The 71,180-nt window shown below is 42.6% G+C and overlaps 4 protein-coding genes across 8 annotated transcripts in view; 2 read left to right on the forward strand and 2 right to left on the reverse strand.

Annotated features, from left to right (window-relative positions):
• Nucleotides 1-3,494: 3,494 nt before the first annotated feature.
• LOC147312226 (uncharacterized) lies at nucleotides 3,495-12,971 on the reverse strand. 3 transcript variants are annotated; one of them, XM_086264347.1, is made up of 6 exons: nucleotides 12,693-12,900; nucleotides 11,224-11,263; nucleotides 7,930-10,957; nucleotides 6,370-6,513; nucleotides 5,800-5,880; nucleotides 3,495-4,181 (listed from the first exon to the last, which is right to left on the reverse strand). In XM_086264347.1, the coding sequence occupies exons 3-6, from the start codon at nucleotides 10,934-10,936 to the stop codon at nucleotides 4,063-4,065; spliced, it is 3,351 nt and encodes a 1,116-aa protein (XP_086120473.1). In that variant the 5' UTR covers nucleotides 10,937-10,957; nucleotides 11,224-11,263; nucleotides 12,693-12,900; the 3' UTR covers nucleotides 3,495-4,062. The 3 variants fall into 3 exon arrangements, with proteins under 3 accessions (XP_086120473.1, XP_086120472.1, XP_086120471.1); XM_086264346.1 differs by lacking the exons at nucleotides 5,800-5,880; nucleotides 12,693-12,900 and adding an exon at nucleotides 12,907-12,971; XM_086264345.1 differs by lacking the exon at nucleotides 5,800-5,880 and having other exon boundaries at nucleotides 12,693-12,899.
• A 48-nt stretch (nucleotides 12,972-13,019) lies between these two features.
• Nucleotides 13,020-47,759, forward strand: vsnl1a (visinin-like 1a). The gene is made up of 4 exons (XM_086264348.1): nucleotides 13,020-13,323; nucleotides 20,019-20,185; nucleotides 43,636-43,851; nucleotides 45,704-47,759. The coding sequence occupies exons 2-4, from the start codon at nucleotides 20,024-20,026 to the stop codon at nucleotides 45,899-45,901; spliced, it is 576 nt and encodes a 191-aa protein (XP_086120474.1). The 5' UTR covers nucleotides 13,020-13,323; nucleotides 20,019-20,023; the 3' UTR covers nucleotides 45,902-47,759.
• A 4,777-nt stretch (nucleotides 47,760-52,536) lies between these two features.
• On the reverse strand, nucleotides 52,537-58,749 carry sf3b6 (splicing factor 3b, subunit 6). Its single transcript, XM_086264223.1, has 4 exons — nucleotides 58,589-58,749; nucleotides 57,982-58,100; nucleotides 53,677-53,815; nucleotides 52,537-53,009 (listed from the first exon to the last, which is right to left on the reverse strand). The coding sequence occupies exons 1-4, from the start codon at nucleotides 58,616-58,618 to the stop codon at nucleotides 52,920-52,922; spliced, it is 378 nt and encodes a 125-aa protein (XP_086120349.1). The 5' UTR covers nucleotides 58,619-58,749; the 3' UTR covers nucleotides 52,537-52,919.
• Nucleotides 58,750-63,489: 4,740 nt separating this feature from the next.
• tdrd6a (tudor domain containing 6a) overlaps nucleotides 63,490-71,180 on the forward strand; it is a 21,543-nt gene continuing 13,852 nt past the window's right edge. For 2 of the 3 annotated variants that reach the window (XM_086264716.1, XM_086264717.1), the window contains exons 1-2: nucleotides 63,491-63,822; nucleotides 70,602-71,180. The exon at nucleotides 70,602-71,180 is cut by the window's right edge and continues 5,093 nt beyond it. In XM_086264716.1, coding sequence (XP_086120842.1) covers nucleotides 70,678-71,180 — 503 coding nt within the window. In that variant the 5' untranslated portion in view covers nucleotides 63,491-63,822; nucleotides 70,602-70,677. Of the gene's footprint in view, nucleotides 63,823-70,601 lie in introns of all 3 variants that reach the window. The other variant, XM_086264718.1, reaches the window with a different exon arrangement.

Raw genomic sequence — 71,180 nt, forward strand, 5'->3', positions numbered from 1 at the left:
ATCTTCTTGGCATTTACCAGCAGAGACTATGTTACTCCGTTTGTGCTGCGGGACCGGATTCTTGGGGTGAACCAATATTTTTTGCACAGCATGTTTTGGGGTTTGAAAGCCCGAACCACTGATCGTCAGTGGTGCTAGTTTCAGCAGAATCAACTTTTTGGGATATGCATTTGACCGTTTTCTAATAATTGTTAAATATTTTATATTTTAATCTTACATCTCAGCACCATCATGAACAAAAAAATCCATGTAGAGAAATTCCCCACACTCCCTTAACCCATGGCCTATCCTGGGACCTGGTCTCCCGACCCAGGGGAAGCATTTCCCCAAACACCCTGAGAGGACACTGCAAACATGTAAGTAATCACATTTCAACAAGAAACTTCTTTACACCAACACTTTTTCCTCAAGACTTTACACACAAACATCTGTCTTGTTTTTGCTAACCAGTAGACCTTATTTGCTCCCAGTAAACATTTTTTCCTCCACACTTCCTAATGAGGAGCAGCTGTGCAGGTCCTAGAACAAAAGGCCTACTCGCTAATTATTATTAATTAGATCATTCATAAATACCCAATAAATATTCAATAAATAATTAAACTTCTTGTATGCAAATGGTCATATATATATATATGTATATATAGAGAGAGGGAGAGATAGATATGTACATATGTATATATAATGTAAGTGCTGTACCAGTTACCACAATGAAAATACATATGTAAGGGAGACCTCTTCATTACAGAGCTACTGACTGGGGATATTTACAGGTGGTGGGAAAAACTAGTATTCCATATAGTCCTGCTTAGAATAACATCCATCCATCCATTCGCTTCTGCTTCTCCTTTTCAGGGTTGCGGGGGGTGCTGGAGCCTATCCCAGCTGTCTTAGGGCGAGAGGCGGGGTACACCCTGGACAGGTCGCCAGTCTGTCGCAGGGCTAAGACACAGAGACAGACAACCAACCGCACTCACATTCACACCTGTGGGCAATTTAGATCAATTAACCTATGCTTAGAATACGTGGAAGACAGATGGCTAATTGATTAGCCAACTGTAACTGTACTTGGTTGTCAAACTAACACTTGAGTGTGGAGGCATTTTATATTATTTGGACAAAAGTACCAGGCTACATATAGATTACAACTACAGAACCTGGATGGCCATGGAAATCCATGCTACTTACCTTGGTTAAGTTTTTATACTAATGTTAATGCCAGCTCGGATAGCGAGGAGAGAGAACCTCACAAACCGATTTATCGCAACAGCATCATCCTATTACAGTATCATGCAGACTCTGTCAGCTCTTTGGAACAACCTGTTCTTCTACAGCTGTAAAAGCAGACATAGGACTTTATGCACATGTGACAATGAGACTGAAAATACCTGCATTCAAAGTTTACATGTGTCACATCTCCATATGATCTTAATCTGTGTGGACTGCTCTCTGCCTGCTAGGCTTTATTTGTTTAAATGAATTCTACATACACATAAAAAGCTAGTATTTGAAGCACATTAAGTCATTTTACCCTCATTATTTTCATTTTAATCCATGTCCTCATTACCATGTGATTAGTGATTACTCTTTTAAAAAAGCAGCAAATGCAGAATCAAATTTTCAAACTGCTTTCGCAGAAACTCTGACACAGCCAGCAGATATAGCACCACTACTGCGTATTTCAGCAATTTAAAGGACATTTAAAATCAAGTTCTTGTGCAATTTTACAAACACGTACACAAAATATATAGCAGGCAAAAGTCGTTCTAGACTTTGTATCTCAATCTCTCCCCACAAGAACAGCACAGAAACATTTGTAAAGATCTGAGAACAGAGACACAGTTACTGGAACCGTTGGTGACCACAGATAACAAGCTAAGGCTGACCAGTATTCTTACTGGATACCATTATGCATCACAAGTGCATCACTTTGCCAAATGTGTTTTACAAAGTGTGAATGTGTTTCATTTCTTAATAAATAATAAAATCATCTTAATAAAGTTAATAAAGCTACTTATTCACAAGGAGTCATCGCAGCGGGTCGCTCAGACAACTTCCTGTCAAAGCGCCCAATCTGCAAAAAGAGTTCCTGAGATCTACACACTGAGAGCAGTGTAAGAGTTCGTGCACTTCCGTTTCTATGTATGGTAAGTATAGTTCATCAACTGGAAAACTGTCTGGAATGAACTTCTCATCCCCATTATGTGCAAAAAAGGCTCATCATTCCTTTATTCAGAAATGTGACCATTGTGTAACAGTTGCTAACACACTCGACTGCACGTCTAGTTAAGTGTTACTAAAACATGACGATTACAGGCTGGTGTGTAATCAATAAGAAATGATTAAAGATGAAATAGCAGCAGTTGGAGATGGAAATATGGTATCATTAAACACAATGATGGAACATTAAGCTATTAGAATAATCGCTATTGATAAATGAATAATGTATTAAGAAATTAGCAGTTTGTAGGAGTCATAAAAAAAATCTGTCATTAAAAAGAAAGTGAGCTGAAAATGTCTCCGAGAGGGGAAATATCCACACGAAGAAAGGAGCGGCAACAAATCAGCAAACTGGGCAAACATGGCGCAGACACAACTAGCACTGACAAAATCATTACCAACAAACCCAAAAGGAGAGAAATCTAATTCTACACCCACAGCCTTCACAGACTGGGCCTGATTAAAAAGGCAGATTGAATGTTTAGCGTCTGAATCCAATTATTTTTGGAAAGCCATGCCGTGGCATTGTTTCTCTTTGATTTGTACTTGCCCGTCTGCCAGCTGAGGCACCTTGCTCACTGAGACAAAGAAAAGTTCCACCGTTTCGATTCTGAGATGTGATGAAAACATTAAATAAAAAATCTCGTTCCAAAATCTCGAAAAACAGGCGTGAATACAACACTGCTCAAACTGGGGGACACCAGTTAATAAAAGGACCAAATGGAGCCAATTTGAAGAGAAATGTCCTGATTACGAAACAAAATGTGTCATGTGACTTGTACTTTTTCATGTGTCTCCTGTTTAAAAAGAACTTGTAATATGTATAAAATTCTGACATAATAATGGCAATGCTATGATACAAATCCCCAATGTGGAGCAAACTCCTCCAATTTTAATAAAATGTCTGAATTGAGAATAAAAACAGTCACATTCACTTTACAAACGAGGAGCTGTGAATGTAAGCGAACCTTAAAAGCACTTCTGATACTGTTGCTAGAACTTAAACTGAGGTGTCCCTTCCACTGCTTGCAGCCAGCATAACCACTGCTGACTCAGAGTTCAGATCAGCTCAGTTCAGTTCTGAAAGAGGAGCTTACATTGTTTTAAGACTAGAAGGTTTTAAATACACGAGTGGAGTAAATTTGTATTCATTTCATTAATATTTGCTGGTATTTTGTGCTTCAGTAGTTTGTCTGAAAGCTGCTTGAGGACGCTACAGTCGCCCAGCTGCTGAGAAAAAGTAAACGTAAAGAATGTAACGCAAGAAAAAGCAAAAATCTGATCAAGTTTTTAATAACACTGCAGGAAACTGCCACTAATGATGGAATAACATTAAAACAAGGAAAACTGCACAAGAGATCAGAGTTTTCCAACAGATACAGCCACGCATAGTGTGGACATCAGAAACATATTTGAATAAATAAAGCAGTTTCAGTACTGAACTCCAGCTAACAGGAGAACAGTTCAGGACAACAGTAACAGCAGAATGCAAAGATAACACACCACACCCATACAGCTAGAAAGAAGCAGATAAATACAGTATATCAATAAGTTAATAAATACATAAAGATCTAAATGTTTTGCCATTAAAAACCTGAATATTTTTCCGGCTTGGACAATGTGGAGAAATACTAAGAACGGATCCTTGTCAGGATATTTTATGGACCCAAACATCTTTGGATAACGGGGGAACTAAAATGTACGGAAACCTCAACAACTCAGGAAAAGATAACAGGAACGCTGTAAATCCGATAATAACCCTCGAGGTCGTGAACACTGCATCACAAAGCTTCACACGAGGTTGTTTACACTCGCACACCTCACCCTTGATTGCATGTCCAACGCTCACTTATAGGGGCGGGGCCGGTGCAGGTGTTTGGTCTTGGCTCTCTTTGAAAGTCCAACCCGGATCGGCCGTGCACATGTTTTCAGCGGCTCTAGTCTCCTGGGCTGCTCAGGGGCTCCTGCACACAACACACACCATAAACACATCCTTGGTGACTCATGTGTCTTCTGTCTCAGAGCGTGACACTATATGCAGTCCATTTCCTACTAAACATTCTGCTCTCTATATTTTTAAAAGTTCAATCACTCCTAACCAGCTATTCCTGCACCTTCCTGTTTCTCTATGGCTCCAGAGAGGTGTGTGTGTGTGATGAGTCAACAAGACATTTAATGTTCTCTGCCTGTGTTAGCTGGCACCAGAAATACTAATCAGTAAAACAGATAGTATTTGATTAACATGCAAAGACATTTACCTGTAGGTGTTACTACCTGGCTATCCTACATTAGCTGTGCCACTCTGTCTTTGAATTAAACAAATTAGGTGAAATGTAAGACATGTGACAGCTGCATGTGTTAAAGTAAATTGGCATATAACTACACAACATAACCACATTGTGCAGATGCATGTGGACATTAAAATGCAAGAAAACAGGCTGCTTCCCCAAGTGCTGCTAATGTTGGCCACAATCATCAACCTGAGATGACACTGTGTGCGTGTTTGCAGTATTATACACAGCAAAAATAAGAGCCACACATTTCATATACTAACGCTGAAAAGATTAACATGACAGAGTAGCGCTGCTATTAGACTTATTCTGTCCTGCATAGGGCTGTGCGATATGACCAAAATCTCAGGTCCCGATATCAGACATCTATCGTCCCGGTAACGATATAAATCACAAAAATGTAACATTTTTCTGTAAATTCTGTGAATCTCGGGCAGCTCGACTTGCGTGAAGTGTTTCCAGCTGCGCGTCCTTTACCCGGAGTCGAGTGTTTTAACGATGCATGAAAATACATTTTTAGAGATAAGTTGTAACGGCCGCCGTTTTCTTTGTGAGTATTTATTACACGGCGTGCTGCGGGGAAAAGCCTGTTCTAACGTTTGAGTCTAAGCTTTATTTTTTAGCACCTGACGGCTCTTTTTTTACTTCTCATCCGTAAATACTCTGCATCTTTCACGTGATTCAGTTTATTTTGAAAAGTCTCAACAGGATCTTGAGCTTTATTGTGAAAGGTTTATGTGGAACATAAACAAGCAGACATGCGAAGGCGTTACCGTCGCTGTTGCTAACAACAACGCATAAAAACAGGCGCTTGTCCGTCCGTAGTGTGGTTCTATTAAATATAAGAGAAAGAGAGAACTTTAAGAAATGAATACAGCCACTACAGTGACCATCAGAACCATGTAAAAATATTGCCGTAAACAGTTTTTGTGACACCACGAAACAAACGATAGCGTAAAATGAAACGATAGATGTTTTTATATCGTTATATCGAACAGCCCTAGTCCTGCATACAGAAAAGGAGAAAACATTGCATCTCCAGAAAGGCAGGTGGTAAGATTCCTCTCCTGTTAAACACTCAGAGGCACACTTGGGGTTATAAATGCAGTACAAACCCATTCTGTTCAAATGTCTATTTTTGACAAAGCGATTAGTCTAAAATATTACTGAATGAGCTACACTATTCCCCTCTGGCCCCTCTTTAAATCCTGGAAAAAATATGAATCCCATCCCAAGTGTTTTATCCATGAGATGTTTTTAAGTATAAGCTCAGCCTTTACATATAACTCACTGTGGCTCAGTTGTTCCATAAGAGTCAAACACATAAAGGATGGAGACCACACTTCCTGTTTGTGCTCCATCTCCCGGGGCTCTGAAAGCAGCATATTGACAGGCAGAGAAGAAGCACTCGCTAATTCTGTCCTACTGTATTTGCTGCTCTGTTTACCCTTCAGCCCATGTTTCTGCATTCGTGGAGCGTGTTATCGTTCCACCGCAGCATATTGTGGAAGGGGAGGGAACATTAATGAGAGTACGCTGTGTCAGGTTGAAATGACAAATCAATAAAAGTAATTATATTTCCACAGTGAATTAACCCAGCTGACCTTTTAATCACCCGCTGCTCTGTAAAAACAGTGTTAACTGAAAACAATGGAATAAAAGAGCACTTAACTCTAATTAAACAACTCTCGTGAAATGTTTTTTTCAAGCCTGTCATTTTTCCTTCTGACGTTTTCAACCATGTTATTTATGTTAATCACAGAGACACTTTGTTGCTCCTTTTCTTCATAAATATATTCATCTTTGTTGTGTATTTCTTTTTAACAGAGGCCAGAAATATTGAATTAAATCAGCTGTGAACCTCTGTGTTTCTCTGCAACAGGAGCTTCCCGGCACAGGTGTCTGCTAAGAGGCACTTCCTGCTCTCCGTCACTACTGACAGCAGTCCGAGAAACCACCGGATCACCTTCACACATGTCCAGGCTGTGGTCCTCGGCAACATCATCTAAAAATTTGAAAACAATAAACAGAAAACAATATATTTTTCCACTGAGCAGTCAAAATCAGAACAAACTGGCAGAATTATCAGGATATCCAAGAAGAATCAGTTGAGCTCCTAATTGAACCAATATATAGTTATATACAGTGGATTATGGACAGTATATACATGATGAAAGTCATCCATTGGTTTATAAAGCACTGTTAGGAAGCCTCTTGACCACTGTCACCTTTATCTGTTGAAAGTAACTTTAGGAAGGATGACTGAGAACCCTTGCTTCATTTTTCAGACGCTGGACTGAAACAGCTGAAGTTCATCAAACTTTTAATTCCATGTGAGTCAGTTCTACTTATTATTTTTGATAATGTTAACTATTTTGCATATCAAGTACCAGCTACTTTAAAAATATAATTTAATTTGCTTCATTTGCTTAAATTATATGACAGACATCTTTGGAAGCTTTTGATTCCTGGGGTCAATCTGACCCAAACGTAAAAGATATTAGTTTTTAGTTTTTGATATAACAGCTGGGATGATTTAACTTAAATGGAGTAAAAGTAAAATTTGCTTGTCTTTTATCAATTTTTCAGGTTCTTGCACTTATATCATGAACCAAGTTTAACAAATTGTTTTGGATTTTATTTCGCTTTGGGGGTTTTTTTTGGTTGCTTTTACATCTTTTTGTAACATTACATAAAAACTAAGGTACAATAATGAATGCTATCATGTCATAGTCTGACCACAGAGTCTTATCAGCTCTGTTAGTCATGAGAAACAAATACGTGTATTTCTGCAAACTATTCATTGATGATTTATTCGTCTGAGCATGCTAGCTTGGATTTGGACATCTAAATAAGGACAGTGTACATGAGGGCTGTCACAGTACTAGAACTTCAAACGTAATACCGATACCCAGGAAACTACTCGTCACTTGAAAAACAACTAAGAGGCTCTTATTATTGACCACAGCTGTGAGGTGGTCCTTTAATAACATGAGATGACTAATGTGGTTATTTAACTGCTAACAGTTCAGTGGGTGACATTAAAGTATGCACTCGTAAGGTTAACGTTGTAGTAACAGGAACTTTACTGACCTCTTTAATACTTCACAAAGTGTTTTTCAGTGTTTTGAAAGTCAGTAACAGGAAGTGCCGTGTGCCTGTCTGGGTGAAGTTAGGTCAACTGGAGGAGGTGAAGACAGCACTGCTGGTATTGATGCAGTTGCAAATTAATGCATACACTTAAATAGAATTTTAAGTATTGATTAGAGCTTAAGTATTAGTATTTTTAACAACCCTAGTTTAAACTGTGCAGCTGAAGTATCTTATTTGAACAGTCAATGGAAATGCCTGGGGTGCTTACTGCTGTATCTCACGGGCGCTGTCAGTATTACTGTGTTTGCTCTATCCTACGTATAACTACCTGATGCAGCGCCTCTGTGGCGTCCCACGTCTGGACTGGTGAGACACTCTGTCCGTTCTGAAGCGCTGCCTTCCAAGACTTTAGTTCTGTCAGTGCACTGCTCAGGCGAGATGAAGTTTGCTTTGCAGTCGCTTTCAAAGTCATTTCTACTGATCTCAAAAAACAAATTCAGCTCTTTCAAGACCGAGTCGAACTGGTTTTTCATTTCAAACTCAGCACAGCTGTTCACACCAGAGGCAGGGCTGTCACTCTCAGCGGAAACAGTAGGGGACATTAACTCTGGGTTTAATTCATCCTGAATGCGCTCAGAGGAATCACGGACCGATTCACAGTTAGGCTCTCGCTCGGGCCATTCGAGAGCAATGGCATCTGCTCCTAAGATGAAGTTTGGGAGTTCATTACAGGCAGAATCGCTGCTAAGAAGCCTGTTTGCCATGTTCTCAGTGATACACTCCTCCTCTTCTGGTATCCTCTCACGCATGTTGCTTTCTGCCACTGACATAAAGTGGTATAGCAGCTGCCCAGGCGAGCTGACGAGGACAGGGATGTTGCCCACTCCAGTGGCGTCATCATCATCTAGTGAGAGTTGGATCTTTTCGAAAGTGTCAAACCCCTCCGGCACTAGGTTACAGAGAGCAGATGGCAATGGGGAAAATCTGTCAATGCAGTTTATGGAAGTGGGATTACTGTGAGCCTTCTGTGAATGGCTTAAATTGCCCTGACACGGTACGACTGCATCGCTTGTTGAAGGCAAACTGAAGGCTGAAAAGTCAGCTTTATTTTCAGCTTTGTCTTGGCAATCAGAGACACAACTAAGCTTGTGTTCTTGTCCATCTTCGCTTCCCAAGGGCAATGTGCTCCACTCTGTCCATTCATCAGCGCCATCACCAGATGACAGTTGAGTCACGTCTGCTTTGTGGTCATTTTGCTGCTGAACATAATCCTCAGATTGCACCAGTGTTGCTGAGTTTTCAGGCCCATCAGTTTTCATTTCGTCTCCAACTTCTGTCATGGAAATATCAGCACTGAATGGTTGGTCAGACAAACGCTCGAGCTTGCTTCTTTGTTCAGTTTCAGTGAGCTTTAATTCACTGTCCCATTCATGTGCTTCACCCTCGCTGCATTCTGCCTTGCAATCACAAGTAAGTAGTTCAGTTGTGTTATCCTTGTGCTGTCCATTCTGCAGTAGCGGTTTTTCCTCCAACTCCACTGTCCTCTTCGGGTTCATATAGTCATTCATCTCCAATTCTTTCACAAAACAGATTTCTTTGCTTTCTTTTATCACAGCTGTCATGTCCACGCTGTCAATTTCTCTCTGTGAATGTTCGACTTCCGACGTCTCCAGGGGGTCAAGCCTGACAGAAAAACAGCTGGAGCGACTCTGCTCTTTGAACTCGTGTCCCATGGAACCGTGGCTTCCTTGTATTGCATGATCCCCAGGAGGGAGAGGCTTTGTAGGGCTCCTGCTGAACCTGGATTTCCATTGACAGTCACATTCAGTGAAAGTCTTGTGCGTTTCATTGGTGGTGACGGAAGAAGACTGTAGTCCTGCCTGACAGAAGTCATCGTTTGCACCTTCCTGATGCCATGTCCTGCTTTCATTATTAAAGCACTCTGTCCGGTCGGGACATGAAACCTTTTCTGATGTCCTCATGTGGGAATGGAGTGGAAGAGGCATTTCCATCTTGTCGACTTCTACTGATGGAGATAATTTGGGACCTGCGGCGCTTGCTGAGTTACAGCAGTTTTCTTCAGCTTCCCTGTCAGTTTCACTACAGATCGCAGGGTCAATTACATGGAAAGGGCCTTCATCATTATCTCCTTCAGCCGGCTCTTGACTGATTCTAGCCGGCAACGTAGTCACTGTTGTGTGATCAGCTGTTTCACTCTGAGCTTTGGCTATTATCTTGCAAGCACCATCCGCTCTTTTTTCCCCACAGAGGTCATCAACATCGAGATTCGGGCTCTCATTTGCAGGATTTCTTTCTAACATCACATCATGAGAAAGAATTGATCCTTCACCGCATACAGCAGCAAAAAGGATGAGGGCTTTCTTATTAACTTGGCCTTCTGTTTTCCCATCACAGACAGAAACATTTTCCTTCTCACAGAACTGTAATCCTGAATCATTTTTTTCCTTTTTCCCAGCTTCTACCAAGTTCCCAGAGGGCTCTTCTACCGGGTCTGAACAGAGTGGTTTAGAATCTGCATAATCACTGGAAGATCTCTTACTCTCACTCTCTTCCTTAGTGAAAACAATATACTCATTAAACTCAGGTTCAGTCCTCTTCTGAGTCGTCTCTACAACTTCAGCAAATTGGCTCCTTGTGCTACAGTAACCTACGTCACAGACTGACTCTTTATTAGTACAATTAGGCTGACATCTGACCTCTTCATTTCTCGTCTGCATTTCATTGACATTTTTTTGTACCTGTCTCCCATATTTTTCATTTCCAGTGGAAGGACTGCAACCACCAGGGGTTTGATCTTTAATGGATGTCCCTGGTAGCCTGCCATCAGAATGACTGGATGTGTTAGTACTGGCTATGGTGGCAGACTCTCCTAATGAACCATCTGTATCATCTGACTGGTAAAAGCTGAGTTTGTCTGTTTCAGTAACTGGAAGCTGCTCCTCTTTCCCCAGGAGTAGGTAGCTCTCAGTGGGAATAAAACACACTTTAGATGATTCCACGTGTGTACTCTTATTGTATGAAGTCACCTCAGTATTAGGACTGACGTCAGACTTAGTGTCTTGTGGTCGCTCCTGAGATTTCTCATCTTCCAAACATTCAAATGTGCTAATCAGGCCTTCGGTTTTCTGCAGGGTACTTGCTGATGATGGGAAATGATTAGTTTTCCTAAATGTCAAAAGCTCTGGAAAGTTGAACTTGCTTAACCCACTGTGGTCATTCATCACTCTACACTCAGGTCTGGATCGTTTTGGGGAGGGTGGTGACGTGAGCTCCCTCTCTGTTTGTGAGATGTCATCATCTTGTGGGACTTTCATGTTCTCATCGAATTATAAAACCTAAAAAAAAGCCCACCACAGTGTGAGCTCTGCATCTGGAAGCTACACAGCTCAAATCCGAGTGTTACTCGTCAAATAAGCAATCATGTCCAGAATGTTGCTAATACAAAACTTACTGTTGGCAAATAACATTTTTAGGAAGAAAAAACACGATGCAGAGGCTGGATTACAAAGGCATCATTATAACAATGCTGGTGAACAATGAGCTACTTCATCATGTACAAGAGTGCACATTTCATTACACAACAGCACGTGCAGCATCTCACCTTATGACTCCAATCACATGGAAGTAATCCCCCAACAATCCTTTAAAGAAACAAAAGATAATATTGTGTTATTCTAGTATCAAGTACTGATGTGGTTTCTGACCATACCACTGACGGTTACACACTATACACCTCAGTACCAGTACTTTGTGTACAATGAGCATGATAAGCCTCTTTTTATAAGATATTTTGACTGATCAAATAACATATTAACGAGTTTTACTAGCATCTTTTACATCAGCTCCCACAGCAACTGAGCCATGACCCTATAACCTAAAACAGAAACAGCTGAGTGGAAGTCAGTCAGCATTCATTTCATGATTTGTGCTTCTAACATGTCAAACTGCTGCCATTACCCACACAAAAGACAGAAGGAAGAATTTCAGGACAACAGGGTGCCTGGCATATCCTGTCACACATAAATGCTGTAACGGTCTACTACATGATATATACACTATAGTATTAGTATTTAGTATTTATTGTCATTGTCAAGAACAATGAAATTGCGTTTGGGGCTTCCATACAACCCAAAATATATGGAGAGTATTGGGTCACATCCCTTAACGTTTGAATTCACGTGTTTTCAGTCCCATTGAAACAGGTGTATAAAACCAAGCACATAACCGTGCAGTCTGCCTTTATAAACATTTTTTAAAGAATGGATTGTCCTAAAGAGCTCAATGATTTCAGGTATGCTACTGTAATAGAATATCATCATTGCAACAAGCCAGTTTGTGATATTCTAATCAGCTGTGAGTAGAATTAATCCAAACTCAAAGCATTTAGACACCACAGCAGCTCAGCCACAAATGGCACACCAGCTAAACTTGGAGCAGGGCTGCTGAGGTGTATAGTGTGTCAAGGTCACTAAAGCTCTGCTGACTCAATTTTCTGTAAAGCTCCATTAACATCAGCACAAAACTATGCACCAGGAGCTTCATGACAGCTGCTGTAGGTGTAGCTTGTAGCTGGCTTAGTAAAACAACCACAAAAGAAATTCTCCAAAGACGGAAAACAGGTGTAGATGTTAATCACCACTGTCGTGAACAACGATCAAAAAACTAAAGAATGCCACGATGAAATATTTCATTACTGTACTCATGCTACTATAACAAGGTAGTGTCCTGTAGCTAGCAAAGGTAAAAAGAGACTTAGGTTTGCTAGCTGTTAGCCTTCATTTAGCCTTTACTTTCTAGCCATTGCAACAGAACTAACAGTTCATACAAAGTGCCTGCCTCTTCAGAGATCCCTAAATTACTCTTTAAAGTCACTTGTAATAGTGTAACTTGGTTTTTGTATGTTAGGCTTTATAGAGGTAATATTTACAAGTGAAGCTAGCTGGCTTCTCACTAGCTTAGTTCGTGATATTGCTATAATAATGAAAGAAAGACTGCGACTTTGTTTTACACTGTAAGCTACACTGACTCTCTAGATGCTGAGAGTTACGTTTTTTGCCCCACATTTGTTACCTTCTGAAGGAAAGCTTTTTCACCAGGCTGCTGTATTTACAATCGCTGGCCAACTGATGTCCCACATTTGGCGCGAAACTAACAGGGCTGATTAATATGACGTAACTAAGGCTTTAGCTAACATAAAGTCAACACCATCGATATTAGCCTCTGCTCTTTAACACATTGAAATGTGTATTTCTGACACTGGAAGGCAAAGAAAGGTTTGTATTACTTCACAAAATATTATTGGGGACACAAACGCTGGTGTTTGTCTGCTCCTCGCTGCCTTTATTGTCTGTATCGGTGATCCACAGCCACAGGCTGGCAGCGGGAGCGAGGCAGACGCACACTGCGCGCTCTCTCAGTATCTGTCTCCTCCTCTCAGCACATCAGCAGCAGTTTGTGTTGCGCAGCATCATCCTACGGACCTGCACAGCTTCCTCTCTGTAAAAGCCCGACTTCTCCCCAGCATTAAACTAAAATTAAATAAATCCAACAACCCAAAAGGCACCGCTAATCTTCAGCTCGACAGAAGAGCATTTCTTGCTGTTTGCCGTGCTCGCAGGTGTTTTCTTTCTCTTTTCTTTCTTTTGGACCACTCCAGACACCAGACCGGACTCCACACTCGTTGACTCCACACTCTCGCAAGGTAGGATGAAGGCTTTGCGTAAAATCTTGACAGATGCAGGAAAATCTAATTATTATTGTACTGCTCGGCATCATCTCAGTTTATATTTATTTATATTTATATCAGCATGATGCAACTCAGTGCGTCATCCTTTCGGTATCATAAGGCTAATGTATCGATGTATTGTGGTTGAAGTCCATTTTAATAAGGACACATATATATATATATCAGTACAGCCTTCTGATCATATCGCATTAGATAAACATGGTTGTTTCTTACCTGGGTTTACTCTTGCTGCTTACGCACACACACACACACACACACACACACACACACACACACACACACACACACACACACACAAGGCTTGTGGATTTAACAACAAAAGTGAGGAGAGCGAGGCTGTTCTGTGTAACAGTGGGGACTGTGTGAAATTTGACGATTTGTACTTGTGACTTGCGTGGGGTGGGCTGCTATGACATGGCACCGTGTGGTGTGATGTGCTGTAGTTTGTCACTGGTGCTGATGTTGCGCAAGGTGTGTGTGTGTGTGTGTGTGTGTGTGTGTGCGTGCAAGAAGAAGACGGGGTGTGGTGTGTGTCCTTAACCCCAATCATCCTCAGTGGGAAGCGCCTGGTTGTTGTTTTTTTTCTTTTGCAAATCAATCTTGCATGACCACATCACATCCACCAGCCCCATCCAATCATTGCTGCCCCCCCCCCCCCCCCCCCCCCCCCCCTCTACAGACACACATTAATCTCTCCTGTAATATTTGCCCAAATTAAAGCCTCAGATTGCTTTGCTCCTATCCTTGCTCGTCTTAGCCCGGACTCTGCCCGCCTCTCAAGGTCATCCATGTTGGCAAATGATGGCAAAGGGATAGTGTTATGTAACAGCCCACAGCCTGGCTCTGGAGCAGGTCTGTTGTGTCAGACCATACCTGTGTGCTGATGTGTAATTACATGATGTGTAATTACTATCTGTTGAACCCTCAGTGGACTGTGAGACAAAGGGCTATGACTCAGGTTTGGAGTCAGCATGGCGCTCTGCTCTGCATCGCACTGCAGAGTGACCCCTCGTCCCAGACTCAGCCCCACTCAACTCTCTTGCTAAAACAAACCACTGGCTGATGATGCACTAGCTGCCCCCCTTGGCCCTTTGTAGATGTGATTAACCGCCTCAATACATTACAGTGCATATAACTAAGTGTCATCAGGCGTATTTCTTTGGGGGGGGTGTCTCCAGTCACCTCCCTGATTGCTTTCCTTGCCGTCATCCCATTTCTTGCAGTGCGCCTTCTCTCTGGTGTTGACAGTGTAACAAAGTAAGAATGGAAACGAGTTTAGTCATTATTGCATTTGTTAGCCGAGAGGCGACGTTCATGTAAAAAGATACTTTTGATTCCATTTCTCATTTTATTGCAATTCAGTAAACATCAACAACAGGGGGAAGGTGACAGGGAGTTACCGGGCTCGTAGGCAGCTCGCAAGAATGACAGTCAGTGGAACAGCAGTGTTTTCAGATACACAGACCATGTGGGTTGCTTTGATACAGCCGATAAATACGTCACTCAAATCATCAGCTGCAGACATAAATGAAAGGTCTCAGAAAAAACGCTTTTAAAAAATGTGTAGGTTGAATAGGTTTTGAAATTGTGCCACGTGCCATGTTGCCTCGCGCGTCACTCTAAAGGCTGTGCAGGTTTTATATGAAGCGAGATGGGGTGGGAGGTATCAAGACGATGTGTGACTTGTCATTTTCACTCCTTGAGAAAGGATATATTTGCATTCTCTTATAAAAACACGATATTCATTTATAAGTCCAACTGAGGGTGTAACAGTGTGTGTGCGCGCTCGGTGTACATGCAGTTTTTATTCAGCCGAGAAGGTGTCGACATGTTTGCCTTGCCAGAAGAAAAAATTCTAAAAAGCTGTTGGCAATGATAATATATCAATTATATTTCTGAGATCTATGTGTTAACTCGAACTACACATGGAGTTAATGCTGTAAATGGTCTCACTGCACCAGCATATGCATCGGTCAGCCGTGTTAAACTGTGAGCACCAAGCTTGTCTTGGACGTCTCCTGTCCCAGTGTTGTTAAAGCTGAACATCCTTCTGCTGACTTTGAAGCCCGTCAGCCTTTTTTCTGATGTTACACAACATTTAAGTGTCTCAGCTGTTTCAGTAAAAATTACAGTCATTTACTTCCAGAAACCCAAGAGCCGCACCATGAAGCTGAGCCCATGAATTTTGCGTACCCCCCCTCCTGAAGGCTCAGCTATAGCACCGTGTGCTGTAAAGCTGGATCCTAGCAGCACGCTGGCACACTGCAGATGCAGATTCAGCCCTTGTTCAATGACTGGTGAGAGCAACACTTGCATTGTGATGCGACGCTATTGTTAAGCAGGTTTTGAATGTTTTAGAGGAGAATTACCATTAACAGCGCAGAAGATGTTTGTGTCTTTTATCAAAAGTGCATTCAGTCCCTGGAGGTTCTGACGGGTAGCGTGCGCTGCCGCAGCGCTGCATATGCTGCTGCTTGCTCTTACTGTGCTCAGGGTGCTTTGAGATGTTCCTCAAATGTTTATGAGCTCCATTATCTTTGGGATGCAAAGTGCACTACAATTCATTCTCAATCAGCGAGCGTCTGTGACAGACCTGCGCTCCTAAACACATAAGTAATGCCTTCGTACATGCACACGTGCTTTATAAATACAAATGCATTTACTTTGTCTCTCTGTCACACAGTCACTTACTCACATATGCACTGACAGTAAGTGAGACCGTCTTCTGCTCACATCTCTTCCAGGGCACGGTGGCCTCCTGCTGCACTCAGGCTCCTCAGTTTCACTGCAACACTGAGGAGCTTTAACCTGCTGCTGCCCGTTACAGGGAAACGCTCGTTTACAGTCAATGTTTCACATCAAGCCTGTGCTACTTACCTTAAAGGGACCCTCGTTTCTACACATTTTTACTCTTGGACTAAAAATTGCTTTGTATGATTCACAGTTCCGAATATTTATTTATGCGCCTCATAAACAGAAAGCTTGAACAGCAGGTGGGAGGGGCTTGTTTCCTTAGAACGGCCTTATTAGTGATAATTGCTCTCAGTGACATCATACAGAGCCGAGCGTAGATTATCTTCAATATGAGCCAAATGCCTGAGCACTCGTACATACGCCAACGTCGTTATTTTCAATTTTTTTAATCAGCCATGTGCTGATGTTTCCTTTTTCTCTTTTTTCTCATTTGTAATTAAAAAACATTTTCACAAAGAAGCCTTATTTCATAATATAGCAGCGCCGTAGCTGTATAGCTGATTCACTTCTGTTGAATAATTGCAATTGCTGCCAAAAATCTTAGAAAGCCAGTTTAGTAGATTCGCACACTGACAGCACAGTGGAAGGATGACAGGCTGAGTTATGAATGAGGAAACTGTTCAGCTGCTTCTTTACAGAACGAGCTGAAAGCATTTAGGATGCCCAGCAGGTCACAGTAACACAGGTGTGCTTTTCTGCGCTCTTCAAAAGCTACTGTTTGAAGGATGCAAGGTTTGTTTTTAACTGAACATTTTTGAGTGTTCAGGTTGTATAATCTGTGTTATAACTACAAGCCAAGTACGTCTGCATTTACAGGTCATGGCTGGTGTAATCAGTGAGATGTTATTCTGCTGTAGCTTTATGTCCCAAAGCTCAGGTAATGATTAGCTCCAATAATATCCATGTATCTGAGTGTCTGGTTAATTTGTTGGTTTGAATGAATGAAGATGATTAAAACAAATTATGAACACACTGATGACACGCAGCAGTCCTGCCGCAGCTCCTCCCTCTGCGTTGTTCTTGTTCAGTACGCAGCACACAGTAGTGGTGGGATGCGTCCAGTGTACTGCATCTGTTGCATCTGTTGCATCTGTTGGGCTGCTGTGATATCAGGGTTTTTCTGGAGTTTTTGGCTCCCTGAAAAGTCAGATCCAAAGTAAAATTGGAAACATTAAACAAAATCTTTAGTACATTTTCTAAAAGCAGTTTTTCTGTTTGTTTGTTTTTCTTTGAACAGTTTGGCTCATTTCAGCTTCATTTCGTTTTCTTTCACGAGGCAGTTGTTTGAGTGGATATGTGTTCGTGGTATGTGTGGCTTAGAGTCTGACTGATATCAGGTGATTGATCTGTTTTTCTTCTGATCGTGTTTTTAAAAAGTAACTAAGGAATAAAGTAACTAATTAGTTTTGAAAATAAGTAATCATTAAAGTAATAGGATTATTTTCTTGGAGACGTAATCACTAATTAGTAACTAATTACTATTTTCAGGTAAACTGACCAACTGTTTATAGCTAACTGTTGTATTTGTGACGTTCAGACTGAGGAAGTTGCAGAGTGCCCCCTGCTGGACAAACTGTGCAACGTCAACACCTAATATGGTTGAAGGGTGTTTCTCCTTTCTCTTCTTTACTGTTTAATTTTCATTTATCGACCGTTATATATTCTGACACTGATGAGTGATCAGCAAACAGCTATAACAACAGCCTGTTGCTAATATTGGCCTGCTGATAAATCAGTCAGGCTCTAGTACAACTAAATTGAGTGCCGTAGGAGTACTGGACTCGCGAAAGTCGCTAAGTGTAAATTACTCTACACGATGAGCACTTGTTATCTTAGCACAAAGGTTTTAGGCCAGCAGTAGAAGGATACAACATTGGTATTAAAGTTGATACCAGCGCTAGCTAGCTAACAGTTGCAGAGTTTACTCAGGCTTGCAGGCCAGCCCACAGTGTTAATGTTAAATTAGCGTATTTACTGTAGAGTAATTTCACTATGTGTGCACAGACACATGAAACTTTGGTAAGTGCATTCGGGTTCGTTCACAGCTTGCTGTTAAACATCATATACACACAGTAAACATGCAGAATACATAGTTAGTGTAACGCTGTGTCCACAGCAGCAGTTTACTTGTTGTGCGTCACATTGAAGTTCATGTTTGTGACCATATTAACCAAAATGTTATCACTTTCAAATGCCATAAAAATGCGTTTTTCTCCTTATTATATTTTCCCGTTACGATACAGTGTCACGTATGGCTGCAGGTAGCACTGCACGCTTCAGATCGCTGCTTATGTGTTTGTTTTAATTTGGGGGTTCACATGTAAAAACTCTTTGAGCTTGGGGAGCTGACATCTCTCTGACTCACAGCTGTTATGCTTCATTTCACCTCCTCGTGGCCGACCGAGCACCTTTCGTAGCCCTTTATTGACTTTGCTTTTGTGAACAGTGCTGCTTCATGAAATGAAGGTCTTGCTCTGCTGCTGCCCTCTCTTCTGTTCAGCGAGTGAGCAGCAGGGCTTCAAACATCGGGGCGGGCGCCACTGCTGTGGAAAAGCTCCACCGTATAACCTGGCAGCTAGTTAGCGAGTGCTTGCAGATATGTCAGCGTCTTCCATATAAACTTGTCTTCTAGCAGCCAAGAAGGTTTTTGGATCTGCAACAAGGGTATAGCAGCGGTGCACTGGGACAAAATCAGCTCCAATAGATGATCAATAAGCAAACTTGGCAACTGTAAACTTGTTAATTTAATAACTTCTCACAGTGCGCGGCTGCTGTTTGGCAGATGTGAGAGGATCTTTAACACAGGGACACTTTTCTAAACCAGTCCCTGCGCTGCCTCTGCCACACAGTCACAGTGTAACCCTGCCAATACAAACAATCATCTTTCTAAAGTTTGAGCTCTTTTGATTTTCTCCACATATTGAAGCCTCGACACGCCAAGAAAGGTGCTCACGCAGAGACACACGTCACACTGTTGCTGCCTCACGTGCTCCCTGGTTTTTGAGCTGAAGAGATCTAATAAAACATCTCAGGAGAGCGAGCGGAAATGTTCCAAAACTCGAAACCATCTTTTTCACATTAGGATAATTATGAGTTGGTTAATGCGCTAATCAAGGCCATAAAGTGGCAGCATCAGCATCACGCAGATGCAGGCAGCTCGATGCAGGAGAGGCGGCTGGGGGGCAGACGGAGAAATTAAGGCACTTTAAAGCAAAACATGCTTGAGTGTTTCAGTGGGTCACAGTCACAGTGGGTTAACTACTTTAGGAGCCTAACATGTCATTGGGACCCTTTCCAAAAGCCAGAGATTCATTTTTAGGATTTTAGGATGAGATTCTCTCTGTTTAGGAGGAACTAAAGGCCAGAACAGGAAATGTGGTTAAAGGTTTAACTGGAAGAACAAGATTTTAATGTAACGTGGTCTTAAAAATAATTCAAAGAAGGACAGGACAGGCACACACCTACGTAAAAAAGATTTTATATGTTGTTTCCCTAGACTGGTAGTCCGCACACATTGTAGTCGTCTAGGATGATTTTCTTATTTATGCTAATCTGGGCTAATCTTCTTTAATGAATGTAATTCAGAAGCTCTGATGATTTCAGTGGTTGAGTTTTCCTTTAAAAACAAAGTAAACAAAAGTGGGCCAAGCAGCTGCTCAAAGGCAGCGAGTCTGACAAACTGACCCTGTTGTCCAAGAGGTGCAAACAGCATTTCACTCCATTTGTTTCAAAGCTTATTTTTAGACGCAGCTCTGGTGTCGACTTCTCTGCTTTCCGATGAATCGCTCTCCAGACTTTTCCTGCAGATTCACACAAGGAGACGTTCTTCCCTGTGCTCTGTATTAATTTAAAGATGCTGTGTGCCCCTCCCCCTTTTTGTGCTTTGCTTGTCACAGGAAAAATGGGGAAACAGAACAGCAAGCTGACCCCTGAAGTGATGGAGGATCTGGTGAAGAACACGGAGTTTAACGAGCACGAGCTGAAGCAGTGGTACAAGGGATTCCTGAAGGACTGTCCCACCGGCCGGCTCAACCTGGAGGAGTTCCAGCAGCTCTACGTCAAGGTGAGGCTCCACTGGCTCACTTTCATTGTGATGGACTGCACACGTGTTATGTGCTACTACACGACACACTGACTCTCCTGTAGCTCAGCGAGCAGGCGTTCACAGAGCAGCTGTTGGTGTGGCTGCTAACAGCGAGGGCAGATTACAGTAGAGGGACGTGACGCTGTGTGAACTGGATGAGGGGAATAAAGAGGCAGCGGCACAGTTTGCTGCAGAGAGTGACGCTCGACTCGCTGTGTGAAGAAGAACCAACGATTTCAGCCAACAGGCTTAATCGTCTTAAAACATCTGAAATATTTAACACATATTTTCACCTATGAATGCTGCAATTACACTTCGGTTGCAGTTCACTGGAGGGTTGATGACATAAACCAGTTATAAAACTGCTATTTCTAATCATCCCGACGACACCACAAAGCTTCTGGTTAACATTTCCAGGCGAGAGGAAACAACAGAAGTGAGAAGAGGAGAAGGAAGGGGAGGATCCGTGCGGTCTAAATACCGCCGGCTGTTGTTTCCACAAATCAGAGACAGCTAAAGACAAACTGGATTTAAGAAATGGGAGAGTTGGGAAACGTTAGGTGCTCCCCTGCTTGGCAGTAAACCATCCGCTGTCTCCTCTGAGACCAGTTCAGTGAGCTCGGGAGTTCCCCCACAAAGACCAGTAATAAACCAAAGACCAGTAAATACACTTTGTTTTTGTGTTTTTGTCAGTCGAGGCGAAACAAACCTGAATAAAAAAAACTACATCATGAAGTTACAGTTGCTTGAATATGTTGGACCAGAAACAGCTGATGACAGAAGCAGCGCTCTCAAATGCTCCTCCTCTCAGCCGCCGGGGCCCCGCCCACTCTCACCGCCTCACCTCTGTGAACTCTGCGTCTTCGTATTGATGCACGTTTTGTTTCGCCGTGTTTTCCTCCGCGGTCACGTTAAGTTCGGGTTCAAGTTGAAAATCAGAACACGGTCCAACCGTGTGATGTCACGTCGTAGTACAGGAGGGTTGTATCATATTTATAACACAAAAAAACAAGCAAACAAACTATTTAAGTGTCATATACAAGCAAACAATAAGCTCGTGTGCTGATTTTAGCATTTTCATACATCTCAGGGTAGTTTTGAAACTGAAGGAACAAGCTGTGATGAAAAATGAAGCTACACGAACCTGCAGAGTTTACTTAGTGTTTTGAGCCCTTATGACAACACAAATGTATTACATACAGCTGGATCTTACTGGGCACTTCATCCAGCCCAGTTTAACCAGTCCAGTTAATGAGTAATTCTATCTGATGGGAACCTTAAAACATAAAACTCCCCAAAAAGTTTATTTTTGTGTTCTTGAGCTGAATACGTGCTTCGTATGCAGCAGCAGGAACATCTGGAGACCAGAAGCAGTATGAAGCTTTATAAAGGTGGAGCTCACTGAATCGAATCAGCATCATCAGCTTAAATCTAAATAGATGTGTGCTACCCTTGATGTAACCTAACATGATGTCCACCACAGATGCTCTGCACCAGCACAGCACATTACTGTAAACTCCACCACAGTGCTGCAGGCTAATCGCTTTAGCTGCACACACTCCCCAGTTTTTTCCGGCAATCTTTGGATAACAAAACGTTAATATACTTCGGTTTGCACGGCAGGATGTTTCCCGCTGTGAGAAAGCATCACCTCAGCAGCACAGCTTCTCAAAAGCCTCAAAAATGAGGCTTTGCACACAAGCTTTACGTTTCCAGTCCTTACCTTTGAATATCACCTCCGTCTTTTTCTTTTCTCTCCCTGGGAAAGAGCAGCTGGACCTGCAGCTAGCAGACACACTGTGCCACAGACTGTACACGTATGTATGTTTGCTGATATTTGTGGTAGCGCAACCGAAACTTATAGACATCTGCATCCAAAACGCTGTTCTGGATCATCCCGGCTCACCTCGACCCCTCAGCGTGGCTCCATAGACGATGCATCGATGATGTGTTTTTTCCCAGCGGCGCGTGGAGGGTCTTCTGTGTAACAAGCCTGTTTTTGAAAACTCGGGGACGTGAACAGTAGAGATATTTGTGTAAAAAGCATAAATACTCAAGAATAGTACAGATACATGAAAATTCTACTGAAGTACAAAGTAATTGTGCATCTTCACCTCGGCCAGAAGTCGCCGTCATTAGTTGGAGATAAAGTATTTTTTTATTTTATTAGCGGGACCACGCCTCCAAACGCTCCTTCCAGCTCTCATCTACACATGTTCCCCCTCAGTTCTACAAGCTGTTTGTTCTCGTTTTCGTGCTCCACCCTCCCTCCCACTTCTATTTAGTACATGGGGCTCTGCTGGGCCGGGAGCCGCCGCAGTCCCCTTTGAGGCGTTCCCCAAACCGCAGCTCAGCTCGTACGTTTAGCTACTAAAACGCTGTCAAACCTAAAATGAGGACGTGAGCCCAGCGAGTGAATTTCTATTTAAGCTGGTGATGCTCTTTAGCATCACTTGCCAAATTCCACCTTCATACGAGCTCTACGCTTGTAGCATCATAGCTCGTGTAACAGGAGCTAATATGTTTGGCTTAATCCACAAAGATCAGGCGTGATCACCGCCTTCCCACAGAGAAAACAGACATCAGTCTGGGAGGAGCTTCTCTGAGGGGAAATATTTTCCTTGCTGCTATGCTAGCGGTGTGGATTTTCAGGTTTCCCCACACACTAAATCGGACTTTGAGTCCTGTGCTCACCGGATCTGGTCTGAAATGACCAAAGTTTCCTGTCACAGGCTGGATTTTCTAAAGATTGAAGAGTCTAACGCCTTCCCAGATCAGCCTTATCGTCGAAGGCTTCTTTTAGTCCACCAGTCCCAGCTCTGAATACAGGAAAGTTGACTGGGTGCCTTTGGTTCGGTTTAGCAGAGATTTAGCATGCGAGCAGGTTTGCAGTATAATGACAGTAAAACTACCAGCAGTCAGAGAAGTAGGGTGGGCTGATATTGTGGCATCAGTGTTAGTCATTAAAGATGTGTTAATTTTAAAACCACTATGATGTGTACTTAGTGAGTTTTCCCACAGTTGGTGTGAGCAGGGCTGATTGGAGGCTCACTTGAGTGTACTCTGAATCGCCACAAGAACCACTGAGGCAAATTACGCTGCCATTAAAAACCCTTCTGGGTTTGAGCCGGCATGCTGCCACGTTCCCATTCGCCTCTTTTGTATCTGGGCAGAAAACCATCGTAGAGGCTGATATCAGAGATGATATCACAGATGATTACCTTCTAATGCTAATATCCCACCGTATCGCATTACCTCTGACCCAGCAGTGCGAATTTATCCCCTGATTTCTTCATTTAGTCTTACAAAACAAGGATGAACGCATTCAATGATGATCCAAGAACAAACAAACTGCAATAAAATAGCAAAAAGTGGCTAAAAATATCAACTTTAACAATTATTCTCTATTAGCAGGAGTGCTGCTACTGACAGGAAAAGGAAGGTTTTCATGACTCGAAGTGATCCAGCAAATCTAAACTTATTTATTCACACGTGTGGCAGATCATAAGCAGTCCCGGCAGCTCCCTGTGAGAGGAGCAGCCACTTCTGAATCGCACAGCCCTAAAAACACTGAGTACATGAAAGTGCAGCAGAGTGCTTCCGTACTATCTTGCTGTTACATCAGGCTTATCTCAGCATCTCGTCCTCGTTCACTGCGTGTTTTAACTTTAGTTCTCATGGAAGAAAGCACTCTGAGCCAGAGTAAGAAGCTTTCATCAGGAGTGCCAGGAAATGCTTCTTAACCTGAGGGAGTTACCGTTATGTAAGACACGCCTTGCCAGTATTTAGTATTTATTTATTTATTGTCATTGTCAAGAACAATGAAATTAGTGAGGTCATCGGCGCACTTCCTCTAAATGCCGTCGGAAGTCATGCATCAGCTGAGACCAGCTGTTATAAAGAAAAGAACTGAGGAAGAAAACATTGGAGATGAGTGAAGGTATTCTTGGAGAAAAGAACCCGAACAAAGAACGTCTGTCAGGGCCAGAAATGACATTTTCCATTTGGATCAGTTGTTCCATTAAAGTCTCCTGAAAGGCACCGAAAATCTTTTAAAATGACGGCGCAGAAATAACCCGAGCTGCTGAAGGACGGAAACAGGCACAAAAGAAACCCACGGAAAAAGAAAGAAGCCTCTTTACCTCTCAGTGCGACAGAGGAACAGTTTGGGGCAACGTGGCCCCCGTTTAAAGGGTCCTGCAGGCTTTGGGGGTAAAATGCTGTTATTATTATTACTGCATCGTATTGTGTTTCCAGGCAACAGAGTATCAGCGGTACGGCTGTATTTAAATCCAGAGGGCTGATAAGTGTGGGAAAACAGGGCCGCACATTAACAGGACAGATTGTTCCTGGGTGGCTCGTGGTGGGTGGGAGTGCTGGGGTGGGGGGGTCATGTGTTTAGCAGGAGGGGGGCGGGACAGCATGTTTGCGTTGGCTGAAAGCGAGAAGCAGAGAGGGGCAGAGATGAGAAAAGTAAAAGCAAGCGAAAGGAAGCCCGCGTGCATTATTTATTAGTCATTAGGCCTCGTTGGAGTCGAGCTTCCTACGTTTACAAGCAGGAGACATCCTGCCCGTCCCCACACGGGCCTGCGACAGCCGTCCACAAGCCCTCCCTGTCAGGGTGCTAAACACTCGGCTGCCAGCCTGGAGGTAATGCACTGTTTTGGTTGGACACGCACTTTGTCTCTCGCTCTTGTAGGAGGATGCAGGCACTGCGATAGAGCGCAGGTGCAGAGTGTCAGCTGGAAATAACAGTGTCTGTGTGTGAGGGCACATGTGTGGCGAGTCAGTATTTCTCTGTACATGTTAACGCTGTGATTGCTCCCTCTGCTTATTAGATTTGATTGGAGCTGGAGGGTTATGAACGAGCTGCATTATCATTAGAGAACGTCTCATTAAATGTGCTGAATTATGCTTCTTTGAAGCCGTCGCTTTTATACGTTTGAAAGATAGGAAATCACATTGAGTCACGTTTAGATTTTAGATTGTAAAATTGGATGAAATGTCCAAATGATAATGGCACAATGCAAATGTGCATTAGTGCGGTAAATGAAATGGAATTTATCCATTTAAATGCAGTTTATATGAAGAGTGAATGAAGTCAGAGTTATTCAGAAAACACCCACTATGTTAATCCACAAACCAACTGCTTGTGGATTAAATAAAAGGGAACCTTCTTCTGATTGGCAGAAAGTTTGAACCACAGGTGGTGACTAAGCTTCTATTTGGCTGAAATGACCGTATTAGGGTTATCCTGTCTGTGTGATGTCATACAGAGCCAACAGTATGGAGGACTGTCTAACACAAAGCGTTTAGATTGTAGCTCGCAGGGATTCAGTACAAGCATCCAGCACTGTAACAATATACATGACAGAAAACAGGGAAACCATCATATGTTCTCTTATATCCACATATTTGATCTTTCTTATAAATCACACTCGCTAGGATGATGTGAAACTGAGGCTGGTTGTCTTCTGTACGTAAAAGTTAGTTTAGCTGTAAGGAAAAGTTTACCCAACAACGTGCAGCCATTGGAGGCCAGTTGTAAAGGCAACTATAGGAAAGCATTTTTATAATGTGAGTCATTGCCACAGTAAACACATTCTGTCAGCTGTTCATTTCATGACTTATTAAATTCAACATGATGTTTAGTTTGTTCCAGTTGCAGCCAAGCAGGACACAAAGCAGAGTCTGAGTCACAAAGAGCCGGAGATCATACGGAGCCTGTGGAATCCACAGATCCTGTCAAACTGTCCCAGGTCGCTGAGATGACTCGTTGCAGCCATCGCGTCCCAGCGGATCTTCACGTTTAGCGGCACTGCCAACACCAGACAGCGACATAAAAATTGATCGCAGGCTTCTGTGCCAACTCGCACTCGAGTGCGTCCATGCCACAGTGTGTGAAATTTGTCATCCATGACATGCCAGCTGCTCCGTGAGCCATTTGTAACAGGATAATGACACTCGCAGAAACAAAGAGGTGATAGATTTTTGTCACTGCAAAATTTTTTGTTTTTGTGCTTGAAGCATGCACACACACATGCACACACATGCACACACACATGCACACACACATGCACACACATGCACTCACATGCACACACACATGCACACACATGCACACACAGCACTCACATGCACACATGCGCACACACATGCACACACACACACACATGCACACACACATGCATGCACACACACATGCACACACATGCAGTCACACACGCACACACACATGCACACACACATGCGCACACATGCACACACACACACATGCACACACACATGCGCACACATGCAAAGAAATGCGCACGTTTAACAGTGATCCAAACACTTGCAAAACAGGATTCATACCTTCTTGGTGTTGTGTGTCTGTGTGTTATTGTGTTGTTTGCCAAGTAACATCCAGTGAGCATCAATAGACTTATTGTGATAAGGCAGCATCAGTATAATGGCCTTCATTGTGGTTTCTGCTGCAAACAGAAACTCTGTCTTTTCCCTTCCAGTCGTCTGTGGCTGACTCCTGCATTAAAACAGCAAAAAGACAGAAAGCGAAACCAGTTTGAGTGTTTGCTAAATGCATTTAACGAGGTCCTCATAATCCCTAAAACCAGGGAAATATCAGAATCAGAATCAGAATCAGAAAGGGTTTTATTGCCAAGTGTTGAGCAGGTTTACAACATTAGGAAATTGCTGCGGTGCTTCAGTGCAAAACATAGTGTCATAAATAGCACTTAAATAGACATGAAAAAATAAAAGTAGGTATAAGAATTAAAAGTGCTACGTAGAAAGATATGTGCATGAGATATACATGGGATATATACATGAGAATAAGAATTAAAAGTGCTACGTAGAAAGATATGTGCATGAGATATACATGAGATATATACATGAGAATAAGAATTATGAGTGCTACGTAGAAAGATATGTGCATGAGATATACATGAGATATATACATGAGAATAAGAATTATGAGTGCTACGTAGAAAGATATATACATGAGTGCAGGTGGTGATCAGTGCCAAACATGGAATGATGCAGTGAACACAGCGTAGGGTCATGTGTTAGTGGCGGGGACAGTCATATGGTTATTGTTCATGTGTCCGACAGCAGAGGGGAAGAAACTGTTCTTATGGCGAGAGGTTCTGGTGCGAATGGACCGGAGCCTCCTGCCTGAGGGGAGCAGGTCAAACAGACTGTGTCCAGGGTGAGAAGGGTCAGCTGAGATCCGAGCTGCACGCCCCAGTGTCCTGGAGGTGTACAGGTCCTGCAGAGATGGGAGTCTGCAGCCAATCACCTTCTCAGCAGAGCGCACAACACGCTGCAGTCTCTGTTTGTCCCTGATAGTGGCTCCAGCGTACCACACGGTGATGGAGGAGGTGAGGATGGACTCGATGATTGCGGTGTAGAATTGCATCATCGTCCGTGTTGGCAGGTTGAATTTCTTCAGCTGCCTCAGGAAGTACATCCTCTGCTGGGCTTTCTTGATGACGGAGGTGATGGTGGGCTCCCACTTCAGGTCCTGGGTGATGGTGGTACCCAGGAAGCGGAATGAGTCCACAGAGGTGATGGGGGTGTCAGTCAGGATGATGGGGGGGAGTGGGGCTGTGTGCTTCCTGAAGTCCACAATAATCTCCACTGTCTTCTGGGCATTCAGCACCAGGTTGTTGTGGCTGCACCAGGACACCAGACGTTCAACCTCCCTCCTGTAGGCAGACTCATCCCCGTCAGAGATGAGTCCAATAACGGTGGTGTCATCTGCAAACTTGATTAGCTTGACAGACTGGTGGGTGGAGGTGCAGCAGTTGGTGTACAGGGAGAAGAGCAGAGGAGAAAGAACACAGCCCTGAGGGGAGCCGGTGCTGATGGTCCGGGAGTCCGAGACATTCTTTCCCAGCCTCACGTGCTGCTTCCTGTCCGTCAGGAAGTCAGTGATCCACCGGCAGATGGGATCAGGCACATTCATCTGGGAAAGCTTGCCTCGGAGATGGTCTGGAAGGATGGTGTTGAAGGCAGAGCTGAAGTCCACAAACAGGATCCTGGCGTAGGTTCCTGGGGAGTCCAGATGCTGCAGGATGAAGTGTAGGGCCATGTTGATGGCGTCATCTACAGACCTGTTGGCTCTATATGCAAACTGCAGGGGGTCCAGGAGGGGAGCCGTGAGGGTCTTGAGATAGGAGAGAACCAGGCGCTCAAATGACTTCATGACCACAGATGTCAGAGCCACGGGTCTGTAGTCATTTAAAATGGTAAATGGTAAATGGCCTGTATTTGTATAGCGCTTTACTAGTCCCTAAGGACCCCAAAGCGCTTTACACAACCTGTCATCCACCCATTCACACACACATTCACACACTGGTGATGGCAAGCTACAATGTAGCCACAGCCACCCTGGGGCGCATTTAGTCCAGTGATCCTAGGTTTCTTGGGGACAGGGATTATGGTAGAGGACTTGAAGCAGGCAGGCACATGACATGCCTGCAGTGAGGAGTTGAAGATGCCAGAAAACACTGGGGCCAGCTCGTTTGCACAGTGTCTGAGGGTGGCAGGAGACACACCGTCTGGGCCGGGAGCTTTCCGAGCATTCAGACTCTTAAACTGCTTCCTCACACCTGCTTCATGAATATGAAGAGTTGTGGTGGGAGGAGGTGGTGTGAAATCCTCTTTTGTGTGGGGTGAGGAGGCGGGTGTTGTAGGTGAACAGTTTGAAGGTGGTGATGGCTCTATGGAGGGGGGAGAGGTGGGGGAATGAGTGTCCAAAGTGTCTCTATTGTTGGGGCCGTTGGAGGTGTGAAGGCTGCCTGATGGCTCGTCTAAACGGCAGTAGAAGTCGTTGAGGGTGTTGGCCAAGAGCAAGTCGTCAGTGGAGTGGGGGGTTTTAGGCTTGTAGTTGGTGATATTCCTAAAACCTTTCCACACAGAGGCCGAGTCATTCTCTGAGATCTGCTGCTGCATCTTCTCAGAGTGCTGATGTTTAGCAATGTCCACTTCTTTAGTGAACCTGTACTTGGCCTCTCTGTAGCAGTCCCTGTCTCCGCTTCTGAACGCCTTTCTCTTTTCCAGCCACAGCTTTTTGAGTTTAGGAGTAAACCAGGGTTTGTCATTGTTATAACTCACCCTGGTGCGTGATGGCACAATGCTGTCCTCACAGAAGTGGATATAGGAGGTGACAGTGTCCGTAAACTCGTCCAAGCTGTTAGAAGCAGCCTTCAATGTGTCCCAGTCTGTGGTCTCCAAACACGTGCGAAGCTCCTCCACAGCCTCGTTGCTCCACAGTTTTTTAGTCCTCACGACAGGTTTGGAGAGCTTCAGCCTCTGTCTGTACGCGGGGATTAGGTGGATCATGACGTGGTCAGAAAGTCCGAGTGAAGCGCGGTGCACTGCGCGATAGGCCCCGCTGATCGTGCTGTAACAGTGGTCTAATGTCCTCTCCTCTCTGGTCGGGCATTTAATATACTGCTTGTATTTGGGAAGCTCATGGCTCAGATTGGCTTTGTTAAAGTCCCCAAGAGCAATGATGAGAGAGTCCGGGAATGTCCGCTCCATGTGCAGTATCTGCTCCGCGAGTGCGCACTGAGCTGCCTGCGCATCTGCGTCTGGCGGGATGTAAACAGCGGCCAGGATGAATGAAGCAAACTCCCGCGGAGAATAAAACGGTTTGCAGTGGATAAAAAGATATTCCAGAGAGGAAGAGCAGTGCTGAGCAATCACTGTCACATCTGTGCACCAGCCACTATTGATGTAGAAGCAGAGACCTCCACCTTTGGACTTACCGGAGAGAGCGGCCTGCCGGTCCGCGCGCAGCAGATGGAAGCCCTCCAGCTTGAGCGCGCAGTCTGGGACGTTCTCACTGAGCCACGACTCCGTAAAACATAAGACACAGGAGGAGGCAAAGTCTCTGTTCATGCTTCTCATCAGGGCCAGTTCGTCAATCTTATTGCCGAGTGACGGCACGGAGACATCATACGTGTGCTTTGTGGCTGCGCGGGAGGCGATTGATGCATTGTTGTAACGCTGGCCCACGCTCAGCCAGATGCTGACCTGAATATGCAGCAGATGTATGGATGGATTCTGCTCAGTCGCGTCACGCTTTCATAGCCTCAAGGCTTTTCCTGTCGACGGGTGTGATGCGCGCGCATGTGTGTTTGTGTGCACCGTTCAGCAGACTGCGAGGCTCCCCGTGTTCCCCACAAACAGACAGAAAGACGGATCGGAGGGCTGAATGCGAGGAAGGTAAATGGAGTGACAGAAGGACACTGACATCATCTGGCCAACAGCCCGTCTCTGCGAGGAAACATATGTCCCCTAATCACAGGAGAGAAAGACTGAAACGACCGCGCTGCAGCCTCAGATTGACATGGAAAATTAGCTATAGGAGATCGTTTGGCATAGATGTGACAGCGCACACTTGTACAAAAACAAATAAAAGTCTTGGGCGTATACATATTTAATAATTCTGTGACAGCCAAGCAGCTTGGAGCTGAGAGATCTCTGTACTGCACAACAAAATGTGAATATTTTAAGAGGCTGCTACATCACTAATTGTTGGGATGTGTCAGCGTGGACCAGTATCAACCTTAGTTACAGTGAAGATTTTTTGTTTTTCTAGCTACAAAAATGGAAAACAAATGACACAAAAACAAATCACCACGTTTTGGACGAAGGGTGCAAAATCAGGAACAACCAAAATGGAAACAGTAATCCAGCTACTGATAGGCAGTAACTCGTTAGAGTGGGTGATGGTGGATATTAACACATTGGATTTTAATCAGACAATTTGGAATTTCATTAAATAATTGAAAATAATAATAATGATAATTAGACTTGACTGTGACGATGCTTACCAGTGTCTCTCTGTCTGGCTGCAAACAGCTCGGGGAAGCACTATCTACTCGCTGTGCCACAAACTGTAGACAACGGCACACAGCTGTGTAGCGTAGGCTCAATGCACTGCTGCTGCTGCTGCAAGGAGAAAGCAGTGCATGATTTAGCCTGCTGTGATTACCCAACATAACTCACTAAGTAACTCTTTAAGACACCCCATGAGGAGACGGTGCAGCCCACACCCATCGCAGTGTTGCAAACAAACTATTTAAGATTTACATCTACACAGGACGGCCCGGTGAAGGCCACACCAGATGCAAAAGGCAAAGCCGTCTGCCAGACGCAATCCTGGCCTCAAGTCCTGCAACAGAGCCAGCCGCTATGGTCTGACCGCAAAACACTAGGCTGACCATTTAGATGTAGGCTGTCGCTGAGGGGCACCCGGCACCTGCTACCCGAAAGAGGGTATGGCTGCGCATTCAAGCTGTAAAACCAGGCGACCGCTGCACAAATGAAAGGAAGGCTCCCCTCAACAAGCCCCACGATGTGGCCACCCTTCGAGTCGAGTGCACCCACGCTCCAGAAACTCCTGAAGACGCTTACGCCTGCCGAATGGCCTCCACGACCCAGCGGGACAACAGCAACTTAGACAGGGCTCTGCCCAGGATTCGGGAATGGAAGGTGACAAACAGCTGGTCTGTCCTGCTAATCGGCCCGATACGCCTGACGTACGCCACCAAAGCACACACAGGGCAGCCTGGCACCGAGCCGCCTCCACGCCCTGAGTGCGAGCTGTCCGAGGCTCAGCGGGGACAGTAATCCAGGACTGGGCCGCAGGACCACCGCTTTCCCATCCAGCAACTACCTGCAGCAATCCCGACAGAGCATGGAGTTCACAACAAGGCTGTTTTCTTATCCAGTTACTTAATGAAATAATCAATAGAATACTCGATTACTAAAATAATCAAACGCTGCAGCCCTACACACTTGTACAGGCTTTTGTGTAACGGTTCATAATGTCGTCTTTGTGTTTTGTCTTTTATTTGCACGTGTTACATTTTTACGGATCGTTCTCGCGCTATTTTCTGTAAATTCTTTGATGTTCTGTTATTCTGGTTTAGAAAGATTGAAAAAATGTGTTACTATAATTTTACTGTAAAATAATAAATGTAACAAAACGATACACGGAGCAGGACAACACCAAAGCTCTTACAGCCCCTCGAACATGCACAAAGAATATCAAATTATTATAATTTCCTATTTGATTCCCATGTCGATTCCTGCCATTCTCCCTCCTTCCTTTCTGCATCTTCCCCTTTGTTATTTCCTCCATCTTTGCCCACTTCCTCTCTCACCTCCCTTCCAAGGAGGCTTGTGGCTGCCGTGCACTAAAAATAGCTTTTGTCATCTCAGAAGCGCTCATGCCATTCTCCATCGTTGTCACAACAAAGTGCACACACACACAGTGCTGAATGCTACACACTGCGGCTCCTGAAAGGCAGAGATTCCATCGACAGCATGAAATACTTCGTGTCGACTTCAGTTCACGAGTTGCACAAATATAGAAACAATCCCGATGCTCTCGAAGCTGCTCAGGAACCGCGAAGCAGACAAATGACGATGATAAACTGGAGACTAAATGACTCACTCATTATGAACACGAGTAGTTTACAATGTTTGGAAAGCACACAGGGAGGAGAATCTGACACTGAGTAAGCAGACTGTAATTTTCACAAAGACAAACAGTGGTTTCTACACCGCGAGTCCTTCAGAACAGAAAATTGGTGTTAATTGCTCCGAGTGTTGCAGATCAGATGCACTAGAAGCTGTAGAGCTGTAACGGACACGTGAATGTGCTTGCAGAGGCACGTCGAAACAGAGAGAGCGAAAAGGCCGACGCACAGATGGCGACTCGGAATAATGAATTGCTTTTAAGCCTTCCGGCTGCTCTCTGGCCTCTTTGCGGCGCCTCGGTCCGGACTGTAAAAATGTAATTGAATTATTCAGTAACTTTGAGGGCACCTCACTGCTGCTGCTGAGGTTTTGGGAGCAAGAGAAGAGGAAGTAAGTGAGGGCCTTTAGATGCACGGAGAGCGATAATGGGGTCCGTTCAGCAGGGGAAATTATATTCAGACTGAGCCGCACACTGGCACATCCTCTATCACAGACGAGTGGTGAACAAGGCTATTAGTGTCACGGTGCAGGCTAAATCCCGCCGTGGCAGCCAGAGTGACCTTCAGCTGGTTAACAAGAGTGCAAACCACCATGTCAGCAAGCTCCACCCAAGAGAGAGACGCCGCAGCCCCATCGTTCTGACCCCTGACTTTCATGTGGAAGAAGTCAAGATTTTATACACACATATTATATTTACCAGTTTTCAAAAGGCATGCACATTCTCAAACACATGGACCTTTAAAAATAGGATAAGATGTGCATCGTGAGCTTTTCAGGCTTTAAAACTGTTCAAGAAAAAATATAATTATTGTTGGAGAGGATCTATTACACTCACGTCTACCTCTATGCTTGGACTTGGACTCAGTGAAATCCAGGTTTATCCTGATGACCCCCTCACAAACACAACCCCCCCCGTCAAACACAAATCCTGCACTCACTGTGGTGCTGTAGAACCTGCTGTTCGAGTCCACTGTTTCAGATTTTACTCACTGCCATCTTTTTATCTGTCCTCGCTGACCCAGCTGTCCAGTCTGGTTTACTTGTCATGACTGCAAGAGAGAAACTATCGTCAGACCGTTACAAAAGTGAAGCCATTACAGCGATGAGACCTTTGTTCTGTCACAAAATGATCCCAACCACACAACAGCTCGTGTCATGCTTCAGTTTGTGCCATAATTGCATCGATATGATTTGAGCAGTAAGATAAACACATTAGTAAATTGGTGGTTATGCAGTGAGGGTATGCCATGTCAGATAATAAAACCAACAGATTCCCAGAATGAAGTTTGTTTTTCCAAAAGCATTTAATTATGGAAGCAAATCTGGACCGATTCAAACTGCTGTGACTGACGTGATAAGTGCTGCAGAACATCACGTATAAGCACCCATAAAGCCTACGCCTCAGTACTTACATAGAACGTGACATATAGCCTAGCCTACATGTGGCCACTATGCATCAGTAAGTGCGTTAGCTTCTCTTTTAGTCTGAAGAATTGGAGAAAGTTTAGATATTTATGTCCCTGAGCTGTAAAGTAAGACTTTATAATGACGATGATAATAATCAACAGACTTGGATATAAAACATGAATACAACTGCAGAATTATAAAGGGATCTGCTATGTTTTTCCAGATTCTCTGTACTGTTCTGATGGTAGGTACGCAAACTGATCAACGTGTCAGATACTGAGGTCGATGTAAGTACGCCTATGAGCCAAACAAGTTATGTCACGTATGATGTCAGGTAGAGCAGATCAGGCATACACCTGCTCCACAGTGTAAGGTGAATAAGGATTCATTTGAACCATTGTCATGCAAAGCTACTGTAGTGGAGCGCGTGTGATGTCCGTACGCTTTTGAAATATCAGAACTGCGCACATGCACTCAGGGGCTCTTCATTAGATACTCTTGGCTGGTACCAGGTTGGAAGCTCGTTTGTCTTCATTTTATATGGCACAGATTTAACAAGGTGCTGGAAACATTCCTTCGAGATCTTGGTCCATATTGAAATGACAGGATCACACTGTTGCTGCAGATTTGTTTGGTGCATGTGATGCAAATCTTCCGTTCCATCACATCCAACAACGGTGCTCTGCTGGATTGAGATCTGGTGACTGTGGAGGCCATTTGAACGAACTACAGTGAAGTACAGCGTCATGTTCAAGAAAGTGGAATGATCTCCTGGAAGCAGCCATCGGAAGATGTGGTCGTAAAGGGATGAACACGATCCGCAGCAATACTCAGGTAGGCTGTGGTGTTGAAATGATCCTCAGCTGGTACTGTGGGCCCAAAGTGTGCAAGGAAAATATCTCAACACTGTTACGCTACCTGCAGCAGCCTGCACCATTAATACAAGACAGGATGGACCCATGAAACGGCTTCATGTTGTTAAAATTCTGGCCTATGGGCAAGAGATGTTTGCAAAGGTGCTACCTTGTACCTCCATCTCAATACTCACCACGAGGATGGTGTGATGCATCACGGAGGATGCCTCGCCGCTCTTCCATGACTCCCAAAGTTGAGTCACGAGAGGTGGGAAGTTGTCATGCTCTGGGATTTTAGACCTGTGGTTTCTTATGAGGGCCGTGAGATTGTTACTGACCTGCAATCGTACTGTTGTAATGTTTACATCCACAGCAAGTGAAAAATACCAAGCGATACAACAAAGAGTCAGTTTGTTAGAAGTATAAGGGGCGATCGTGGCTCAAGAGTTTGAACTTGTAATCGGAAGGTTGCCGGTTCGAGCCCCGGCTTGGACAGTCTCGGTCGTTGTGTCCTTGGGCGAGACACTTCACCCGTTGCCTACTGGTGGTGGTCAGAGGGCCCGGTGGCGCCAGTGTCCGGCAGCCTCGCCTCTGTCAGTGCGCCCCAGGGTGGCTGTGGCTACAATGTAGCTGCCATCACCATCACCAATGGGTGGATGACTGGATGTGTAAAGCGCTATACAAATACAGGCCTTTTACCATTTATAAGGTTTGACATGTTGTGCAATCAGAGATGCTCTTCTGCATACCTCGGTTTGAGTTACTGTTGCCTGTTTCCCTCTGACCACTGACATCAACAAGGCATTTTTGCTGGACGTGTTGTCTTTGTTTTTTTCTGCCGGACAGACTAGTTACCCTCCGAGCAAACTCAGAGAGCAGGCAGGACGCCCGTACCTGTGAGAAGTGGATCGAGAGAGGAGAAGGTTGCTGCTGTTCATGTAATTGCGACACCACAGCACGCAACACATCAAATCAGAGCACTACTGATTACTTAAAATTAGAGCAGTCAGCTGGCAGCACTTCAGTGCGTGTAAGGCAGGTGCTCCTAAAGTAGGTTACAGACGTGTAGCCTCCAGAGTGCAGCTAGCTGTACGTTGGCATGCACCTCAGGGTGAGAACGAGCACACGTCAAAATTACATCCCTGACTTTTATAAATAGGCTCATACGGGGGAGATGATAGAAGCCATTAAGACATCGTGTGGGTGTGTTAGCCCTCTCTAAGTCAGATGGAAACAACACCGTGGCAGCAGAGGCGACAGAGCCGTGAACGTGCAGAGTCAGGACCGGGCTTTTCCATGTGTGCACGCACGCACAGACTCAAACATGACTGAGCAGTCATGAATAATGAATTCATGCTCGAGGAGGAAGAAGCCCAGGATGTTTGATGAGTCGTGTAAAATGAGTAAAATGAAAGCACAATGCAAGTAATGAAGCGTGCTGCAGACATCCAGAGAGAACTCAGAGGAGGTCGTGTGTTGTTGTTGTGTTGTTGGGGTTTTTCCCCGTTGTGTGGTATTTCCTCACCGCCTCAAGTCCGGCCTTAAGAACAGGAACTTCTATGTGTCAATTAGCCAATTTTCATCACAAAATACAGAAATCACATGCGGGGTCCCCCAGGGCTCCGTCCTAGGGCCCCTCTTATTTAGCATTTACATGCTCCCGTTAAGCCAGATTATAACCACCAATAATATTAACTACCACAATTATGCAGACGATACTTAACTTTATATCTCAATGTCACCAGGTGATGTTGAACCTATCCAAATTAATAACTGGATGTCTCATAAGTTCCTTCAACTGAACAATAACAAAACTGAAGTACTTCTCTTTGGATCCAAAAAAGAGCGATTAAATATCAGTAATCAGCTCAAGCTGGTCCAACTAGAAACTACCGACCAGGCCAGAACTTTAGGTGTAATAATGGACTCAGACCTGAACCTCCAGGGCCACATCAAAGTTATAACAAAGTCAGCCTCCTATCACCTGAGGAACATTTCTAGGATTAAAGGACTGATGGCACAATTAGACCTAGAAAAACTCATCCATGCATTTATCTCCTTGATTACTGTAACAGTATCTTCACAGGTTTACCCAGAAAACCAATCAGACAACTGCAGCTCATCCAGAACGCTGCTGCTCGTGTTCTCACTAGAACCAAGAAAATAGAGCACATTACTCCAGTTCTAAAGCCATTACACTGGCTCCCTGTAGCTCACAGAATAGACCTTAAAGTGCTTTTATTAGTTTATAAATGCTTGAATGGGTTAGCGCCAGAGTACATTAGGGATCTGCTGTCATGGTACAAACCATCCAGATCAGTCGGGTGCTCCAGCTCTCGTTTACTGACCGTCCCCAGAACCAGAACTAAACCTGGAGAAGCAGCTTTTAGTTTCTATGCCCCTCACATCTGGAACTATCAGGAGACTGCAAAGCTGCAGAGACACTGAACTCTTTTAACTCTAAAATTAAAACTTACTTATTTAGACTTGCTTATGAGTAACTGATCCTATTATGGCTCTCTACCGGTTTGTTTTAATTTTTCATATAAATTATTGTCTTGATTATTGTTTTATTGTAAATGTTTTCTTGTATTTTACTTTTATAATGTTTCATGTTTTATTTTAATCATGTAAAGCACCTTGAATTGCCTTGTGCTGAAAGTGTGCTACACCAATAAAATTGCCTTGCCTCTCCCCCTCCCTGCCTCTCCCCCTCCCTGCCTCTCCCCCTCCCTCCCTCTCAAACGCTACATCTCTTTCTTCCCTCGCCTCCTTTCTTCTTCTCGCCCCGGCTAAGCAGGAGAAGCTCGATCGTGAGCTTTTGTTTAAAAGACGCCTTCAAAAAAGCACAAGCTGCTGTGGATTTATCTGCCAAGCTCTTAAAAGACCATTTTAGACTCACCACTGGCAAAGGGAAGATAAAACAGTCGTCCTTTTATTTCTGCCCTGTTGTTCTGCTTCGCTTTGAACTACGTCACACGGAGCAGAGGGTAGCCCTCAGGTCCACCTGCCAAAGCTGGCAGTGACTCACTCCTGCACCTCTTACTAGCTTTTCTGTGTCTGATGAGAGACACGGAGGAATAATGGTGGATAAGACCGGCTAATACACACACATATATGTATATCTGATATTTATGTATCAGAATGAAGAGTTTTAATCTGGATTATTGTTTAGGAATTTTGCTATGGAAGCAACATGATGCGTTTATTCATTCTTTCCTCGTTGCCAATAGCTGTTCTCCTCACTCGCTCCCTCGGGCATTAAATATGCTTCCACACCTCAACAGTGCCATCTGCTGTTGTGCTGTCATTTATGCTCCTAATGCAGAGTTGCTGCTGCCAGATGGGTGTTTTGTAACCACTGATAACCAGGGTTGGAGACAGGTTAGTGCCAAATTCCTCTCAATGCACAAGCAGCCCAGGAACGGGCTTTTCAGGCCGATTTCTGGACTGCAGCGGGACATCTCGCCAGCTTCTCAAAGCAGGCTTTCATATCGTTTGTATGTGGTGTCGTAACAGACACTGGTGGGACTGGTTTATGGCTCTGTGAAGTGGCTTCTCTTGCTCAAGGCCCAATATTTAGTCCTTATTTTAAAATCCTCCCCCTCTAATCAAAGCAAACTTGCTTACTTAATATCGTCATCTTAAAAAAACTGCACTCCTGGCTACTATGGTAACAGCACGTGTGGTTTAAGACGACAGCAAACACATGTTGTTTTACAGGTCAGCATAAAGTGACAGCAGGAGGGCGCAGAGCAGAGCGCTGACGTGTTTTCAGTAAGCTTTAGTACATTTCTCCCCGATGGTACCGTAGAGAAAAATCTAGTCCCTTCAAGTGGTGACGAGCTCATTTTTGGTTGTTAAACTGTGATTGCGTGCCATCGAGTGAACGTTTCGTTGTTGCCTGTTTGCTCTTTCTTCATTTTTACGTAACTGTTTCATAACTTATCAGATTGTTGGGGAACTGCAGTGGCGTTCTCTCTCGCTCCCCTCCCACCCCTTAAACATCCTTCCCGCATCCCTTCCTTGGCACCTTTCCTCTCCCCTCTCACTTAGCCTCCTCCTCCCTCTCCTCAACTCTTCCCGCGTCGTCCCGTAGGTCCACGTGCCTCCTCCCGTTCCTCCGGGGTTGGGGGATGATCTGAGGCAGAACCGTGCGGGGGAAGGAGGGAAGGAAGCCACTTTGCATTGATGCACAAAGCGTCCCGTGCATGCAAGCTGGCTCGCGCTGGCTGTCCCTGCCCTAAAGGGTGGCTTCTCTGAAAGGGCAGATAAGGACCTGGATCATGGGTGTAAGCTCTGTCGTTCTCCCTCTCACACTTTGTCTGCCTTGCTCCTTTTTTCCTTTCGTTCTTTTGAAATTCTTCTGTCTCTTCTCATCTCTGTGCCCGCTGACATCCTCCTCCCCCGCATATCTTTTCTCTTCTGAACTTCTCTAAACTTCCCACTGCAGTCTGATCGGCTTGCACTGCAGCAGAATTTACATGGGTGGGACCTCATTGTGGCTTTTATAACCTGAGCTAACACGGTCTAACCCTTACTCTCTGTGGTTTCATCCCTCATCTCCAAGTCACTGCAATCCATTTTCCCATTAGGATTCATGGCCTTGTCTCCTCCCCCAGTCTTAGTGCAGGATGGGGCAGCATCCTTGTTTCTGAGTGTGACGAGACTGTCTGCTGCACACATGGGCTTTGGCTTGCTGTAGTTGATCAGTATACAGACACGTGTATACATGCATGTATAGGTCCTGTAGCAGAGGCCTAGGAGTTTGAGGTTTCTGTGCATCTTAGCTGTTCCTCAAACTTCTGATGTTGTGCCTGGAACCTGCTGGAGTCACTGTTCCAGGTTCGGGGTTACAGGGCCTGATGCTCCTAATGGCACCGAGTATGTCTTTATTTTGTTGTTTGTCTGCTGGGATTCTCTCATCTATCGTTGTCAGTCACCACTGCGTGTGGTTGGTCGGCCAGCAGCTGCTTGTCTGTGTGGAACACTGGAAGCTCCTATGGGAGCTTGGAGACTTCATACGTGGCACAGATGTTCCTGTACGCTAGCACAGCCACTTGGTTGTGCCTCCCACTGTACACCATCCCAGCTTGCTTCTAACATCTCGCTGCTCTGTGCTGAGTCTCTGGGGCACTTTTGGGCAGTCTGCATGGGTGATACAGTCAGTGGACTCCTGCCTCTGTGGTGCTTAGAGGATGCTCTTGTGCTGCTGTGATCAGAGCTTCTGTGCTGTCCTGTAACCTACACAAACACCTAACGAATGTTTCTGGATGTGCAAACAAGCAACTATATGCTGCATAAGTCATGTCACTTTAGCATGTGAGAGTCAATGAGAGTCATTACACTTCCAGTTCATCTGCTGTGTATTCCAGTATCGTTACATTGGCTTTTAAACAACAGAACATTACATGTCTCAGTCCTCATTGGCCCGAAGCTATACAACCAAGGGACAGCCAGCGGCTCTGGGAACTAGCTGAAAACAGATTCAACAATGGTGCGAACACTGAAAAACACCTTGGACTGCACTTCATTTGGGAATAAAGCAGAAAATTTGTCATGCAGGGTTTGGTTTAAGTAGAGAGGCTATGTGAGGTTTCCATCAAAACATGTGCTGCTGGTGTGTGACGTAACAGGATGTCAGAGAGGGACAGAACCTGTGGTTGCCCCTCAAGAGTCCAGTGCTGGGAAGCGTCCTTAAATGCCCCTGTGTGCATGTGCTAATAACGAATAATGATTGACGGGTGCTCTCCTCTGGCTGCAGCCTTTGAAACTGATGAGTTCGGTCACCAAGCTGTCATCGGCTGCTATCCTTTTTAAAATATCACCGTTTAAACCAAAGCTGTGAAGGTTGTTGTGGTCAGCTTGTAGGGAGTTATCCTCTGACTCTGGAGTTATAGTCAGCTTTGCAGAGCTCTGTTGTGTGACTAAGTTCATTGTTACCTTGTCTGGGACACAATTTCACTCTTTCGCTTCAGGTGCACTGTATGGACACGAGTACTGGGCTACCTGCACACAACAGCTACAGGATCTGCTCAGCCCTGGAAATCCATGCTATGAAGCTTGAGGCGTACAGTTTTTGTGTTAGCGCCGGAGGAATAACCGCTGAATAACTCTGTAGTTACTCAGTCAGCAGAGAGTCTGGGTGTTTGATTTTATCGACCTGTGGAAACACAGGAATTCACAGAACAGGTGGTGTGACCCCACACTTCTGACCAGATACATTTTTCATCTAAATGAAGGCTCTGCTGTAAACTACGTGTCCAACACTGAACAGCAAACCTGCTGGTGAACATGGGGGAGCATGAGGCTTCTACACAAACCCGAGTCTAACACTGATGTTGGCCAGAACGGAGCTGGGTGACTTTAGCAATTCAAATAACTGCTAATGTTGCTTTAACTCCACTGGTTGTGAAAACCAGCCAGATTTAACTGCTGCCTGTTACCCATCTGCAGGCTTTTTTCAACACTTTGAAGTTACAGCTTCAACTGTTCACGCTTTTAATGCTTTTCACAGCTTAATCGATGCCATATCTTTGTCATTGATTCCCGCTCTGTGCTGTGCCGGGGTCTTGCTTGTGCTTTTTATGTGTGCAAGGCTGGTAAGGTCCAAGAACAAATCCATGCTGTCAAAGATTACTGCACAAGGAAATATCAGTCTTCTTTTGACGACAGCGTTTCTTTCTGAGTGAAATCTGATAGTGGAAATGTGACGTTCACTGAAAAGAAAAAGAAAAATTGTGTTTCAACTCAGCTGCTCATTGTGTAGTTCTGCAAATGTCAGTACAAGCAGGATGCCTTGACATTTCCAGATATATTAAATGGGGAAGGTACCCGCATGCCTGCTGTGGTTCCTGAATGTGAGCCTGTGAACACGCAGAGATTACACAAAGTTTAAGAGGGCCTGACTTTCTTCTTTTGCACAGACTCCTTTGCTCATATTTTACACGTTCACTCTGTGGCATGGCTGCGCCTGACCTTGAACGAGTTATGGTGAAATCAGGTGCAAAAGTAATAAAACAACATGGAATATCTTTCTCTTTGTTCCATTTGCTCGATGAAGATTGAAGCAGCCCGCCCAAGTCCTCAGGGAGCAGCTTCGCTCAAGCTAAGATTAACCATCGACCCAGACTTTTTACCAGGGAGGTCAAACGGAAGGTTATGTCTAATGAATGGCTCGGCTTCTCGCAGCCGCCCACAGGGTTCGTGCTGTACGGTAGATGACGAAGAGCTGAGCGGGGGCTTGGTGGCCTTCCACGCAGTTACAGCATTAATCTCTGCCCTTGTGTTCATATGCTGCTGGCGTGCAGTAATGATATGGATTGCTTCGACTGTCAACACACTTTTTGTGCTTCAAGTACTTTACTGGGGGTAAAACCCAGTGGATCCTGTGCCTTTACTGAACTGTCGAGAGCAGAGATGGGCTGTGTAATTAGGCATCAGTGGACAAAAACAGAGAAAAGCTGAGTGAAATAAAAACATCTGCAACATTCAACAAATGAAATTATGTTGCACATGGTTACACCTTCAACTGGTTTGTTTTTAGTTACATAATTCAGGTATTATCTACAGAACTGCCTTAAAGGTAGCATCTATGCTACAAATACACCTTCAGCCAATCAGAATGCTAATGTGGTCCTGCTGAGAAGGCCGATGATGATAATTATCGGCATTTTTCACTAGCAATCGGGCTAAAGTGCTAAATTAAAGTGAGTTAATCACTAAAGTAATTACAAAACATTGATTTAATTAGGTTTGATGAAATGACAAAAGTATGGGCTCTACCGCGCTTGCAGGTGAATATCATCACCCTCACGTTAGCAGCCGCATAGCCAACAGATGCACATGTATCAGACATCAGATCAGCATCAGCAGGAAGTCCGGCGAAACAAAGCTGTGAGGGAAAAGGTCATGTAACTTGGAACATTAAAGTCACACGTGTCAGGATAAAACAGCCGTGTGAATATCTCTTGGAGCTAAAGTGTAAAGTAGTTCTAGCTGCGACTTGTCTCAGAGATCCTGACGTTCATTACTCATTGGAAAGCCTGGGGTCACCTTCAGGGACTCGTGAACACGGTAAACCGGAGTTGCCTGTTTTGGAACTAGAATTTAAGAAAGACTGCAGGCTCTGGGCGTTTGGAAGCGACAGCTATCCAGGACATCTTTACAGTATGGATGGTTGCACATGAATACACAGCAACAGCCACGTGAGACTGAAAACCTCGACCAAGGCTGGGTCCACAAGGATATCGAGTCTTTTGTTAGTTCAGTTCATCCATCTCAGATTAGCTTCTGACGTTCAGCCAACACTTCTGCTAAATCTTTGTGCACATTTGTCCACAACTTTGAGTAATCCTACTGCCAAACAGACCACCTGGAACAATTACTGTCACTGGTGAATCTAATGAGAACAAAGCTACAGCCTACAAAAGTTGCAATAGGAAATCGAAGTTCATTTAGCCACCCAAGATAATCAGTGTTCACTGATTGCAAATGCTTTGCTTTCTCAGGAGACGTCATGTTTGTACATTATTTGGCCACTCGTGTGAAAAACACTAGAGGTTGTATTTCTGAAACATTATCTAAAGGCTCTTGTGCCCAATGACTTCAAATGACTGAATCATAGAAACATACCCGAGTACATACCCACCCCTTTCTCTTTCTTTGTAGTTCTTCCCTTATGGCGATGCGTCCAAGTTTGCCCAGCACGCCTTCAGGACCTTCGACAAGAACGGCGATGGCACAATCGACTTCAGAGAGTTCATCTGCGCACTGTCCATCACATCACGGGGCAGTTTCGAGCAGAAGCTTAACTGGGCTTTCAACATGTACGACCTGGATGGAGACGGCAAAATCACACGGGTGGAGATGCTGGAGATCATCGAGGTATAATGTGGTTAGAAACTTTCTGAAGGGGTTTGATTATTTTTACTTGGACAGCCTTATACTAGCTTTGTAACTTGCTGAGTCACCAGGACAACTATTTTTGTACTTTGGTTACTGAGCGCTGAGCTGAGGCTGTCGAGTCTGAGACAGGCTGTTCAAACAATTTGCAGCTAAAGACAAACGTCCTCATCTGTAATTCAGGCCACTCCTGCCCCTCGACCTGTTTGCACTGAGGCATCCATTAATTTATCATTCTTTCGTGATCCTTGTTTAAGGATCAATAAAATGCCATTTGGAGAAACATGGAATTGATGCCTCTTCATATTCAGCATTCAGTTCATTTTCATGCTTCCCAAAGGCATTTCCCACTGTTTCATGCAGGCAAACATTAGCAACAAAATCCACAGTGAAGTTGTTCTGAACGGTAACGTCACATCCGAAGACACCCGAAAACATTAGAACGTGACAGCTGAAGGAAAATATGCAGTGTTCGTTCTCCGCCTGCAGGCGATCTGAAACATATAGAATTTAATGTCTCTCTGACTACAAAAGACATAATTAAAAAGCTTTGTGTCAGCAGCAATAGAAGAGAGGCGGTGTTCATGCTTTTTCAGAGGAAACTTGCACAGATTTGTATTTCACCCTGTCGGTCGTGCGGGTGAACAACACTAACAACATCTGTAGTCGGCGCAGGTTGCAGATATTGTGTTGTCCTTGTTTTATTTGATCAGCATATCCAATTATACCGACAAATAGAACCTCCTAATAGACATTACAGCAAACTTTACTATCAAAGTCACCACTTTTAAGCAGCTTCATACTTCAGCATCCTTGATAGGTTTAGCTAAAGCACACGTGAAAGCTCTGCAGCCGACTGGCTATAACTGCAGTGGAGTTTCTCTCTTTGAAGAAGCTACTGGAAATGCTTAGTAGGAAACAACAGTAAAGAGCATGTTTGTCATAGTTGTTGTTGTCAGACTACACAATAAGTTACTGTGTAGAGTTTGTGATTACAGTATTTTTATCACGTAGATCGAACTCAGAAGCTTAAATTCCACGTAAAGGTACAGTAAGTAATTTATTGAGGGTATTTATAGAAAAATAAGAATATTGTAAATATACATCGATTAGTGATTAATTCTGTATTTTCATAAACTCATAATTAATCCATAGAGAATACGGAGGAGCAGACACAGTTTGTGGAACTTGCCATGTTGTCCCACCATCTTAAATAGAGGTGTTGGACTGTGGCTGGAGAGCCGCCACATGTGTGGTCCACTTATGATAGAAGTTGCTTTGAATTTTAAGATCACAAATAGCTCTTTCAAACTATAAATGTGCAACAGTTGAACATGTACATCTTTCACAGTCTCCCTCTTCCTCCTCACCTCAAGCCTCGCCTCTAACACACAAAACTGTCAATTTATTCCCAATATTGTCGCAATTACTTATTGTCAGCAGTTCAGACTTGCAGCCCTCACATCTCCAGACAGCTGACAACAAGCCAGCTAATATAAGCTAATATTATGCCAGCCAGTACCAGGAAAAACTATCCCAAAAATCTCACTTTCATATTGTGTGAGAATGATTATGTAAGTGTCCGAGCTCAACAATGTAAAGCATCTTTAACGTGTGCTAGCGTCTGCTAACAGCAGCTAATAGTATCTAACAGGCTAACAGCAGCTAACAGCAGCTAACAGCTAACACAAGTGCTAGTTTCACAACGTTTTAGAGCCTCCTCAGGACTAAATAGACAGGAACATATATTTAGAGTACAGATTTAGAGACTGGCAGCTGAAGGAAACTTTGCAGCGTGCTCTAAAAGTCTTCTGCCCTCTTCCTCCCCCTGCAGGCCATCTACAAGATGGTGGGCACGGTGATCATGATGAAGATGAACGAGGACGGCCTGACGCCCGAGCAGAGGGTGGACAAGATCTTCTCCAAGATGGATAAGAACAACGACGATCAGATCTCGCTGGAGGAGTTCAAAGAGGCGGCCAAGAGCGACCCGTCCATCGTATTACTGCTGCAGTGTGACCTCCAGAAATAGGCCGGAGGGCGAGCGGAGCGCTCCACCAGCCGCCACGGACTGCACAGAAAGAATTTCATGTTCCATTCAGTTTGCAGCTATTTCCACTGAAAAAAAATCTCTATATATGCTTGGACTACCTTTCAATGGATCTGCTTCTTGTGTTTGAAACACTCGTGTGCATGAGAATGTTATTTGCTATAAAAGATCTACACACAACATACAACTAGTGTGCAGGTGCGCACTCACAGTACAAACACACACACACACGCACACACAACTCTCGCTACATATAAACACCTCGCACAATTAATATATATAAATATATATATATAGATCTATAAATATGAATATATATTTAAATTATTTAAAGATCAACTGCCAAAATGTGAAGTGTGCAAAGTATTTTCCATACAGGTTCATTCTACTGGAGCTTGCGCATCAGTGATGTGCTACGTTGAATTTGCCGCTACTCTATTTATTGTTCCGAGTTTACTGGCGCTAGCTGTGTGTGTTTCATTATACCGAGTAACGTCAACCGAACCAAATTCCTATGATAATGTATCTGCCTCCAATAAGACACTCTATCCATCGTCTCAAGTACCAATAGCTCTAGAAGAGATGGACTTTGTCCAACTTTTCCTTCCGAAAACATGCTCGTGCTGTCGGTAAATACTGTAAATGTAGTTAATTTGCATGCCTTTAGGTTCTGCCTTAAAAAAAAGCTCCTCATTTTGCATCCTATGATCGATGACAGGAAGCCTTATCGGAGCAGCGCAATGACACTTTGGTGGTGGGAGAACCGGGAGAGATCATTTTTACTGACTAGGGAGGAAAAAGTTGACCGCAGTCAGTCCGTCGTATGGGATGTAGGTTTTTTGTGATTTGTCGAGACGTTTTCTTTTGACTGCTTTAAGTGTGGGAGCATGTTTCCTTGTAGATTAGGTGTGGTACATGTTGCTAAGAACTAAACCCCTGCTCCACGCGCACTGAAACACAACAATCCAGTCATCATACAAATTAACAGATGCTGAACATGGAGGATTTTTGAAATGAAGTGGAAGCACTGGAGCTAAACACTTCAGCAGGAGTTAGATTGTTCTATGTTACCATCGCATCCACTTCGTTCGCGTTCGCCCACGGGTTGCATATCATCACGATGGATTCAGAGGAGTTGTTTTCTTGTTTGTTTCTTAGGCTGTTGGAGTGTCTTGTTTGTCTTTTTCAGTGGAAGTAAATGAGTGCTAAAGCAGCAAAAGGAGCAGTGAATGACGTTTCATTACTACCAGAGGACGGCCCTTTCCGTAAAGCCGTGTGTTTAGTAGATCGGACGATTTTTGCCCCCCTCCTCAACCCCTCAAAGTCTTTCTCTCTAACCAGTCAGTCAGACTTTTTGTACTTTTTTACTCCTTTTCTCTCACAAATTGTACACGTACTGATGCATACCAAGTGTAGAGAAGTTCAGTGAAGCGCAGTGCCCTGCCCAAGAATGCTTTGGAAATCACCTGTTTGCCCATTTTCCAGCCTGCGTAAAACCACCGGTATTTTACGAGCTAGCGGAGGATAGAGGAGACGTGACGTGTCATAATATACACAGTACTGCAATAAAGATATATCATAGCAGTCCATCGTCATCTTACAGCAGTGTGACTTGTCCCCCTGTCGAGTTTCTAATCTGAACTTCTTTACATGAACATCTTTGGCCAGATAATGTTTCTAATTACAACTCTGTTATTATTCTTACTGCTATCAAGATACCAAATGTAAGCAATGGCAACCGTGTACGAGGATTCTTTTGTAGCATGTATTGTGTCCCTGACGACATGGCTGCACTACTCCCTGTGTTGTGGTTTAATCTAATAAAAGGAGTTCAATGGGCTGTTGTCTGCTCAGTTACTTAAAGGTCAATCATGGAGGCACGCTCGTGGTCCCCAACCTTCGGTCTCATGTGGCCCCTCATAGTTACCTATGCTGATGTCGTTGTTTAAGCTTAGAGCTAGCGAGACAAAAAGGTGTCACTGATACGATTGGACACATATTAGCATTAGCTGTTCTTCTGGCTAATACATTTATTTCTCAATTACCTTAAAGTAATAATTATTACAAACCCAATTTCAAATACACAATGCTAAGATTTTTTATTCTCAGTGGAACATAGAAAACATACCAAAGGTTTAAACTGAGACATTTTACTATTTCATTCAAAATATTAGCTCTTTAAGTGGAACTGAAAAATATAACATTTTGCAAATAATGTGGTGAACTTCGTCACATGACTGACGCAGGCAGCGTTTCTCAGAAGTGTCGGCAGAGGTTCACCAATCTGCAAAAAACATTCAAATTCAAAATGAGCTAATGTTTCTCTTAAAGCTTTTCTCAGTGATTGTTATTAAACTTTTTAGTTTTCACCTGTCTAAGCTTTATTTTCATCACTTTTAATAGTTTAACTAATACTCCTACCGTCTCCTCTTTGGTTACTTGTTCTCTTTTTCCATTATTCTACTTATTTCAGATGAATTACACGTCGTGCAGCCGTGATGACAGAGAACATTTTCACAGTCCTATAAAACATATCATACTTTCTTACTGTTTCTATGGGAAGGAAGACAGTAAGGAGCACCGACACTGACAAAACAAAACAATGTCGTTAGTAGGCAGCCTTTGTATCGTGCTGCTATTCGACCGCTCAAGTCACACCATCATTAAGGGTTTACATATTAAGCCAAACTAAATCAATACTATAGAAATAACAACTATTAAATAAGATGTTTCAGCACTTTTCATACAACCAATAATTTAAAAAGAACACTGATGTGGTTATTCGGTCTCTGCAGTCACTTGGTGCTAACTGAGAGTTTTAAACAGCACTCAGGACTCTTGGCCCAAGAAACACGACCGTGTACTCAAAATGTTCATTTATCACAGTGTATGTGTGGGTTCTCCTACACACTGCGATACACATCTGTTGGCTTAAGCAAACTGGCCACATTGATCAAGTTTTCTGTTCGTAGGCAGATGTTCAGCAGAAACAGCTGGAAGGTCGTCAACAAGAAAAAAACCCTACGAACAAATAATAAAATAATAAAAATAATAAAATAAATAATAAATAATAAAATAAATAATAAATAATAATAATAATAATAGAATAATATTAATAATAAAATAATAAATAATAATAAATAATAATAATAATAAATAAAAATAATAAAAAATAAAAATAATAAAACGTGAGCGTATTCGCTCACACAAATGGTGACGGAATTACCCAAAATAAACTACACAAAAACAAAGAGTGAAAACGTTCCATTGAACACAAATGTGTAAAATCAAGTACATTTCCTCACAGCTACACTCAAGGTAGGTTGGTAGGTTTTAGCCGACATTAATTATTTCCAATTCAATCCCAATTATTTCCTGTTTCACTACATTTCAACTTCCATTCTATACTTTTACACAAGGGCGTAGATTTGGTTTTGGCGTCGGTGGGGACGGACGATCCGACCACTGAACCTGCCCTGTTTCTTTTTTTGTCCTTTTTGTCTTTGCTTCTTGATAAAAAAGGAGAAGTATACTTGCCTACATGTGCTATTCTACCTGCTTTTAAACCATTTAAAATTACAATTCATAGTTTTATATGTGAATTATATAATGTTAAATTACTATTAAACAAATGACTGACTAAGTATTTCAGGCTTTAGTTCAGCCATATTCCATATAAATCAGGTATCATACAAAAATAAAAATGGCTTCAAATACAGTCATGACAATAAAAGAATATGACTTTAAGGACTTAACAACATTACTTCAGTTATACTACACCAACATCTGTTATATTTTGGCACTAAGGGAACACTGAGTGACCTGCTGGGTTTTGTCCATAAAACTACTCGTCTAAGATGACCTCAGAGTCAAAGATCTCTCAGCAACATTATGCAACAGTTTAGGCACTGTTGCCCCGATCAAGTCAGTGAGCTTTTTATTCTAAACATGAACTACGGTTACAGCAACAGACATGGGCTACATGCCCCACACAACAACTCAATGTCCACTATGTGAAGCAGCCAAACACAGGCCTGCTCCTCTCACTAACTGAGATAAACTGCTGGCATGTTTGTTTTACATCTATACTGTCCAGTGTCTCCTGGTGGACATACAGCAGCATTGTTTAATCTCATTTGAGTCATTGTTGACCTTAGCCATGTTTTTAGTCTTCTGAGAGCACTGAAGCTTCTTTCAGCCTCAGTACCTGCGTTTTATCCTCAGATTAAAAGTATTATTCTGTGCTTGATGTGCCTCACCTTTGGCCCTGGCTCCTCCCCTCTGACTGCACTAGGACATATTGCCACCTGATAAAATAACACATGGCTTTGTGCCATATAAACAGTGAGACATGTCAATTCAGATTCTTTGTAAAATAAACACTAATGAATCAATTTACATCAGCAGCCTAACAATTGTCATGATAATAAAAATATATTACAAGTTAATCTATAGCATCAAATCATCAGTCAGTCACCTCTGAGCAACAACATGGCAGAGCTGCCTCTGTCACCTGATGAATGACAGTGAGACACTCCACATACATGCAGTCACACATGTGCTTCAAATACAGTCACAAACCACCAGGTCATCATCCAGTTTCACCTGTGATCTTGAGTCACCATTGCTCTCTGAGCTTTGTGTTGGTTCTGCTGTCACCTGACAAACAGGACAAACATGACAATAAGAATAAAATGTGCAGCTGCTTCAGTGTTTCTGTCACTTTGTGCAGATCTTGACTCGTCAGTAATGTTTGTAGTGTGAGTGCATTTTTAAAACAATTTGTGCAAACTGCACTACCAGGTGGAATATTTGCAAAATCATGACGACCTCGTGATATTTTGTCTCAAAGATTAACCCTATGAATACGTCAGTGCCGTTAGGATGAAATTATTGTGTCACCAACATGTTAACGTTAGACATATAATTCTAACAGCCTCTGTAAACTAATATCATGGCTGCTCAAAGCTGCAGTTTTCTCTGACAGCTTCAATCAAAATTAGAAACGCTGCTCTGAGACTGAGAGAACTAACAGTGCTGCCTGCTGTGCAGGTAGTTTCCCAAACACGTTATTCATGGTTACATACAGTTTTAGACAGATGTGGGCCAAAGCCTAGCATACCCTTCCGTCCATGCTTTTACAAAGGAAATATATAAAGTGTACATTAAAGATTCCACTTTACATTTGTGAGTCCTCCGAGACTGGGATCGTTCGCTTCTAAAGAACCACGGCAATAAAACAAGATGTTTCTGTGAAGGTTCTGTCATCCAGGTCATCGTAGTCAAAGGAGCTTGCAATGACCTCCACACCTCGACAGGACAAGACTCAGCAGTCCATCTGCATCTAAAGGTCAAAGGTCACTCTTTCGAGGATGCCAACGTTCACATTTTGGACAGAGAGGACAGATGGTTTGAAAGAGGAGTGAAAGAAGCATCTATGTCCACTGTGAGCGACCATCTTTGAACAGAGGCGGGGTTTACGACACCAACTCTCTGCCATCTATAATCCAGTTTTGAGATCCTTCCCAGACGCCTTAACGCCCACTCACATCCTGGGCCATCTGACCTCAGGACATCACATGATAAGGTGGGGCCAGGTTTCACAATGAACTCACCCGAAACTCTGGCTGATTGGGACCCACGCCCAGTTTCCCACCTTGGCTCAGGCGATTAGAGGATCATCAGGGGGTCCTTTTGTCCCTCTGTGGGGGGAAACTCCCACTAGGTTTATATCTGGGACTCTCCACCATTTGACCTTAGAACTGAAGAAGCTTCTCGGATGAAGGTGAAACGTCTTCAAGCAACTTAAAGAAGTCCAAAACAAGATGTTATCAATCCACTGAATGTCAGAAGTGATGTGTTTAGTCTTGTTTACTGTACTTAACAGTCCAGTTAAGCATAATTAAGGAAAAGCGATTAATCCGGTTCCTGTAAGTGTTGAGCTGGTAGTTATTATTAGATAATTACAGTACGTCCTACTGTCAAGCAATAAAAAACAAGTACTGTTGGAATTGTTTTGGATTTGCACTCCTTGCTGTGATCTTCAGCCACACATCTGTCAGCTCTAACAGGTACTTGATGTAAAATTCAAATGTGGGTCCTTATTTCAGATTTACTGGTATACATAAAAATAATGCCCTAATTTACTAAAAGGCCATAGAAAACCTTGTAATGACGCAGCTAATAAAATCATCTGAAATGTCCTTGTACAACCACTAGGTGTCACTATTAAGGAATGATTTAATGTTAATATTAAAATTGTGATCGTCTTTTCTTCCTCTGGAAATCCTGCATTTTCCTGGTAATACTTTGGAATGCAAACACTGTTCAGAGGAAGTGACTGAGAAAGCCTGTGGTGTTTACCCATGACTCTGCACACCACTGACTGCACAGAGGTCACCATGCGGCTCTCGTCTCCACACTCATCATCCCACTGAAACCCCAGGGATGCATCACAAGCCATTTAAAACCTGAGGCAAACTAAGAATCGGCCGACCCCTAACCCTTGTGCAAATGTGGAAAATGCACAGTCTATTGATCTAAATGGGTTCACGCAGAGGACAGCATTTCCACTAAATTACATCTACAGTATGTTAAAAACACAAGGAGATGGCAGCTTTTAGAAAAAAAGATTTATTTTATAGAAATGAAAATCCATGGTCAGCTTTAAATTAAAAGTATGGAGAGAAAAGCAATGTGCTCTAGCAGACTTTAACATGTTGCCCTGGGTGAAAACTAGGACGTGTCTCCTGCTAAAGAGGTTGTCTCGCTTGTCAATCACTTTGACAGGAACACAACCAAAATTTAAAGTTAAACTGACAAGCAGATTTTGCCCTGGTCTGAACTCAAATACTGACGGTGTAACCAGGTTCATACAGATTTGATCATGAAAATCAGAAAACCAAAATAAGGATGTATAAGCAACAACTGTACTAGAACAAACCAGTCCAAACAGAGCAACATGTCACATCTAGAACTGAAAAGAAATGCTTTATGAAGACTACTTTGGAGGGTCTGTGTTGATGCCGTATTTCTCTTTTAGCAACTTCAGCTGTTCTTCTTTCTTTTTTGTGTCCATTTTCTGGAAAGCCTGCGAAAAGAGTTGATTAAAAAAAAGTACATGAATATTCTGTTCATTTTATAGAAATGCAAAACTATATATTATTTAATATTAAAGCACAGACTAAGCCCTGTTCTGTGAGAGCACTTTGTCCTCATTTGTGTGTCGGCACTGCAGGGATAGTTTGGGGAACTTTAAGTCTTTATACATGTTTAGAAGTAGCTGAGGAAATACAACAAAATGCTGATTCATTAAAGCACAATTACACGTGATTTTCTGCCTTTGGCATCTAAACACTGAAAAAGTGAAGACTGAAAACAAAGGATTACAACAAAGTTTTTAAAAAAGCCATACCGGCTGTATTTACACCCTCTGTTTCTTCTCAATGTAGCATAAAAGCATTTAAGTGACGGAGGGGGTGGTGCTACAGCTACCCTGTTCCTCGCGTGCTGGCCAAAGACTCGAGCTCTGCTATCATCAGGAAAGCAATGACACAGCAATGACATGTTTTGCTGTGTCATTCACCAGCTGGCTGTTAGGTCATGTTAGCAGTTATACTGTCAGCTCAAACGCAAACATTGAGAAGCCCTGAAGCTATCTATGTAGCTTGGAGGAACAGAGTTACTTTCAGGGACCTCCAAGAACCATGTGGTCCAAAAGACCTTTGTGCCTGCAGTGATGTAATGCTCATACGTACTCTGTTTGCATTGTAGTAGAGGACCACGAGGTAACGATTGCAGACATTGAAGCCTGACAGGTGGTCACAGGCGTTCTTGGCATCAAAGATGTCTTCATATACGACATAAGCGGTTCCTCTTGTTTCAGGCGTGTTCCCTCTACGAAAAACATCAGACACAGGAAATCATTACCAGACCTACTGATGGTGGGTGACAGTGGGGCATTTTCCTGTTTTCTTAGCCCTCTCTTATTTCCTGTGTTATTATTGTATACACATGACAGCGGGGTGTTTTTTTTAATTAAATGTTAGACCTCCTCTGAGCTGAATAAAGTGGACTTTTTAAAAAATTATTACTTTACTGGCCAGGACATCCAGGAGCTCTCTCACTGCAATGCAGGGAATACACGACCTTTGGGACATGCCAGTATAGTAACCTTATAGTTCTGGGACCGTGCATGTGCAGCTGGTGCCATTGCACTGAACAATCACATGGACTAGTCTGTATAAAGGCAAATAAGAGTCCACACAGGTCTGTTGGATTTTATGTTCTTGAAGAACGCTGGCAGAGTCAGAGCTCTGGTCAGGACCATCTTTCTTCTCATCAGCAGTGGAACTTTTAGCAACCTCATCGTCACTAACCTTAGACTGAGTGAATTTAAAAACACTGTGATTTTAGCCATTATTTACTTGTTTGAGGTTATGGTCCGGCTAGCTTTGGATTTACACTGTTTGTGACTTTTTGTGGAGATTTTACTGGAACATTCGCTTAAATTTGCCCACTGCCTGCATGCTGAAAACACAACTTTAAGAAAGCGTGCTACATTTGCTAAATATCTCACCTGTTTATCCCCTGATTGGGGATAGTGGCTTTGTTAGCGACATTTGTGGATCAAATTCAAACCTCGAGCAATCTTCACCCAGTACAAACACCTAAAACTACATTTATTAAGACTAATTTAAAACATGGAGCCCTACTTTTAAAAAACTGTCATGTCAACTATCAAACAGGTGTTTAAAGCCTCTGTCAGTGCGCCCCAGGGCAGCTGTGGCTACAATGTAGCTGCCATCACCAGTGTGTGAATGGGTAAATCGTTTTGGGGTTCATGGGGACTAAGTAAAGCGCTATACAAATACAGGCCATTTACCATTTAAAGCATTAGTTTTCAGCTAGTTATCCATCCGGATACTGTCCACAGTGAGGGGGGGGGGGGAATTTCCATCCATTACATTTTGGCTTTGCTTTTTCTCACTTCAACTTTGAAGTGATGCACTCAATGAGATAATGTGAAAGAAGTATTTCTTTGTCCTTTTTTGCAAGATTTTCAAGTTGAAGAAGCAGCAAAAACAAGAGAAGTCAATGCTTGACTCTGATAACTATAAGTTTATGTATTCTATCAACCTTTGTATAGGATTCTATGCAGAGTGGTTTTGTTTTTGTTACAACATTTGTAAAGTTTCTTAATAAACATATTTGAGGATCTAATGGAGAGGGTAACTAAAGGTTTTGACATAATGTTGGAAAAGTTATGCCAGAATGTACCTTTGTGCAAAACCACATACTGTGCAGTAATGAACCCTCCTCAAGGCTACATCTAAAGCACAGCCTACATAACGCTGGTTTATATTTATGCAAATTTTTTGCCGAATTGTACGTTTGATGGAGAAAGTCATAATGGGTCAGTCTGTATCTGCAATTAATGGTTGCACTTAAACATTTCTGACATAATTACGACCCTCGTTTTGCATCACTTGTTACATGCAAATCACAGCCCCACATCTCCCTTGACCTGTGACCCCGGTTCTGGAACAGCACACATTAAGACAGAATACACTTTTGAAATAAGACCAGGCGAGTTTCCTTCATGGAGCAGTTTTTAACCAAGTGGCTTTAAGAAAAGATCTTAACTGGAGATATAAAACAAAGTTTCTTCAGGACAGATTCTTCTTCCTCAGGTCATCAAAGGACATCAGGGATCCATTCTCATAGCAGTCCTCCACATAATGTCATTATGTCATTTGCTAGAAGATAGAGCTGGGCGATAGAACGATAACGATATGTATCGCGATATAACTTTTACTCGATAGAGAAATTAAGCTATCGCGATAGACCTCGCCGCTCTTGTCCTCTTAAAAAAAAAAAAAAAAAAAAAAAAAAAAAAGGTCAGCCGATCCAAATTCAGTAGCGCAGAGCCGAACCAATCACAGCCGCAGCGTCACGTCGCGTGACTTGTTACGTACAGCACAAGTGCCAAGCCGCACGTGTGTTTGTTTGGGAAGCAGCCAGCGGGTAATGGAGCCAGCGCATAATGGAGGAAATGATTGTGCCGACTAGAAAAATCAACCGAGCGTGACCGAAGAGAAAACAGATGATGGTTCCAACGCCGGAGAGATTGTCGAACGGAAGAGCCATAGAAGTTCCGTAGTGTGAAGGTATTTCGGCTATTTCAAGTCTGACAAAAACAGAGTAGCGTGCACTGTAAATTGTGCCGAAAGCAAGTCTGGAAATACAATAAACTGGTGCATGCGTCACACTGTGCGCCACGTTATTGTTTCGGTGAAATGAATTTCTACAATACTGTTACTGTTAATTCTACTCTCTGCAGTGTTTAAATGCTTACATATACACACAGTTACTGTCCCTCCACACATACGACTCTGTTCTGCTTCTATGCCGCAGCTTTGTTTACTTTTTCCCACCGAGGCTTCTAGACTTCTGATTGGCCAACATTTCTGCACGGTTAGGAATCTAGCGCCACCTGCTGCTTTGGCATGTTCATAGCAGCGTTTTCCTTCATTTCTGCCTTTATGTGTGGACGGGATTATTTTTTAAAACGAAAACAGAAAATCTCCGTTTTCAAAAATACCCGTGTACGTGTGGACGTAGCCTCAGTCTCTGACTGGAAGCGCTAATTCGTCATTCGGCTTTTGTCAGACTAAAGTAACTGTTAAAACTGTTTGAAAAGCTCAGCTATACAACAAGGAGAGATTGAGAATTTCCTTTTAGTTCTCAGTTTATTTGATATTGACAAAAGTTAGTCAGTTTTGTCTGTTCTTCTGTAAAACAAACTAAGATTTATTTTTAGAATTAATACTTTATTTCTAAGTGGAATTGACAATTTAGTCTGTTTCATTTGTTCTATTTTGAAACTTAAACGCTTTAGCGGCTGCCTTTTGTGTAGTTTGCAATATTTGCCTTTATTTAGCTGAAAAAGTCTCATGTTCCTTAAGTACATCTACCCTGTTGAACTTATTATGGGAAATAAATATTTAAAAAGAAGCTGCTGATTATTTCACATTTTACTTGTGAGCAACGGCACATTTAAATCTTACAAATATAGTTATTTGGCTTATATCGTGATAGATATCGTTATCGCCTGAAATGAAAAAAACATATCGTGATATGAAAAAATCTCATATCGCCCAGCTCTACTAGAAGATTGATTTTTATGCACCATCTACCCCACTTTGTACTGTTTATCTCTGAATCCAGTCTTATTATCTTGGCTAGAAGCTCCGGGCTAATACAAAGTTTAGAGGAAATGCTTCAGAAATTCAGTCGTGATGGTCATAGCTTGCGGTTTCTTGCAGTCAGTGCTCTAACGCAATAAAATTACCACCAAATTCAAATTTAGATCAGACTTTGAACAAATAATGTGCCATAATACAAAACTATTAGATGAGGAAGGACAATTTGTTTAGCAAAATAGCATAATTTGTTTGCACCTCTTCCTCTGAGGCTGCCATTTTTTGTTTTTGGTCCGTCTATTCTCATTGTGAACACACCAATGAATGCTAAGATTCCTGATCATGCATCAGTAAGGAACTTAGCTATGTTTCAGATCTGATACACATGTCGTAACTCATTATGGTGTAACCTGGTTGGAAACGCTTGGGAAAAGAAAGACTATTTTATTGCATACAACAGTGCTTGCCGCAGCCTGTGGGGCATCTGCTCTGCCAGCCCTTCTGTCTGCTCACCCAAGGTACCCTGGAGCTAGCTAACAATGCTTAGTCCTACAGTGGTGGACAGTATGTCCTTGGTTTTTTAACATGGAGAAAAGTGACCTCCTTAGACTGCTTTTAAGTTTCAATGTACCTGTTTTTTACAGAGTTATCAGTTCTGTGACTAGTTAGCTAATGTACAGTAAAGTAGCAGAAAGATGTAGTGCTTTTATGTCCACTTTAAATAATTGAGAGATTTGAATAACATTTGAAGATATTGGTCAAAGATAGAGAAAGACAGATAAACGTGGAGTCCAACTCCAAAATATGACTTCATGCACTTCAACTGCTATTTCTGAAAATCTACAGTGAAACACTTACGTTCTGATTTGTCGTATTGGTCCATATTTCCCAAAGATATCATACATTTCCTCTGCTGTGATCTTATAAGGAAGATTCCTGACATACAGGATTCTGTTCACCTCAGGAGGTAATCGGATCTGCAGCACAAAAAAACAATAAAACAGTTCGGATAAATAAACACTGTTGAAGTTACGACTACTGACGAGCATTCAACACAAAGCTACCGCGGAAACGTAGCTTGTAGACATTTAACTCAAACCTTGCCGGAGTTAAGTTAAATCAGTAGTAAACCGTTTTATTTTCTTCCTTTTATTTTACCCACCAGCCCCTTCAACCCTCTCCTGCCCTTACGTATACAACTCAGACATTTAAACTAACGACCAAAGCCCGAACAGCATCAATCATCTCAAACAGAAGACGACTTTAACCGTGTGCTCAAGATAGACATCATAAAAAGCACCAACGAGAAATGTTACGATACAATGTTGTTGTTTTCATTTTGCTAACGTGCTAAGCGGCTAACCGTGCGCTAACACAAGCTAAGGCTAGCTTCGAAGCTAACTGAGCTAATGTTTCTGAAGCTCTATTTATCACAAAATTCACAGTCCCACTTTCTCACACTTACATTAGCGCGTTTTGCTGCTTGCATAGCCATTGTGACGGGTTGTTTCGTTCAAATTAAACCCACGAACGATAAACACGCAGTCCCACCAGGCGCTCGGCTCTTCTCGTCAAAATGGCAACGGAAGCTGACTGGTGACGTACTTCCGATTTCCGATTGAACCCAAACACAGAGCTTTCCACCAAACCACTCTGTCTCATTTTCCTAACCTTTAAAGGTGGATAGGTGTTTCTCTCTCACGCTCCCCCAGTCTGTCTACTGGTTTTTGAGACATATATACTAAAAATTTTAGTATAGTCACTGGGACTTCTTGTTTTAGGTTTTTAGGTGCTTCCCTGCTCCACAACACTTGATTCAAATCACTATCTTGCAGAGGTGGGACCAAGTCATTGTTTTGCAAGTCTCAAGTAAGTCTCAAGTCTTTATCCTCAAGTCTCAAGTAATGTCAGGCAAGTCAGAGTCGAGTCTCAAGTCACTGGTGTAAAAGTCAGAGTCAAGTCACAAGTCTGAAACTTTGAATTTCAAGTCCTTTCGAGTCTTTAAAAAAAACAAACTAAAAAATAATGTTGCAGTTATGCTAAATGTAAATATTAGACCATGTAATTTTAAAATCTGTGTTTTTCTCAACACATACAAAATAGTGAACTTAGAAAATATACACAAATTGTGAAATTGCACCTCTTTAAAATGCAGCTCAATTAAACTTAGCTCCAAGAATAATTTTCACCGACAGTTCTGAGATAAGCTGCATGTCATTCTTGGATGCGGTTGTAGGACCAGCTTTAAAATCGCATGACAAAAATATCATACACATTAAAAAAAACTGTATCACCAACGTAGCCTGGAAAACATTTGCTAGTTAGATGAAGTCAGCTATCTCATCTTAGCATATTTATAATTATACGGTTCTTGGAGTGAGTGCACACACTCATGAAGTTTAGTAACTTCCGGTCACTGCAACAAGCCCAGGTACAGTTTACCGACGGATGGGTGCAGGACCTTGAAATGCACCGTGTAGAAAGTAAAGACCATCGTACGTATCATAAGTTTACCAGTCTCACAAATCGTCATCATAAATACACATTCGTTAACCGTTTATTAATAGGACCTTTGAGCTCAATGGTAATTAATTAGTAGTGGAAATAATTTCTGGTACGCATCACAGAAATGTAGCAGTGACAATAATATTGTATGCTGTAATCGTACTGGGCAATTAGTGATACAAAAAACCTGTTTTATCCTGTGAATAAAAGTATATGTTTTTGTCAATGTACCATAATAACAGAAGCGAAATGCAATATTGTGTCAGGACAATTCACTATTTATGCACAATAAATAAAGGAGCATAGCGCGACCATTTCTGTTCAGCGCCAGACTTGCTTGTAACCTATATCACCAATTATGTTAAGAAAAATGACGCATTAACTACAACAGCAGACTGACCTTTGTGTAAATGCTTGGAGCAGACTAACCTGTGAGCTGGAGGGTTCTGGGACGTTATATTTGATCTTTGAATGGCTGCAATCCAGGCCACCCGTCGCCTCTTTGTTACTTCGGAAACATGGCTCGAACAATTTCTCTTCAACGACGTAATCCGATAACAACCGATCTCTTTACCCGTCGGCTTCCCGTGGCTGTCATGCGACCGGCTATTGCAGTTAATAATACAACGGCTTCTTGACATTTTTGTGTTTCTTTTTATCGCTGTGTGACTGATTTTAATTGAAAGCCTGCGTGCGCTAGTACCGCTTGCCACGAGTTCCCAGAATCCTTTGCGGTTCTACCCGTGAATGACGTCACATTTTCAATCTCCATATAATATGCATGTTAAATTTTATATTTGGGGTAAAATATCAAGTCTTTTCAAGTAAACCGGTTCAAGTCCAATTCAAGTCCCAAGTCATTGGTGTAAAAGTCCAAGTCAAGTCACAAGTCTTAGAACATTTTTTCAAGTCAAGTCTAAAGTCATAAAATTAATGACTCGAGTCTGACTCGAGTCCAAGTCATGTGACTCGAGTCCACACCTCTGCTATCTTGTTACCAGGCAGTTGTTGCATTTAATACCAAGCTGACCACTGGAACACAAAGTTGTACTAACTTACAGGTAATGGGAACAATAATGTTTTATAGAGGGAAAGATTGTGATTGTACAGCTCAGCTCATTCCCTCAGGAAGGATCATGAACTTGACTGACAGTAAGAGAGTGGACCCCAGACTTTGATGTGAGAAACAGTTAAGAGGTCATGGGCATCAGTTAAGAGTCATGCATATGGGGCGAGTAATATTGGGTCTGCAAATTATATATGTACGTGTGTGTGTGTGTGTGTGTGTGTGTGTGTGTGTGTGTGTGTGTGTGTGTGTGTGTGTGTGTGTGTGTGTGTGTGTGTCAGGAACTTGTAGAACACTTTGTAAAGGGAGATGTCTCAGTTTCGTTAGGTTCTACACCAATAGTGAAGTCAAGAATAGTCAACAGATAGAACCACATGGGCCTATAACTGTGCTTACAGACTAACTCATTCATGCATGAGCACAGCCGCACACACTTATTTGGTTGTTGGATTAAATGTTCAAATGAAAATTACTTTCGTGTTTGCTAAAAAAAAAAAAAAGAGCTTTGGGACGAAGCCAGAGTTTTGACACTTTGCTTACAGCTTTGAGCATCCATGCATCCATGTGGCCATTACGCACTGGTTCTGATGACATCTCGCCCTTCTAAAGACAACACTGCTTGTAGCAACTATCACAGCCACAACAGGCGCAAGATATGATTTTTTTAGATATTAGATTTCGTGCCACAGACTTTCTTCGTCACATTTGCGTGACTTATTTAAATATTCTGCCCCTTGCAGGATGACTACTCAAATCACAAGAAAATGTACCTTTTGAATACAGCACTAAAAAAAACAAATACTATGGCTGTGAGCAATAAAGCATAATTATCATATATCCTTATCTTTTATATAATTATAATAAAAACTTTGGTTAGGGAGGGGGTGTTCACTCTGATTTCCCAGATATCATAAGCACTTTTACTCTTTTGAGATGACAGTCTCTGCTACATGAAAAATGCAACATTAGCATCCTTGCTCTTCTTATTACATGACACAACTGTGTGGCAGGTTGCACACACATTATTAAAGGTCTGTGGTACCTTTATTACTGTTCTTACACTGGTTTTGTAAGATAAGAGAGCAGCTGTGTGATGTTAAATAAAAACACGTGCTCACATTTAATGATGCTGAAGTTCTGTAATCATACCAGTGCTTAGCTCTGCAAATGTCTATGTCCGAATATGAGTACTCATACTGCTAGTAGCTTTTGAACTTTATCTGCATAGAGTGGCACATTTCCTTTTGTCCTGTTTGTGTGGAGGAAGAATTCTGGTGAAATAACTCCTGAAGCAACCTTTCCTCTTTCCTCCACCCACTTCTGCAAAAACAGGAGCTCTTAAACATAATTAAGCTTTCTTTCTTTTGGCATTTATTTACTTCAAGACAAATATGAGTTACAGCTAATTCATAGAAAATGCATTTCTCACCACCCTATTTTTGTCTTATTTTCTCATTGTGAGTTCTTGAAAATATTTTTTTCTTATGGAAAGTTCCAGCTCATATCAATTCTGAGGAAATAGCAGGATTTTGTTTTTACACATTATAGTTTCCTGAGCATGTGCAGTTTTCAAAAAGTACAAGGTATTTTGCGGTCTGCGCATTTCTTACTGTAAGGTCAGGTCAGCTGGCAAGATGATTCAAATGGTCTTTTTAATTGATAAACAGACAATAACTGCATACGTTAATATTTTTATATATAAAAGTTGCTAAAGCAAATATTTTACTTTCAAAATAAATATTTATTGCCATTAAAATTAAACTAAAACTAAGTGGGTGTATTTCTGCTGTGTGTTTTGGCCAGTTTTACCCCTAACAAATACCTCATGTCTGTTCCTTATATATATATATATATATATATATATATATATACACACCTCATATATATCTAACCTCACCCAAACTATTTATACTGTCAGAGTGCTTGGTTACAGCATTGGTACAACCTGTTTTATTTTTGCACCTGTTAACAACAACAATTGGCAAGTGAACAATATTAAGTAAGTAAAATTTTATTTGTATAGCACCTTTCAAGATAAAAATCACAAAGTGCTTCACAGAAAAGCTAAAACATAAAAACATAAATCAACCAAAGGCAAGTTTAAAAAGATGAGTTTTTAGCTGTTTTTTAAATATTGTATGGCAAAACCTTACAATAGCCTACAAAGAGAACCCTGTGATATGTTGATGCACTATGAACAAAAACTTGGTGACAGTAGCAAGGAAGAACAGCCTTTACAGGAAAGGAACCAAAACCAGTTCTATGGACGGAAACCAGCAGCATAACTAATAAATAGTTTAGGCTCTTTCTCTGATTCTACTTTTGGTAACTTAAAAAAAACCAAAACAACCCCCCCCCCCCCCCCCCCAAACAAACAGGTAAACAGTAATCTGAGAGTAAAGTGCTCTTCTAACTCTTCTAAGAGAATATAATAGTTTGAATTCTTTAAGACAGGTTCAAGACAAATATGAGTCACAACTAATTCATAGAAAATTCATTTCTTGGTACGTTTTATAGTTTAGAAAGTATACATTAAAGTTGTATTTTAAATATTGTTATTTTTATTTATGGGAGAAGTGTGACCTCTCTAGTGAGTGTTCCTACTTTAACTGAATGCTTTTCAGATAACTTTTAAAAAAACGTGACAGATGGGTCATTAACAAATTAATTTTAAAAAATCTAATAAATCTAATTGTGGAATTTTATTTCATTTTATATTGCACCATATACTAATATGAGCACGGGACAAAAAAGGAAAAAGAAAAAAAAGCGCGAATAACAGTTCCGGGTGGGAGGTGGGGAGGAGGGAAACGACTTTGGGCACGCGCGTGGTTGGGAGTTGGACGTGTTAACGGTAATCGGTCGTCGAGTTCGATTATTTTGTTACCACGAAAATCAGTCTTTAAAAGTGGTAGACAAATTACACGAAACGATAAAAACACCGAGCCTGGACTAACATTTAGCTCACTGGGTTAAATCTGCAAAGTTTAGGTGAGGAGAAGTTTAGCGCCGCTGGGGCTACGGGCGTTTTTTTTTCTTTTTGGCTAGGCTAACGGTGGCAGGTCTTCAAGGAGCTAACGTCGACGGTACTTCCAGAACACTCGGCAGGATTTCAAGGTGTAAAAACGGTAAGTTATGTACTAAATCCTGCATGGTTCGCTACTATAATTCTGTGTGCTTTTAAACTGAGGGACAATCATCATAATGAGCCCTCGCCTATTAACTTAGTACCTGATATGATGCTAGCTTTTGCGTTATTGAAGTAACGTGTGATAATAGGTAATTAGTTAGCATTAAAATAAGTTCTTAACATGAAAGGTTTGGAATAATGTTGTTTTCTGACACTAGACTGGACTGTCAGAAAAGACAATAACTAAACGATAGGGTTGTGCTAATAGTGCTAATTTTCAAGATGATGTCAAACATTTCTGTGATAACATGTGTCCCGTTTTTCGCCTCGTTTAAAATATTTAAAATAATTGAAAAGTATATTTAAAATTTCGAAGTTTAATCTTGTCGTGGAAAAAAAAGAAGAAAAAGTTCCTGCTATTTAGACGGTTGAGGCTTTACTTGACCCCACTGTTAGACACATTTACTTATCATCACTGCAACCCAGTAATTTAATGTATGCCTGTGAAGTTCTCTGCAGAGCGGGTCTACGGGCTCAAAATGTAGTCATAAATATTTTGTACTTGTAAATCAGTTTCGTATGTGTAAAAAGAATTTGTGCGTGCGTAAAAAAGATTTGTGTGTGGACTTGTGTGTCAAAAAAACCCCTGCAAGTTACAAGTACGAATTTTGACCCCATTTTTCTTCCTTTCATCTGATTGGCCAATGTCATGTCAATCACAAATGTAACAATCCAATCAGAGAGCAGAGATGGGTTTGGCTGTCGGAGGGGCGCTTTTTTTTGAACTGCAGGTCCTTGAAGGGTAATACAGTTTGAAGCTGGAGGATCTCTATATAAATATCCAATAGCAGCTAGGTCCCCTAACTTTCAGTAGCTGTTGAAAGGAAAAAGTTGTGGTATATCAGTGGTTAGAAATACCGTTATTACTTTAGGATTAGTTTAACACAAAGTCAGGGCTGACCTGGGACCATTGCTGTGAGTCACAGTGCGCAGCATAAAAGTCCTTTCACATCAGAGCAGGATGTGCTGCTAATGCTAACTGCTAACTAAAAGCAAAGGATCCAGAATTTGTTGCGCTGGCTGCTGGGCTCTGTGGGTTTTTGCAGCAGCTCTACCTGTACTAGATGCACCTGCTCCTTGTCGTTTCTATCTCTGACTTTATGTCCTCTACAAGAGTTTGGTTTTTTTGCTAGTTCTTCAAATGTAAAAACATGTATGCTAATTCATAACGAAGAAAGCTTTGTAATGAAGACTGTCATTTACAAAACACTGCCCGCCCCCACCCTGCGTTCCGCAGCACTGTTGAAAAGGCTGTGGTAGTCCCTATATTAAACACGTAGACCTGTGACACAAAAATCACCAAACTCGGACGACCACAGACTGTTTTCCTTTGTGGTGATGAAGGAAAACGCTGGGTTGGCATGTAAAAGGGCATTTATTTCCTTCAAAGACCTGCAGTTCAAAAAAAGCGGCCTTCCGACGGCCAAACCCATCTGTTCTCTGATTGGATTGTTACATTTGTGATTGACATGACATTGACCAATCAGATGAAAGGAAGAAAAATAGGGTCAAAATTCGTAGACCGATTACGTCACAGCGACGTGCCGAAGGCTGTCCAAATTCGTAGACTCCTCCGAATGCAGCCGGCAAATGCGTCCTTTTCCTCGAATTTGAAGGATGGGTTGGGTGTGTCCTTCGTGGCCCACCATATCCCAGAATTCATAGCGCGGCCCAGCCAAACTCCAGTTTCCGGCAATGGCGGCCGCTACTAAGTTTTAAAATTACTCTTTTTAATCTTTCTGGGTCACAAAATAAACTTTTAACATATTTTCAGGCGAGAATGTGGGTGTGTAAACTTCAAATATCTGCTCAGGTTATCAAGATATCGCATATTTGCAAAAGTGCTCCGACGTTTTCGGAGACGTCTGTTACCCACCAGCTCGATAGCTAGCCGAGAGCTTGAGGGTCACTAGAGCCGCTGAGAACGACACAACTCCCGGCACATCATTTTCAGATCACCGACTTTCGCTACTCAGGTTAAACGTAATATATAAGTCACTTAGACAACCTACAAATGTTATTGTTGGGCTTTTTTCAGTGTTTTATTTGTTCGCGAGTAAATCGGTTTGGCTGAGATTAAAGTTATTAGATTAGATAAAATAAAACTTTATTAATCCCCCTGGTGGGTTCCTCCTTGGTTTTCACACAGCTGAATAAACGTCAAACAGAAAACTGATTAAACAGAAGTGTGAGATGGTCGAGAATTTACGCCAGTGTCCTGTTATATTTTAGATAGCAAGGAGCAGACAGCCGAGTTTATTAAACTCCACCGAGACAGCGGTGACGCTACTCAGAAGGCTAGACCGTCCAATTTCACAGCTGTTTACTTCCGGCCTACCCGACCTTCTGAGGACCTGGCCCACGTAGACTGCGAAGGCCGGGTCCTCGGGAGGATGCAGCCCATGAATTTGGACACGACTACTGTATTTTTACATAAACGCTACTCAAATGGGGCTTGAAACTCTACACGTAAAGCTTAATTTACATCATTAAGCTTTGCTTTCAAAAACTAACATAAGTACAAGTACAAGTGCTTAAAGTCTTATGTTTTGCGCCATCTTCCGTCAGTATGGAATGTGACCTCATGTGGTTGGTTGAGGCTAATAGAATTACATTAGTTTATGTTAGCTAACTAGTGACTGAATCGCTAAGGAAAACAACGACACTAAAAGTCAGTTTAAGTGTTCACTTTTGTGCTGTCACTGGCTGCAAAATGGTTTTAAGAAACTGAGAATATTCTTTGGCTGTTTGACCAGCTGCACTCAAACTGGAAAATCCATCGGTTACCTAATGTTAGTTTGTAAAAAACACTTTATAAATAATTATAATAGGGCTGTGCGATATGACCAAATCTCATATCCCGATATAAGGTCAAGGTCAAATTTATTTATATAGCACATTTCAAACAGCCGATGCTGCACAAAGTGCTTAACAATATGAAAATGGTATTAAAAAGCAACAATGTAATACAATAATAACAATAAAAAAAACAATAAAAGGACAGTAAAAGAATTAAAACAATAACTAAACTAATTCAAATAAGACCAAAATGCTTGGGTCATAGTGTGTTAAAAGCCAGGGCATAGAAATGTGTCTTTAGTAAAGATTTAAATTGCTCAAGCAGGGCTCTAGAGTGCGACCAAATTTTTCAGTGGTGCGACTAAAAAAAAAAAAAAAAAAAAAAAAAAAATTGGTTGCACCTGTGCGACCAACTGTTCGCTGTGTTTACGTCTTTTTGCGCTGATTCTGAGCTGCAGGTTTTTCTCTCTCCAGCCAAAATTCACAGAGCCAGCAGCAAAAGAAGCAGCAAACTGCGCTTCACATTTGATCAATGTCGTCATGAATTTTGCTGTTTTGCTTCCACGACTATTAAAGCATGATGGGACGTAGCCTGTAGCAAGGGACGTATTAATTAATCTCAGGATAAAAGGCCCAACAGTATTAAAAGTGCTTTTAAGCAAGCTCGGGGGGAGACAATCAGAGGGGCAGTGTGATGATCTTAGGTTACTAACTACCGCGGTCAAGTCCTTAAGGGAGACGGGATCAAACTGCTCTAAGACAGCTGAGCACACAGGAGAAGGACTCTGATCTGAGGCAGCAGACAGCGAGACAAGGGCCCTAATCAATAGGATCTTGTCATTAAAAAATGCTTTAAAAAATCATCGCACATACTTGGTGAAGAAGTGACTCCAGAATTATCACATAAACTAACAAAGCCACAAGTTTGCCTCTCTTTCGTCCACTTTTGTCTCTACGCAACGTTACTCGGCCTCGCCTCTCTCCTTCACTGAAGACAACTCCCCCTCCTCCCCCATCGCTTCACGTGCAGGCAGCGACAAGATGGACACGGCAAATCTCCGTTAACGAGTTACTGCGCATCGCCCCATGCGTGGGGCTGGACGGCGTCAACGTGTTAACGAGCTAACCATGCTAACGAGCTAACCATGCTAACGAGCTAACCATGCTAACCGCGCTAACCCTAAAATCCTTTCATTCTCTCAAAAGTTAATAGCGCGCCTTATGTATGAATTCTGGTTGTGCTTGATGGCCGCGAACCGATTTTATGTGGTACACGGCGCTCAGCAGTCTGTCAAAAATGTTTTAGTTCGACTTTGGTAAGTTACGGAGCTGCACTGCTTGATAGATTGTCGGCGCATTACGGCTACTGAGGAGCTTCGCGGAGTGATACGTACTGTGCTTCAACGTAGTATTACCGTATTGTGTGTGTGTATAAGGACCATAAATAGCACCTGTAAGAGACGTGGTTATGAAGCGGATTTCAAACTCCAGGCTGTCAGTCATGCAGTAGAACTTGGGAACAGAGCAGCTGTGAAATCTGTCTGTCTTTGTTATTACGCTCAGCGTCTTTTAGTTTACATTTTGACTGCACAATTGTGAGCTCTTTGTTTAGCACAAAAACAACATTGTTTTCTTTTATTTATGGAGCATTATTATTTAATGAATGCTCATAATTTAATTTTGAGTAATTTTTCATGTACATCTGCGCTGTATGTCAATAAAAGTGCCTGTGTGACATCTGGGACACAGCTTTGACTAAGAACTCTCTTTTTGTTCTTACTTTATGGCTTAAAAAAAATATCGAGATATATATCTTATATCGCCATCCAGCTAAAAAATATCGAGATATGAATTTTGGGTCATATCGCCCAGCCCTACGTGGGACCAGTAACCCACTGGATCAAGTTAAGAGTCAATAATATTTAAAAAGTCCTTGACCAAAAGTTTAGTCACAGCAGACATAGATGTTACAATCACCAAGGATTAAAAAACTGTCAAATTTAAGAACGATTCCAGCCATAAAACCTGAAAACTCTTTGATAAAATCCTTGTTAAACTTGGGAGGGCGATATATGAGGGCACACAGTAAAGGCGCAGCAGAATTCAGGTGTAACTCAAACAGCTGGAGTTCAAAACTAGAAAATGAGTCGTGCTGTAATGTTTGATGGCAATGAAATCGAGCGTTGAACACAGTGGCTAAGCCTCCCCCCCTACCAGAGGACCGAGGGAGGCTGAAGAATGAGAAATTAGGAGGGACCAGCCCCGAAAAAGCTACAGACTCAGAAAGTCCAACTGTTGTGACTTTAGGAAGTCATTTAATTCAAACGTCTTGTTTGCTAATGATCTTACATTTAGTAAAGCCATTTGGAGTGTGTAGATCCTAACATCAGATGTTCCAGCTCGGTTAAGTGTGCGAAGATTTCCGTGGTCCACGCCGCATCCACGGGTCCCAGGCCACTCAGGGAAATAAAAAGCTGAGAGCGGGGGATCAAGTGTCGTGGGAGCTCCAGGGACAACAGGCAGGATTCATCTAAAGACGCACTCTGCTGGTCCAGTAGTTCCACGAGAAGCACGGAGAAGAGCTCGGACTTTGATGAGTGTACCAGCCCGCTTTCCCCGTTTCCTCGGGCGCTTCTTCCAGGAAGTGGTGTATGTGTGTTGGCACAGATAAACCGGGATACAGGGCTCAAAAAGTGGTGGAGGAGGCCCATAATCATCTCCAATTTCGTTGTACTCTGTACAATGACAAAGGCTATTCTATTCTATCTCCTGTCTCAGTTTGCTTAAGAGCCAGGGTATACGATGCTTTGATTTCTAAGAGTAACTGGCGATTGTACACACGCAGAGCGAGGGCATTTTGGGATAAAATAGAGAAGGATAAGGCTAGCGAAAGCCAAAGCAAAGCTAGCAGAGTTGACGGACGTGTCGCCGTGCATACTGCTGGTGCCATCTAGATATAAGACATCTATCGTCCCGATAACGATATAAATCACAAAAATTTAACATTTTCTGTAAATTCTGTGAATCTCGGGGAGCTCGACTTGCGTGAAGTGTTTCCAGCTGGTCGTCATGTAGCTGGAGTAGAGTGTTTTAACCGATGTATGAAACTATACATTTTTAGACATAAGTTGTAACGGCCGCCGTTTTCTTGGTAAGTATTTATTTCACAGCGTGCTGCGGGGAAAAGCCTGTTCCAGGGCTCGCAAAATTTCAAAATCCCTGGTAGCCCTTCGGGCAGGGGCTCTTCAGTTTTTGGTAGCCCAAAATAAATTTAAGTAGCCCGAATAAAAAAGAGCAATTTTTTGATTGATGTTTTGTTTCTTGTTTTGTTTCCTTTGATTGAGGGAAAACCTATTAACCTATTACTATAGTGACCAGAGAGCATTAAGGGGCAGAGAGGAGGATGTTACTCCTAATGTTGTTGGCGCCTTTTAGGAGGACGCTGCTAATGAAATTACACAGTGAATTTGCGTTTATTATTATATTTACAAAATACCAGAGTTTTTGTCTTGGTTGTATAATTTTATTTTGTTTTATTTATCCGCCACACCTTAAAGGCCCTTCCGTGAAAATATTATCGGACATTAAACCGTTCATGGGGCAAAAAAGGTTGGGAACTGCTGCTCTACTACATAAATTAGGGGTAGGTGATATAACCACGCCGTGGACACAAGTTTGTGAATGCAGTAACTCAAGAATGGGGCTTCTGAATTCAGTTTCAGGATTCTGAAACTCATACCATGTATGTATCTGCTAAAAAATCTTGGAGAAGTTCAAATCTCAGTGGCAAATCTCAAGGTCAGAGGTCAAGTTTTCTAAGAATCTTGTGAATGTGATAACTCAAATGAGGCAACGTCAAATTTATACCACTGGTTGTTACATTTAGTGTGTGTGTGTGTGCGCTCTTGTGTTTTCCAGATAAGATCCAGATCCTCATGCAGCGGTGTTGAGAGGTGACAAATCATGGGTAGCTAGATTTGATAAAACTGCCAAAATGTCGTCAATCTTAGGACTCCCTACACGAGGATCAGATGTAACTGTTCTCATATCCAGGGTCCATGTGCATCCCTATTGTGTACTTGTGGAATTCTGGGGAAAATTTAGCCTGGAGAGGACTGCAGAGTATGAACGTCTAGCCAAAGACATCCAGTCCCCTGGGGACTCTTTGCAAGAACTGGAAGGAAAACCTGGTGACCAGTGCTTGGTTCAGATTGAGAGTATTTGGTATAGGGCTCGCATAGTCTCAAGTAATGGCTCGAAATACACAGTGTTCCTCATTGACAAAGGAACAACATGCCGTGCCAACACAAGTAGGCTTGCATGGAGTAAAAAGGAGCATTTCCAACTGCCTCCTGAAGTGGAGTTTTGTGTGCTAGCTAATGTGCTACCACTGTCACTTGAGAACAAATGGTCCCCAATGGCGCTTGAATTTCTGAAATCTCTAACTGGGAAGTGTGTTTCAGCACATGTTCAGCAAGTACTAGACCTGAACAGAAC

This window comes from Aulonocara sp. 'chitande type north' Nkhata Bay, linkage group LG15 (assembly GCF_057382095.1).
Source record: "Aulonocara sp. 'chitande type north' Nkhata Bay isolate Kocher_YH1m ecotype deep benthic linkage group LG15, A_spYH_male_GT1.1, whole genome shotgun sequence".
NCBI classification, from domain to species: domain Eukaryota; kingdom Metazoa; phylum Chordata; class Actinopteri; order Cichliformes; family Cichlidae; genus Aulonocara; species Aulonocara sp. 'chitande type north' Nkhata Bay.

What these genes read in the sequence shown, in the direction of transcription:
- LOC147312226 (XM_086264347.1), bottom strand. Translation starts at nt 10,936, where the DNA reads ATGAAAGTCCCACAAGATGATGACATCTCACAAACAGAGAGGGAGCTC. An exon ending in CCACAGAGGCGCTGCATCAG is followed by an intron (nt 6,514 to 7,929) that starts GTAGTTATACGT and finishes TCAAATTTTTAG; the next exon opens with ATGATGTTGCCGAGGACCAC. An exon ending in TGTTGCAGAGAAACACAGAG is followed by an intron (nt 5,881 to 6,369) that starts GTTCACAGCTGA and finishes TGCTGCTTTCAG; the next exon opens with AGCCCCGGGAGATGGAGCAC.
- sf3b6 (XM_086264223.1), bottom strand. Translation starts at nt 58,618, where the DNA reads ATGGCTATGCAAGCAGCAAAACGCGCTAAT. An exon ending in CCAATACGACAAATCAGAAC is followed by an intron (nt 53,816 to 57,981) that starts GTAAGTGTTTCA and finishes TGTTTTTCGTAG; the next exon opens with AGGGAACACGCCTGAAACAA. An exon ending in TCTACTACAATGCAAACAGA is followed by an intron (nt 53,010 to 53,676) that starts GTACGTATGAGC and finishes CTCTTTTCGCAG; the next exon opens with GCTTTCCAGAAAATGGACAC.
- vsnl1a (XM_086264348.1), top strand. Translation starts at nt 20,024, where the DNA reads ATGGGGAAACAGAACAGCAAGCTGACCCCTGAAGTGATGGAGGATCTG. An exon ending in TCCAGCAGCTCTACGTCAAG is followed by an intron (nt 20,186 to 43,635) that starts GTGAGGCTCCAC and finishes CTTTCTTTGTAG; the next exon opens with TTCTTCCCTTATGGCGATGC. An exon ending in AGATGCTGGAGATCATCGAG is followed by an intron (nt 43,852 to 45,703) that starts GTATAATGTGGT and finishes CTCCCCCTGCAG; the next exon opens with GCCATCTACAAGATGGTGGG.